This window comes from Echiichthys vipera, assembly GCF_963691815.1.
Source record: "Echiichthys vipera genome assembly, chromosome: X".
In the NCBI taxonomy this organism is placed as follows: Eukaryota; Metazoa; Chordata; class Actinopteri; order Perciformes; family Trachinidae; genus Echiichthys; species Echiichthys vipera.
The window spans coordinates 27,373,854-27,445,942 of record NC_139825.1 but is presented as its reverse complement, the minus strand read 5'-3'; the positions used below and the strand labels follow the sequence as shown (position 1 = coordinate 27,445,942).

Genomic DNA, 72,089 nt, shown 5'->3' with positions numbered 1-72,089 from the left:
TGGAGGTTTTCAATCTGTGGTACTATTACATACACCTGAAAAACTGCCTCCCTGACTTTAATATCTGTCCAGCAGCATGCCTGAGGTTCTTATTTCAATTCATGTTAGATTAATTCTACCACCAGCCACTATGTCACAGTACTTTCGAAAACCACTTAGAAAGCTGCATGCGGTAAACCCGACATGCTCTGAAGAATGCGCTTGTGCATTTTTAAGTAAAGTGTTGGGTTTTTCTATTTCCTCCACCAATGACAAATCTGAAAGGTTCAAGCTCATGCATATCTTAAATAAGAATTTACATCCACCGCTTCTTACAAAAGGAACATTTTTATTATAGTTTGAACAACACAATAAATATAGAAATATAGCTGTAAGTGTATAACATTTGCAAATGAATGTAAATAATAAGCTACAAACCATAAAACCATGCTGCTCTTAGGGAATCCTCAGTGTCATCCTGGATTAAACTGGACAGGGTCAGCAGCACTCTGTGTTAGACTTTGTGTTCTGATACAACATTTTAAAATGATTATGTAATGAGGCACGTCTTAAAATACATTTTCAAATGTTAAACTTAATATGTTTGAAATCTTTTTAATAATATTGCTTATAATATGCTTACAATATTGCTATACACTGTAAATAGGGAAAATATGCACTGTGTAATCTACACGGCACAATTCTTCACAATTGTCGTGCTATAAAACATATTTAAATAGCCCAGTACTTATTACAGTAAAAACTCTGTTTAAATTCCCAGATTGCTATTCCCAAACATTATATCCTGTTCCCTTGTCACCTATACAAACTTTCCTGGTACACCGAACCCTGAGAGAATTACACCTTAGATTTAGCCCTGAGAGCAACAGGCTGAAAAAAAGTCAGAAAAATAATATACATTGAAACTGACTGGTCTTTTAAGTCACACTTGTGAAGCTTCTGCAATTTCCCAACTTGGGATCAATAAAGTATTTCTATTCTATTTTTTTCTTGTATGTGCACACACATGCAAGCAGGAAGATCCACAGACAGTCGGTCATTTCAAGAGGCATTTCCTGAAGTGAGCCAGGTGTTCAGTAAATGGCACAAATCCTCCCCTCAGCCTCTCTTCGATGCATTTCTTCAGCTGAATATCTGAGTAGCCCAAACAACGCATGCTCATCCATAACATCCTCTGCAATCATATTTTGGGATGGGATATTGCATATACTGAGGAATTTATTGCTTCAGTAGAATAGCCTACATCCATCAACACTGACTGGATATCTAAATAAAAGGTGACAAATTTTTTGTTGAAATTTATGTCAGATAAGAGAGGGTTTATGGAAGTGGCGATTGCTCAAAGTCTTTAAGGGAAGCTCAGTTTCCCCTAATGTCACCAAAGTGGTGAAATACAGGTATGTACTGCTGTGTGTACATTTCATTGACTAAATACGTGCTAGAAATCTTTCATCTTTTGTTCAGAATCAGCTACTTATCACAGGTAACCGGCGCAACTTCCTTCTTATCCCAACAGCGCCACAGCGCTTTACACAATCGGACGCTCAGCTTCTTCTGACTTCAATGGGGAAGGGTAGAGTGGGTTGATCCACTGCAGCGAAACTAGACGTTCATTGGGCTTGTGAATGTTCTCATTTGTCCAGGTCATCGTTATCCTCAAAGCAATTTCAGTCAAAAGCAACTGGACTTGGTTATTTGTCTAGGAAGACGTTTCACTTCTCATCCAAGAGGCTTCATCAGTTCATGAACGCATCTGACCAGGCTAGGACTGGTCTAACTATCCAGTGTGGATATCCAGGTATTTAACCTCTCACAAGATGATGTCACTGGGACCCTTTGTGCTCCAAGTGCCAATGGCCATCGTTGGTGGGAAGTTGGTTTCGACTTCGGTAGTGCTCTATTGCGTCTTAACTACAGTCGTTGGAGTCACAGGAGGCCATTTGTGAACAGTTGTTCTTTGAGGTTAGATTGTTGAATCTCCTGGGAAGGGATGAAAGGGCAGCTTTTTAAATTGGAGATAAGTGGTGTCTCAGACCTCCTCCTCTGTTTAGCGATGGTGTCTCTACTTTTACATAGATGGCTTCTTTTACTCCTCTTTCAAACCATCTGTCCTCTCTGTCCAGGATGTGGACATTGTTGTCATCAAAGGAGTGGGCTTTCTCCTTGAGATGTAAGTGGACAGCAGAGTCCAAGCCGCTCATTGAATAAATGCTGGGCTTTGTCCCGCCTATCGGATGCTCAGCGTCTCTGGGGGTATATGGGACAGTGGGCTGGCCCGGACGCTAGGCTTCTGCATGGTGATTGGATGAGCTGTCAGAGGCAGAATCCTTTTCTGATTGACTCCTAAATGAGTGAATCAGCGATCTTGAAGAATAAACATCCAGCGGAGCATTTTACAAGTTTTTCATTCCTGCGGTTTCTTTCCCCAACGAGCAGCGGCAGCTGTAGAGCTTCTCCCCCATCACTCACACTAACAGGCGGTTACACTTCCAGCTGAGCCAAGGCCGTTTAAGCAGCCTAGCTCTGCTGCCATTGAGAGGACACCGGTCAAGTCCCTGGAAAAGACTCCTAGTTGGTACGACAAGGTCACAGATCATTTTCTTGAAAAGGAACGAAGGCTAGAATTTACATATAAATAAACAAACACATTTATTATTTAGGCCAGAAAAATTAGCTTCCCCAACTTGAAAGACCAGCAGTCGCCAGTGGTTTATAGCAATAAAATAATTGCATTCACAAATCCTTTTGTAAAACTCTATTGACTTGATATTTAGAAAAAAAGCGGGTTTTCCTTGTATTAGATTTATGTTGATGTTTATGTAACTGTCTCACAAAGAGTGATCACATATTCATCCAGGTTTCAAACTTCATGCTTCAACAGTTAGTCTGAGGATAGTGAAGTTATTGTTAGACAGCCGCGGCTGACAATCATGAGAGTGAACTTCTGCTCATGATCCTGCCCAACACCAAAAGAAGATGGACTTAACAGATAATAATCCCATTTAGTTGAAACAAAAATAATCCTCTTAACAAGTGAAACTTAGCTTATTAGGAGGAGGACTGGGGATTATGCTCACTCTACATTAGTGTCAGGTTTTTCCATTTAGTCAAAATGACCAAGGGTCCATTGTGCTTGTGATGAATTTCAAATAATTTCTTCCCTCCCATTATCTTCCATTGCAGATGAAAAATACAAACTATGATCAGGCACAGACAATTAAAAGTAAGATTCTATCAGTAGAATAGTTGGTCAATTCATGATTAAGAAAAAATAGAATGCCTTCATTCAATGTGTTTGCCCGCACTTTGGAAATACTGTAGAATCTTATATATGTCTCAAGTTCAATGTAGCTTCATTTATGTATGTAGTATTGTAGGAGAGTGAAAAAATGACAAAAAGACAGAAAGATGGCTGCAGAGATGCACAGCAACCACAATAATAAGACAGCATCCAGGACCAGCTTACACACAGTGGTGAGAATGTGGATGTGCTAGACAGTGTGCTTGACTGGAAGTGATGCTAGGTTAGTTTCATGGTCATGGATATGCCCAGAAGAGTTGAGGATTTCTGTAGACATTTGCATTCAGTTTGCACCCTGCATTTAGTGATTAATGCCATTTCTTGTTTACAAGGAAAAAATGAATTGATTTGATTCACAATGTTAGTTTGTGAATGTCATGTTGGTTTGAATATTTTGGGAAACATATCTATTTGGAGTGAAGTCAGACTCATACTTCCACCTCCAACGATGCAACATGTTCTCATCAACAGGTTTGTATGACAATACGATATCGTACGTAACAGGGACGGGTAGTCGGCCTTGAGGTGGTGCAGGACCCAATGTTAACGATTGGTGTCGGTCAGGTTTAGGCACCATAACTACATGACCAGTTAAGTTCAGGCAACAAAAGGTGATGGTTAGAATTAGAAAAAGGTTGTGGTTTTGCTTAGTACTTCTTGGACATGAAAACCAAAAGGAGACGAACTCAATGCCCCATTATTCTCCCACCCAGTTGTCATGAGTAGCTTGTGTTCAAAGCTGCTTGTATAGATCGTTCTTCATATGACGCAGGATTCTTTCGCTTCTTTGTCAACTTCTCAAGCAATGCATCAAAGTAAGTGTGAAAGCCACATAAGGGTCTGGGATAACAAGCCAAACCGGAGCGTTATGTTGCTTTTTATGTGTTTTCCTGCTGAGTTGTGGGCATTTTTTAAGGCTCATAAAGGTCTATGCCTAATGTGGTATGTAGCACTTGTTGATGTATACGTTGTAAAAATAACATGTTTTAGTGGTTGACATTTGGCTGTGTTGCTATTAGCCCCATAAACAACATTTGTTATGTTATCATTATAAGTGCAACAAAACTATATTTAAAAAATGTGAACAGTATATAACGTCTTTAAGGTCTCTGTTGAATCTAGTATGTCAAGCTCCAAAGCAGCTCTGCTTGGTTTTCTCATGCTGACTCATGGATGTCCACTGCATTTAGAACACAGAACATTAACTGGATTTGATTTTATTTGTAAGATAATTTCCTGTCTTATCCATTCTAAGTGTCATTACAAACTATTTCTGATCTCAGCTGCTGCCGCAATGAACATACATCAGCAGACTGATTGAAATTATGGCCAATAATAAGGGTCCAACTAATTTAGAAAGAACATAAGTTGACAGGAGGTAATCACAGATGGCAAGGAACAAACTGACCATGGCCGAGATTTCAATCACTGTCATTTATAACAAAATGAGCAGTGTTTTCCCGTAACCTTAATGCATTTTGAGCCTGTTTTTATGCAGGTGTGATCTCAGCAGCTATCATCAGACAGTCCCATATTTTTCAACTAACTCTATTTGTGAAGCCCTGTGGGAAAACCACAAAGTAGATTTCTTCCTAATGATTTCATAAAACATGTTGATTTTTTATCTGATTTGTGGCCTGTTAGTTTAATTAAGTCACGGTAAAACCGATGGAACTATGCCTCAAATAAGATTACACATTATTACATTGGGTGAGAATTAATTCCAGGAAAAATGCAATCATGTCTGTGAAATGCACCCTTCAGATATGTTAAAAAATGAATGATCCCGATAAGGCATAACACACAAATGATACATATCATGAGGAATGTGAATGGAAAACATTAGCAGATAGTGTTCCAATTGAAAGAGAATAATGATGGAGAATATTCACAGATTATTTTCCATAAACAGCTTGTACGATTCTGAACTCAGTCCTCAAAGACATGATGAGTCACTCAAGCCAGCTGCTAACATGATAAGAGTTTCTTCCTCAAGAGTCAGTTTGCACACTGACAAAGTAATACGTCTATCAGATCTCTAGATTTGAACATTTGTGTTAGTACTTAAACTATGTTTTAACTTTCTCTGGGTTGTCCCTGTCGGCTGTATATACTGTATGTGGCAATATTTAAAAAAGAAAAAAAAAACAACATATATTATTTTCTCATGTGGATGACAAGGACCTTTCAACTACAAATGGTCATTCATTTTGCTTAAGATATAAAATCACAACGTCCCACCCAAGCCTGCTGGGAGGAATGAGGGCAGCTCATTTCTAAGCTTTTCCGTTCCTGCGTCAGTGGAGCTGGGCCTGTTACACTGTGCGAAGGAGGGCTGATATCATCTAACCAAAGCATGTAAACAACTCAAGCATACGTGCCCCTGCTCACAGACATGAATTTCCCAAAGTACATCTCCTCAGTTTAATAAAATAAGTCGTCTCGTGATACTCCCTGAGACAGAAATCAAGCCATCTGTGCCACCAACATATGCACCACATCCACCACACTCTATGACTTACCTTTTTAGTGCACATACAGTACATTTGGGTATCTGTAGTGCCTACCAACCCACAATTTTTTTTGTGGGCTACATAGATCAGAAAACATGTGATTCAACAAAAAAAAAATCAGATTTGGCTCCGCTTACTATGTCACACATATAGGTTAATTTGAATATACAACCCTCATCTGAGTATCTCCACTCATGGTTTGAGAACTATATTTGCAAAGGTGCACCATATTTCTTCTCACAAGCCCATCAGAGCAGACTTGTCTTTTTTCTAGGCTGGCTTAAAGAGACAGTCGTTAAAACTGAGCGCTTCAGACAGGGAGAATACTGGTATATTCGGACAGACAGTATGAGAAATATAATGAGCATAATATGCACCCTTGAATTCTCAGTTAACTTGACACTGTCGCTGTTACAGAAGAATGCCCCTCTTTGTGAAATCTGCGTGAGGCGTGTTGGCCAGTCGTGTAGTCGAGTTGTCTGCCTGTCTTGGCTATTTTGTGTATGTTTGACATGCTGACTTAGTTTGGAACTGCCTACTGGGAATGGAAATACTTCCAGGCAAGTGTAATGTGAGGTCCTAATTAGTTCCACTGAGGTTAAGATAATATCAGTAGTGGAGAGCAGATAGCAGGATTCAAAACAATTATTCTTCCTGCTCCAAATGAAGTGGAATTACTTTTAGGCTTTCCTTTTTCACTTTGTGCATTCATGAAACTTTCTCAAAACAGCTTAAAATATATTGTATAACTCTTATTTTCCAAAGATAGTACACTAACCAAAACAAGATAGGGCAAATGACAGAAGACCTTGAGGGCTCAGTTCATTTCAATATAATTCAATTTTATTCATAGTGCCAAACATAACAAAAGTTATCTCAGGACACTTTACAGAGTAGGTAACGACCACACTCTATGACTTATTTATGATTTACAGAGACCCAACTTTCCTCCGTAGAGTACAGTGGCAACAAAAACCTTCCCTATAACAGGGAGGAACGTCAGACAGACCCAGCTCTGTGGAGGACGCACATCTGTCTGCACCGGTTGGGGAGGAAGAAAAGGAGATAGAAAGAGAGAAAAGACAAACAGATGGACAGAGAGAGACAGACAGACACACTTCCAGAGATACAGTAACTATAATAATATCTATAGTAATGTGAATATGACTTATATGTTATGGCAGTTAATACAGCAGAATAGTAGAAACAAGCACAGCTAAGGTGACAGAATATGAAAATGATAGTAATTATGGTGGCAAACATGATCAATGATGAGTAGTGGCAATAGCAGCTACGATACAGCGAGACATACCACTGACAGTGTTTTTATGGCTACAAATTTTATAGTTTATTAAACTAGTGATAGTATATATGAGTAACAGTGATAATAGCAGCAGGAAGCGTCATGCAGGACCACGGCAGCAGGCACCACCACTATCAGCAGAGACCTGCGAGACGACAAAGCACAAACAACTCCGGGGAAGAAGCTGAATAAGTAACATGCATTGATGAGACATGAATGATACAGACAGAGAGGAGAGAAGCTCAAAGTAACAGGAACAGTATTATCCCCCGGCAGACTAGGCCTATAGCAGCATAATTAAGCAGAACAAAATCAGCTTTAAAAATAACAACATTGCTAAGGGCTCGTAAGCCCTAGATGTAAGCTTTATCAAAGAGGAAAGTTTTAAGTTTACTCTTAAATATGGGGACAGTGTCTGCCTCCAGAATAACACTTGGGAGTTGGTTCCACAGGAGAGGAGCTTGGTAGCTGAAGGCTCTGCCTCCCATTCTACTTTTGGAGACGCTGGGAACGACAAGTAGCCCTGCATTCTCAGAGCGCAGCGATCTAGTTGGGTGATACGGTACTATGAGCTCTTTAAGATACGACAGAGCCTGAACAATAAGAGCTTTGTAGGTAAGGAGAAGGATTTTAAATTCTATTCTGGGTTTAACAGGTAGCCAGTGCAAAGAGGCTAATACAGTAGAAATATGTTCTCTTCGGTTTGTTTTAGTTAGTACACGAGCTGCAGCATTTTGGACCAACTGGAGACTCTTAACAGACTTATTGGAGCAGCCTGAGAATAAGGAGTTGCAGTTCACGCAGGTGAAAATATGCACTCTCACACATGGCTAAATTGAAGCTGTGAAAAAAAAAAGCGATGCTGCTTGTCCTGCATAAGGCTGATAGAGAAGTCTGTGTATAGATCTTCATGCACAAACTGCATGGGGTAAAATTTACTGAGGAGAGAGGAATGAGTGGCAGGATGGGCCCTGGAGTCTTTAAACAAAGGTTTTAACAAACAGCTATCCTTTTATAATTAGTCCTCTTGGTATTCATAGCTTCAGCCTGACTGACGGGACGTGCGGTTACTGAGGTGTCTCATGAATTATATGGCTAACTGTGTACCTGCAGGCTCTTTTCTGTCAGTTCAGAGGTTTCTCAGGGGCATCGTCCATCTCGAGACCCCAAAGCATGCCATTCCACATTCAAATTAATTGAAATGTTACAGTCAACTTAATGAGAATGTAAATGTTATTATACTATTTTACATCTTCTATAGCCAGCTTCTAGTTAGTGTAAATTTATGACATGGTCATATTGTATTGTCAACACAAAATCAATTCCACTATCCTGCTTCTGTTGCATGAGCTCATTTAACTGTGAACATGACGCAGGTTATCAAAGTTAATGAAAAGATAGTGGCAAAGATAACAGTGCAAACTACACACTGTTATTTTTTTCATGAAAGGAATACATAGATAAACACACACTCATCACTATATGAAGATTTAGTCCATGGTCTATAGAATAGTCAGTTTAGGGCATCAGGTAGGGGGAGTATTTAGGTTTGTGGATGTAAATGTCATCTGTTGACGTGAAGCATATGTCACCACAGGCGGTATAATATTTAATGATAAAATAATCTTTGGTCCTACTAGCATGATGAGTCACAGTATATAGCTCAGACTTCAGTCAACAACACACCGTGGACGGTTGAAATGTTATAGCACACATGAATAAGTAGTTGCTCCTCAGTGACATGTCTCTTTTAGATAATAGATTTGACAAGATGAACACCATGTGCTGTCTCCAGGGAACAATTTCCTTTACAAGCCGTTGGAAAGATTACACACAGACCTGATGTGTCCCCAGCGTCCCAACCCTGGATTCTACACACATGCCCCTGACAACAGAGAGTGCTGTGATGTATTAAAACACATCTTTTTCTCTCTATTTCTGTCTATCCTAACAGAGATCATTCAGGAACATGCCAGGGTGAGACAGCTGAAGATTAATTGAAATGGCAGCGCACAAGTTAATAAAATCAAGTCAGTGGAAATGCTTTCGGACTTGGTAAACACTGAGCTGTGATTCGGTTAGACTGTTGACAAAGAGCCTTTTTCTCACTTTTCAGTCTTTCTCTCACCTTATGGAAAACACCATACATGCGTTCACACTTTATTTTCTTCGTTTTTGAAATCCTCCTAAAGCTAATGTCAACATTCTGTGAAGTTTTATTTACAGCAGCTAAGAGCCGGATAACTCCAGCGACCTGCTGAACCTCCACCAAATAGCGATCATAAGAAATGCACAAACACAATTGTTTTTGGCGTATCGGCAGACGAGTAGAAAGTTTGCCCTCTGGATGGACAGCTGTTTTGTTATAGCAAAGCTGCTTTTGTGGTGTCTTTGAAATGCAGGGACACATCAGTAGGCGTAACATGCCTCACCTCAGGTATTTATCCCTACAATAATGTGGGAGACAGGGGTTACGCTGCAGGAGTATGTACGAAAAACAACACAAATATAGGACAAGTATTAAAACAGAACCTCATAAAAAAACATCCAGCAGGGGACCACAACTCCTTTAAGGGATTGTTTCGCTGACCTTTAACAATACAGACTGAAACACACTTCCAAACCTCAATTTACTTATGTATTTTTTTTTTCAGTTTTAAAACTAAAAGCTCATTCATCCTTAATTACTAAGATTATCGCAACATTAAAGATGAGTCACCGCTGCTGAAACACAATTGAATCGCTTCACTTTAAAGTGGCATGGTGGCAATAATCTCTATGTTTTAACGCTTAAAAACATAAAATGGCACTGAAAAAGCTGTTAAATCTCCCACATAGATTCCAAATATTTATCTTCAGTGTACCTTGTGAAATAATAGGTATAAACCCTGAAATTCTTATATGAATGATGTTGCATACATCACACCAGTGTTTCAAACCAGCTCCTAACAATTTACATTTACTGTTTGAAACATACAGCTTCAAATAACTTGCGCCAGGAAAAATCAGTATGAGGAAGTATGACTATGCTCAGCTTCAATAACAGTTGGTTCAGAATAAATAGAAATAATTGAGTTGTTGCGCAGCAGTATCGGAAATGCCTGGCAAATGTCAGAGAATAAGTCAGCAAAAATAAAATAAAATTCAAGAACAGACTCCTCACACTGTGTGAATGTGCAGTGATGTTTGAGAGGTGGAATACACAAATGTCACTGGTTATCAGCAAAGATATCAGCAATAATAAAAAGGAACAGAAAGGGAAAAGATTCTGAATGTTAGGGCTGTTTTATAATTATTCCTAGCAACACTGCTATTACCTTGATGAATATCAATGGATGCTCATCTTAATACAAAAGGAGATGCTTTTTGTATTCATGTTAAGCCTATCTCGTTTGATTGTTTTTAACTGCGTATCCATCCACTGAGGTTACTTCAGAGATGTGACTAAATGCCATAATGCACATGGTTCAGACATTATGTGGAACAAAAACTACTCAAAGAAATTCCCCCAGAAGGCGTTCAGCACTGGAGGGCATGCATGGTTGGTCTGGTGTTTTCAATTTCCTGCTGGGTTCCCCCAAAATTTATTTTCATTTAACCTCGATTACTACTTAACCTTTGCATAATACCAGATAGAAACAGGCTCTGGCAGCCAGCAAAAGAGCTAACACATGTTGATGTAAGTGCAGGAGAGAAAAAGAGAAACTTGAATATATAAAAATATAAAAGTGAAGCGCTGGCATAGGCGTGTTTGCTGAGAAACATTGAATGTACGCCAGGAGATGTCTCTGAAATAGAAAGCTGCAAGGCAGAGATAGAAATGAAATTGTTCAATTCCAGTCTTTTTGAGACTTATTACAGTCACTGTGAGCTGAACACCGGGAAAGGCAGAGAGACATTTGCAGGCAGCAGCAGTATGATTTGATTTGTAATGATGTTGCATGTTCTATAGGGAGCATATAGTGAACATTAATGATAAACCTGATAAACATTAAGTCTCTCATCTCCATGTTATGGGCCAACTGGGATGAAACAGTAATTTGGTGTAAAACACAAATATGTTTTGTTTATATATTAACAATTTAATCAAGGCATTTGCTTCAGGGCAGATTATCCTGAGCTGGGCTGACTTCTCTATTATAGTTGACATTAGCCCACAGAGCTTATATAGTTCTGATGGATGGAGAACTTACATAAACAACAAAAGGGGGATTGTTTTTACACTGAAAGACTGTTTTCCCAGCAGTTAACCTCGATAAGACGACAAGACACAGGAGATTTCTGCAGACTCACTTCACTGCCTTCTATGTCTCTGTGTGCACTACGCTCCAAGTTACTATCAAACTCCCTTAAATAACCGGCTCAAATGACAATGATGTGCTTTGACCTGAGACAATCAAAACATGATTTCACTCCAGATATGAAAATAGAATGGAGATTGACAAATTCCAGTCCACAAGTTTAAAGCACAATGTTGACGCTGCAGGCACATATGCATATTTCAAAGTGGTGGTACAGGAGAGTATAATATTACTCTGATGCACTGGAATGGGTCAGACGTAGGTCTGGCAATGTAAGATAGCTATTACTTGCTGTAAGAGCAACTTGAGTTTTATTATTTTAATATCAACACTGTGAACACAGAAGGACAAATGTATTATTGCATGTTCCAACTGTGATACATATGATATACTATCTTTACATGGCTGTAGTTCGCACAATGGCAAGTTTTTTTTTCTTTTTTCTAATATTGAAGCACTACCACAAGGGATGAATTGATTTAGAGTGCAGTAAAAGCTCACATTAGAAATAAATATAATTGAGTGAAAGTTTTTGTGCAAAGTATGTCCCGGAGTATGTTGAGCCGGATTGATTGGAAAAAATATGTACTGGGGTTTGTAGTCATCATCTGTAAATGTTCTCCAGCTTAAATTTTTAAGCTTGTATTTTTTTATTTCACTTCTGATGCTAGTTTTTGTGGTTTTATTCAAAAAGCATGTTGTAACACAGTTAAGAAATATGCTACATAAATTGGTTTATTATTACATTATCTATGGGTTTATATAATAATTATTATTATAGTCTTCTTTCTATGGATTGTGCCTCCTAGGAAGGCCTGAAGCTAAAAACTCTTCCTGAGAAGGATTAGGGTTAGGGGTTACAGTCCAGAGCTAAATATGAAATAAAAAACTGTACAAAAATAGAATTTGGGAATTAGGCACATATAGCAGTGTACACCACGATCCTTTTAAGACTGCTTGGTTGACAAAAGTTCCAGTGGATGGTGCCATTCTTTTTGATGGCATGGCAGTGATACAAGCCATACATTTGGAGAGCTTGCAGAGACCATACTGCAGAAAATACTCCAATGTGCTTTTCAGCACAAAGTGTACACGTATTGACTTTGTCACTGACCAGTATCTACTCATCAGTATCAAAAACCTGGAGTGGCCATGTAGAGCTGATGCAGGATCACAATGCATGCAAATCTTTGGCCTGGATCAAAGGACTCTAACACAATGGAAAAAGTTTCTCTCTAAAGGAACAAATAAGGAAGTCCTTACAGAATTTCTGTATGTTGCACGGAAAATGCAAAACTTATGACAGTGGACAAAAACCTCTGCTTGTACAACACATGAAGATCAATGTCACTGTGTGACTGTTATTGAGGTTGTACAGTCTGTTCATGAAGAATGTAACACAATTATGCATTCCCCCAACTACTGATGCCCTCCCCTATTTTTTGGGAAAACCTGCCGTCTAAATGAACTACAATACAACTCGACCGACAACGGTTTGTTGGAGATTTGGGTGTCATGCTTGTAATAGCTTATGTAGCCTTGAGGATGCTATCTAGGCTACAAAGCTCAATTCTTTCTAACTCCACACTCTTTTAATTTAATTATTGTCCCATGTCAAAGAGTACATTAAAACAATGGCAATTGATCATATGACCAACTAATGAAAGTACTTCTACTTGCAATATCTGCAATATTTACATCTAGCTAATTATTTAGCTAGATGTAAATAAATCACCATGATAGTGATGGGCTACGGAGACGATGTGCTAAAGGCCATAACATCACTCCACGCGGAGCTAGCGCGTATGAAGTCGGACATTTGCAACAAGATTGAGGCAGAGATTTCAGAAGTAACTACCACCTTGAGAGGGGAGATAGCTAGATGAGAACCAAAAGTGACACAGCAGTATTGGCGCTTATTACTCAAATAGGCGCACAAAACCAAGCTTTGAAGGAGCTAGCCTATGCTAATGGAACTTCAGACACAATACAAGAGCTGGAAGACAAAGTTCAAAGCGACAGAATCTGAGGGCCTGTCCACACAAGGACGTGTTTTCCTGTAACCGCGCACTTTTAATATCGGTTAGGCCGACCATCCACGTGCAGCCAGCGTTATCAGAGCCTGAAAACGGTCTTTTTTTTAACCAGGTCCCAGAGAGGGAATATTTGAGAATGCCCACCGTGGCATTGTCGAATGGACAGCGAAACCGCATACTTTGCCATCATCTCCCCACCTCGGACTTCTAACCCCCGCAGCATCACATAACAACAACAGTGCTGCTGTGAGAGGAGAGAGACACAGACCCACAGACTGAACTGTATTGCAACATGCATGTGAATGAATTAGGCCGACCGTATATTTCCTTTTTCCTTATGGTCTGAATAAGCCGCTAAATTGGTTGCTAGTAGCTTTTTATAAATAAAGATGCCAAGAAGGTCACAAAAAGTAGCGAGGCAGTGACCGCCTGTGAGTGCTTTGGGATGGGGAAGGAGCTCATAGCAGGACCCGCTGCTCGTTGAGGAATGACTACAGAGGGATTCATGCATTAGAGTCTCCAAAACACCACAAAAGTCTCCAATAACACCAGGAACAGTTGACAGAATTCTCTATAGGATGGATGAGGATTTGGGAAGTCACCAGTCTCCGGTGTTTGTCCCCAAAGCAATTTCAGTCAAAAGCAACTGGACTTGGTTATTTGTCTAGGAAGACGTTTCACCTCTCATCCAAGAGGCTTCATCAGTTCATGTAGACATCTGACCAGACTGGGACTGGTCTAACTATCTGGTGTGGTGATCCAGGTATTCAACGTTTCACAAGGCTGATGATTTGTGAAGTGACAACGACCGTAGTTAGAGTGACAGTTGTTGGTGGAAAGTAGGTTTCAACTTTTTTAGTGCTCTTTTGAGTCTTAACGACAGTCGTTGGAGTCACAGGAGGCCATTTGTGAACAGTTGTTCTTTGAGGTTAGATTGTTGAATCTCCTGGGAAGGGATGAAAGGGCAGAATTGTAAGTTGGAGATAAGTGTGTCTCAGACCTCCTCCTCTGTTTATCGATGGTGTCTCTACTTTTACATAGATGGCTTCTTTTACTCCTCTTTCAAACAATATGTCCTCTCTGTCCAGGATGTGGACATTGTTGTCATCAAAGGAGTGGGCTTTCTCCCTCAGATGTAAGTGGACAGCAGAGTCCAGGCCTGAGGAGTTAGCTCTCCTGTGTTGGACCATGCGTTTATGCAGTGGTTGTTTTGTTTCTCCAATGTAGAGAGCTTTGCATTCCTCGTTGCATTGGACAGCATAAACCAGGTTGCTTTTGTGGGTGTGTGGTGTTCTGTCCTTGGGATGTACTAGTCTCTGTACACAGGGATACAGTGTTTGTTGAAGATCCTCCTGAGTTTCTCTGATACCCCAGCCACATAGATGACTGTTGTTTCTCTTGTTTTCTTTTTCTTTTTCAACCACTTTGGTTTTCTTTCTGGAAGCAGCTGCCGTTTTCACAAAGGTCCAGCTAGGGTAACCACAAGTTGTGAGGGCGCCTCTCAGGTGCTTGCGTTCTTCCCCTTGGGTCTGTGAGCTGGCCTGTGAGCTTGTGGTCTTCCCATATTTGAGGGGGGCAATTTTTTAGCGCTTTGGCTTTGCACCAAGAGAGTTCTAGGAGGACTTTTTGATTTAATGCAATTTACACCTGGCTCCTGCTGTGTCTTCTTGGTTCTAGTTGGCTTTCTATTAGCCAGCTCCCTTTCAGTGTTTTGGGTTATTGGAAGAATAGTTTCATACAGAGAAATAGAGATGCCACGTCAGAGATCACAGTTGGAGCAGATGTGTCATCATGACTACACGTACTGACATGGCAGGGGGAGACATGAGAACAGGAGGAAATCTAACGTTTTGCTCGTAGAATGTAATTAATGAACTGGTTAAACGAAGGAAGGTACTATATAATTTGAGATGGATCCAGGCGGATGTGATTTTGTGAAGAGACAAATATGAAAAATGAAGCACACAATAAAATTACAGCCAGCTGGATAAACCAAGTATATCACTCCAAATTTACAGCCAAATCAAGGGGAGCAGCCATAATAATTCATAAAAATGTTCCGTTCTTACATAAATCTACCATAGCTGACAAAGATGGGAGATACATCATGGTTGCAGGAGCGATACATTCAATACCAATTTTTCAGAAAGGCTTTTAGTATGATCCCAGATATTTCACGTACAAATCTCATTATCGGTGCAGATTTCAATCTGGTTTTAGATACCTATCTGGACATGCTTTTGATTTTCTTTATTCATTTATTAAAAATACCAATTAGGTGGATATGTGGAGAATCTTGAATGTGTAGGTACTCAGGTTAATTGAATCAAAGGTGTGACTATCAAATGAAATATTTGTAAAAAAAAAAAAAAAAAAGGAAAAGGAAAAAGGAAAAGGAAAATTACTAAAAATTAATAACTTTAATTTATTATAAACTTCACACGGAGAACCAATTAATGTAGGGCCTTGACTCACGTTCAGATTGAGATTGAGTATTCTCAATAAATGTATCGTTAATCAAGTAAATATTAGCTATCACCAATAAAGGGTTAGGGTTAGGGTTAAAAATGACTCTAGTTAAACCAGAGTTCCTTGGGGCACCACCATCACAGACGGAGTGACAACTAATAAAAAAGTCTCATTAAATACATTAAACTACTAATTAAAGGTTGAACACCAATAAATGTAATAGTTTAATCAGTTGAAGGATTTAAAAGTTATTTTCTTAGTAGAGGCTGGCTCATTCATCTTTGTGTAATATTAAATAAACAGACATATGGTACACACAAACATTTATTAACAAACTATTAAATGCACAAACAAAACACACAATAAACTAAAACTAAACAACAAATGTGTTTGTTTGTTTGTGTGTAATAAGTCACACAATAGCCAGCAGGCTGAAGATCTCAGACATCATTGAACATCAGTCATAACAAAGTTACAGTTCTGTGCTTAGCCGTTCATAAAGTGGTTTTGGTTAGTTACCAATGAAGGAAGCTGGTTGAGAAAGGTTCTAGTCCTTGTTGTTTGCTCTTAGACAAAAGAGGTATCAGATCGCTCTTTGTTCTGCTCAGTTGGGTTGGTAACCGGTTGGTTAACCTGGCTGATGATCCTACTCCATAAGGGCCATGTTCAGGGCCTAGGGACAGCTGGTAGCTGGTCCCTGGATCCAGCAGAAGAGAGTCGAAGAGAATCCAAGAAAGAGAGTGAGCAGGAGCGTGTCCTACAGTTTTATAGATATGATGGTGATGTCATCACCAGAGGGCAGGTCAGCCAATGGACTGACAGTTTGGGGGTCCCTTGGAGAGTTCACACCTGGGTGTGACCTGTTGGGGGACAGTTGGCAGTTCTTTGACCATGTGCTCAGGACAAATGCTACCAGGCTTTTGGGCCTAGTCTTTTCCTTTGGTTGATCAGACTAAGGCCTTCTCATATTTAAACTGAAAGTTCACAATAATCCAGAAATGAACAATCATCTTTGGGTCGCCGGTTGCACCTACAAATGCAACCGGTAGAGAGTATTATTCGTTTCATTCTCAAGCTCATAATGTGTACTCCAGAATACATTTTTTTCTGTTAGAAAGCAAACTTCTATCTGGGTTAAATAATGTTAAACATCACAACATAAATCTCTCAGACCAATGCCCGGTTTCTGTCTTGCTGAAGCTGCTGAGAAACTTTAGATCCTGGGGGCTTGATCCACAGTTGCTATCAAGAAAACCATTCTGCGAATATTTGGAGACTCAGAAAGAAATATTTTTTTAAACAAATGATAAAGATGGCATCTCCCCAGTTCTTTTATGGTAGTCTTCCAAAGTATATATAATATTATGCATTCATTCATATCAGTCCCCACAAAAGAAACACAACAATCCAAAAGATACAGATCTAGAGGAGTGGATACGAAAATTAGACGCAAAAAAAGCTGCCCAGCCCTCCGCAGATAAACACAATAAAATATCAGCCCTCAAATAGCTCAGCTCAATACACTTCAGTCTGAATTCTTTTTTAAAGCCTTTACTTTTACTAAACAGACCTTTTTTTAAATTTGGGGACAAACCTCATACGTTTCTGGCAAGACAATTGCAGGGAAAAGGAAAAGTGATAGAGCTATTCATAAGATAAGATCAGGAATTGGCATCCCTTCCACTTCACACAACGATATTAATAACGCATTTTGGAAGGTTTTATACAGCTCCCAGGCACATGCTCCTGAGGTTATGAAACAGTTCCTAAATGCAATTACCAGTGTCTGAGAGTGATCAGAATTCCTTAGTAATGGAAATTACAGAGGGAGACATACAGCAAGGAAAACAATTAATTGTGTGAAGAATGGAAATAACTTTAAAAAAATGATAATAAAATATCCCCACTTCTTCTGAAGATGTATAATAAGTCCTTGGAAATTGGCAAATTACCATCTCCACAGAATGAGGCTACAGTAACGCTTATCCCAAAGAGGGGAAAGGCCTGTGAGCATGTGAGCTCATATAGACCAGTGTCACTATTCAATTCTGACTTCAAAAGCTTGGCTAAAACGAAGAACCTTTCATTCTGAGTTTGGATGCCGAAAAGGCCTTTGATTGTATGAAAATTCACATAGCACGGAGACCCTTCGTACAAATAAAGAGGTTTATTGTTATGCCATAGATTACACCACAAATAAAATATTGCTTTATGCGGATGACATTTTGACGTTTATTACAGAGCCAAAAACTTCAATGCCTGTTTTATTAGAGATGATCGGTTTATTTAGCTCGTTCTCTGGATACAGTGTGAATTTCACAAAAAGTGAGCTGATGCCAGTGCGCTGCAGTGACCCAGGTGCACTAGAACAAACCCCATTCAGATTGGCATGGGAGAAATTCACATACTTGGGGTTAGATATTACAAAGAATTATAATAAATTATTTAAGGCTAATTACGTGGCTATATTAAATAAGTTCAAGTTTAAATAAGTTTCTATGCTTGTACTATGGGCACTTCTGCTTTTTGCACTATTTGGACTTATTTAATCATATTTATTCACTCCATATCACATTTTTACAAACAAACAAAACAAGAACAACTGCACTACATCATGTGAATATGTACATATGTCTATTTCTATTTCTTCCCTTTTTAAATTTAACTTAATTTTTTTAGCTTATTTTTGCCATTTTTTATCTTATTTTGTCATATTCTGTTGCTGCTGTGACAAAAGAATTACCCCGTCTGCAGGACATTAAAGGTTTTCTGATTCTGATTCTGATTCTGAAAAGCAAACTGGAGTACTGGAAAACCCTCCCTATTTCCTTGATAGGTAGAGTGAATGCAGTCAAAATGGTCTGTCTCCCTCAGTTACTGTACCTCTTTCAAAACGTATCCATTTTTCTTAGTAAAACCTACTTTTAAAAAAACAGATTCTATGATCCTTTAATTTATTTGGTATTACAAAACACATAGGATCAGAAAGGGGCATCTGTGCAAAAGTAAAACAAATGGTGGGCTGGCCCTCCCGGATTTTTTCAGGTATTATTGGGCAGCAAATATCCAATGCATCACCCACTGGCTAGATGAGACAGTGGTGCTCGCCAGCTGGCTGGACATGGAGCGAGAGGATTGCTACCCCTATTCGATCTGTGATATCGTTATGTCTCCCATCCACCTTAAAAACTCATATTATGGCTACAACCCCATTATACACAGCATTATTCAAATCTGGAGGCAAATATCAAAACAACTCAAACTTACACACCCAATATCAGCAAATCCATCATTCACCCTTCTATTGTAAATGGAGGCTTTGATAGGTGGAAAGAACTAGGACTGCACAGTGTGGGTGACTTGTACATTAGTGGTTTGTCTTTGTCATTTCAACAATTACAAGAGATATATGGTCTGTCAACAAGTGATTTTTTTTTTTTTATATCTCCAAATCACACATTTTGTAAGGACACATCTGGACCATTTGGAATACGCCACCCCTGACAAGCTAGACAGGTGTCTCAGAGATTGCACAGTGGAGAGGAATTCAGTTTCAGTTATATACAACTCATTTCAGGAACTAGACCAGGTGAACACGGAATACATAAAGGAAAGGATTTGTTATTCTCTTAGTGGTAGGTTGGAAGACTTCAAAAGGATGTGGCAACCAATTATTTTATTCTTGAAACATGATATAGGACAACCTGAGCAGTACGGGGTGGTTCAGGGAGGGAGTTATTAATTTTATTTTAATAAATGTATTTATTTTATTTTTTTTGTATATTTTCCTAATTTCTCTCCCATCTATTGTTTCTCATTTGTTTCCTTATTTGTAGGACACCTTTGTTACTTATATTACAAAATAATGGAGCATGGCATAAACCAAAGATGGATGCACAGTATTTCTGATATTCTGTGTGCTTCACAGAAAATATATGAAACATTTTAATGAAGAATTTTGATTGCACTTGATGTAAATTTAATACATTTCGGGCTATACTCACTAATACTAAAGTAAATACGGTTTTATTTACTGTAAGATTCAAAGCATTAGGGGAGCTCATTTCAAAACTATTTATGATTATAAGCGTTAAAAAAGATCATGACGGCAGAAGTCTCTTAATGTGATATTAAACTGACATTGATAGAGAGCAGCTGTCCTGGATGAGAATAAGTTAAAGTAAAATCTATTCTTGAGGTAGAAGAATTTTGGAAACTGTATTTGTAGTTTAAACCACAAAAACACACAAAGCGTGCTTTAACTGTGGGGCCATGCAATGCTGCTTCAGTACTCCAGGCATAAATATATCAAAAGAAGGTGATCTGTGTTGAAAGTCTATTGATCTTCAAAATGTCTCATTTTGCTTGTTTTTCTCCGCAGGGAGGTTCATGACACTTGAGTGCTGCAAGATGTTTGTTCACTTTTCCAGCCAAAGAGAGAGGTTTCTCATGTCATTACACAACCTGCTGCTGAGCGACCTATTCACGTCTCTCAAAGTAAAAAAAGTCATAAAGGAAAAAAACTATGACTTTTTATAATTAAATTCATCAAACTTTGACTTCTCCCAGAGGGGAAATTAGATTCTGGGCACTCATTGGGCTGACTCAAAAGAGATCACAAAACGTTTTAGTAGATACGGTACATTGCCTTTAGACAAGCAGAAATATATGAGCAGGGTGTACAAAACTACAAGATTGTTTTAATTGCCAAGAAAAAATGGTGATGTCAAAGTCATAAATTATATTTAACTAATATAATATTAGTTGACGGATGTGTGCGCACAGTTTTAGCATCCAGTAACATACCCAACTCCAACTGAATCACTGCTTTATTCCAGTGCTGAACCAACTTTTCTATAAAGAAGTAAGTCAAAATGTAATCTAATGATTAATGAAACCCCGTTTAGGATCAACACAAATGCAAAAGATCATTTAAGTTAATTAAAAGTCATCTCACTGAGCATCTATGGAGGATTTTGTTTTTGTTATCCACAGAGTGACACTGCATAATGACACTTTATAATGAGGCTCCTCTGGGGTATTTATGCAAATTTCTGCTTCAGAGACTCCGGTTTTTAGTTTAATAATAGCCATTTTGTTGCAAAACCCCACAAATCTGTGAACATAATACTGGCTATTGACACAGAAAACCAGTTTGATCATCCGTCAAATCCACATAAATATGCCTGAATATCAATTAAAGCCAAATAATCCCATGCAAGTCAGATGTCTACCCTTTGTGTAACTTGTACAGGCATCTTCATGTTTTGATGTTTTAGCTGTGCAGTATGGAATCATATTCTATATTATAATAGGCACTTTAGATAAATGTGTGCATCTGTGTTCTCCTGTTGAACTTGCAACAACACATTTACTGTAGTTCACCATGTCATAGGCATATTATGTATTTTGTTGGAATCCAACATCTCTCAGCCCACATTAAAACATTTTAACAAGCCTGTGTTGCACCACTGATGACATTCTCCTTTAGGGAACACTTAACTCAATTGCCATGCACCCATATGGTAATGAAATGCATATATTCAAGTTGTCTAATGTAATGCCTGTTTTATATCAAACTGTAACGATAAAACTCAACTGATGAAAAATTAGAACCCATCAACTGGGCGACCATATCAAAACTGTTTAGGCTGAGAATACAAGGCTGTGTGGACACACACTAACTAAAGCTTTCTCAGATTCTCTACAACCTACATCTTACTGCCATGCATTGATTTGATATCTACAAAATGTAGAAAATTATAGCTTGCACACAAAACATGTTTAAAACTGTAAAGCAACTGTGTGCCGACGATGCAATTCTATTTTTACATGGCCGGTTAAAGGCAGTTGTTATAGACAAGCTTACTAGATCCATGGTTCAGGTTACAGCATGGCTGAGAGAATGTTGCCTGCAATTAAATGTCAGTGTTCTTTTGTAAAACCAATAAACCTAATAGTGACCATTGTAACGAGATAAAAATTACAGGTTGTGAGTGAATTTAAATATCTTAGTGTGTTAATTGATTCAAACCTTTCCTTCGAGGCACATGTTTAAAAAACCTGCAAAACTACCAAATATCGGAAATTACATGTCTACAGAGGCCGCTTAAATGCTTTTACACTCTATGATTTTGAGTCATCTGAATTAGTGTTTGACAAGCTGGTTGCAGGCCAACTTGAGCACATTAAAACCACTTGAATCACAATACAAAAAAGCAATACAAATTCTAAATCAAAAACCAAAACACTTCCATCACTGTTCAATTTTTTTTAAAAAGTACCAGCTTTTAAGCTGGGAAGACCTCAAAAAATATTTTAATGTATGCTTGGTTTTTAAGGTCACTCACAATCCAGCTCCACCACCACTGCTTACTTCAACAGAAGAACAGGTGCTGATTGTGTCACAAGGGGATCGTCTAGGGGGATTGTGTTATTGCATTGCGAAAAATCACTTGAGTCAGTCAGCCTGGTCTGTCAAAAGTGCAAGAGAATGGAATTCAATCCCACAACATATCAGAGGACTAAACACATGCACATATTTTACTAAGCAGATGCCAGGGGACTACAGATGAAAATTCTGCATTGTGCAAGCTATTATTTTCTATGTTATTTTGTTCTATTTACCTTTGGCTCATCACCTGCCTACTTTGGCTTGCATGTGTGTGTACGTCTCCTTTTACAATCACTCAAAGTTTAACATACCTTAAAGTGGAAGCAAATCAAAAACTCCACTCAGCAACTCAAATCAACTGATTGAGTCATTAATCTCTCTCTTTTAGAATCCATTCTAAAATAGACATCATTGAATAAAAGTACACGTTTTATGTCTCTGCAGATTAAGTGTATTTGAGCTTTTATAACTACTGTTTCAAAAAGTAAATAAATCAAGCTTCTGATCTTTTTGGCAAATGATGACTGCAGTTGCAAGTTACTCTGAGCTGTATCTACATTCTATTATATTGAATAGGTTCCTTTCAGAAAGAAATGTCATACTATGAATGCCTGTAATTAAGCATGTCAGTCTAATTCAATACTTTTTTTTTAATCCTTTCAACAGCACTGTATTAAATCGTAAAGTTAAGCCTGCTGTTCAGGACAGGAAAATGAGGGACTGAACAGGACTCGCCTCCCTCTATTAAACTGCTCACACATAACAAAACAGAAAGCACTCAGGAGAGTGCTTAAGGTCTTTTATTACTGTGCATCCTTTCAACATTCTCTGCCGTTACCAATGTCAAAAGCTCAAATGGGTACAGTCCAGTTGCATGTGAAAGTGTGCCGTATATCAATGCAATTTTAGTGGCAACATTGATCTTCAAAATGTTTGAGAACTCCTCAAGGATGCTGGGAGCAGCCAAATAGCTCACTTATGGCCAAAGTCAGCACAAAAGATACCGTGGGTCCATCCAAAATTATAAGATGTCAGAGAAAATACAGGAATGTAAACAGATCAGTTCACTGTCCCAAATAACAAGTCTGCTCGTGTTTATATGGACACGTACTGTCTGAGGAGATTTACTTAATTATAGAGTTTGGCTCATCTCTATGAACTGTCTTTGTCTCCTACTCTGTCTTCCAGTTTAGTAGTATAAGCTTGCTGGTGCTGCTGAAACTTAAATAATTATTATGTAATAAGTTTGACAGAAAAGATACACAGGCCCTCGGCTTGACCAGGTTAGGTCTTTTCAGAAAGTGAAGGCTTGGACGTGGCACTAGGTTAAAAGTAATAATGCGGGCGCCCGGTAGCTCACCTGATAGAGTGAGTGTTTACTGCAGCAGGCTTTGAATCCAACCCCTGGCCCTTTCCTGCATGTCATCCCCCCTCTCCCCTCTTGCCCTTTCCTTTCTACTTTAAGCAGTATCTATTATAAAGGCAAAAAACCCCAAAAATATTTAAAAAAACAAACAAACCAAAACTGCAGGACTGATGTAATCAACATCATTCTTTTCCATCACAGTAACATTTTAATCACAAATTCTTTTGCTGAGGTCTGGGGACAACTTTACAATATAGTCTAATATGGTCATTGGTAACGGGATAAATCCATGTTGCGTTGACTTTTGGCATTGACCTTTGCAAAGAATGTTGTCAACAGTATGTCTCCGGGACATTAGTTCCAAACACTAGTCACAGGTGAATATTTATTATAAGTAACTTACAAAATAATACTACACCCTACGATTTTGAGTATATCCTTGCAGGTGTTGTGAAAGTATAACAATGTACAGCTTTTTTAAAATCTGAACCCGAGCTTTCCTGAAGCAGTACATGAGTTAGTTGCCATGTCCTCTTATGTGCGTGCTGGGTCCATTCATCTATGTTGTCTGTGTTATATATAATATAATAATAAACTACAATACACAGATATTGCAAGAACATTTTATTTAGTTATTTATATGATAATAGACCACAATAAACAACACCAAAAAAATGATGCAAATTATAATAAGTCTCTTTCCAGTTTATGCTGTGGAAGACGTGCTACCTCGTGCCTGTGCCAAAGACGCCGCATCCCAGTGGCCCTCAGGACTACAGACCGGTGGCCCTGACAGCCCACATCATGAAGACCATGGAGAGACTCGTCCTGAAGCAGCTAAGGCCTATGGTCAGGCCCTTCACTGATCCACTACAGTTCGCCTACCAGCCCCGCCTGGGAGTTGAGGACTGCATCACCTACCTGCTGAACAGAGTCTACAGTCATCTGGACAAGCCTGCGAGCACTGTGAGAGTCATGTTCTTTGACTTCTCCAATGCATTCAACACCATCCGTCCGGCTCTACTGGGTGAGAAGATGGCTGCGATGCAGGTGGAGGCTCCATCGTGTCCTGGATTGTGGATTACCTGATGAGCAGACCACAGTATGTACGCCTACAGAATTGTGTGTCAGACAGGATGGTCAGCAACACTGGGGCCCAACAGGGGACTGTCCTTGCTCCCTTTCACTTCACCCTCTTCACCTCAGACTTCAACTATTGAGTCCTGCTACCCTCAGAAGTTTTCTGATGACTCAGCAATAGTTGGCTGCATCGTAAAGGGGGATGAAAGTGAATACAGGACTGTTGTTGGCAACTTTGTCATTTGGAGTGAGCCGAATCATCTGTAGCTCAACGTGACTAAAACAAAGGACTTCGTAGTGGATCTGAGGAGGGTGAAAACACCTGTGACCCCTGTCTCCATCCAGGGGGTCCCTGTAGACACTGTAGTTTTAGTACCTGGGGGTGTACTTCAATAATAAGTGGAACTGGACTAGAAACGCAGAGGCTGTCTACAAAAAGGGCCAAAGTCTACTCTTCTTCCTGAGGAGGCTGAGGTCCTTTAACATCTGCCGGACGATCCTGAGGATGTTTTATGAGTCTGTTGTGGCCAGAGCGATCTTCTTCACTGTCACATGATGGGGCAGTGGGCTGAAGGTCGCAGACACCAACTGACTGAATAAACTGATCAGGAGGGCCGGTGATGTCGTGGGGGAGGAGCTGGACACCCTGATGACCGTTTCTGAGAGGAGGATGCTGTCCAGGCTCCGGTCTATCTTGGACAATGTCTCCCACCCTCTCTACGACACACTGGCCCAGCAGAGGAGCACCTTCAGCAGAAGACTCCTCCCACCCAGATGCACCACAGGAAATCTTTCCTGCCTGTGGTCATTAAATGCATCCATCCCTTGGAGAGTCTCTCATCTCCTCTCTGTGATTTAAACTCAACTATAGACAATCTGTTCCATTGCACATTAATCTGGTATTTTTGATCTTGTATATATGTCTTAAAGGTTTTTCATAATATGTTTTCGGCTGTATAATATATATTATACAGCCAAAAACATATTATTATTACTATTATTATATTATATTACTATTGTGACCTTGAGATATATATATATATATATATGAATATATATATATATATATATATATATATATATATATATATTCATATTCATATATATCTATCAAGGTCACAATAGTAATATATTCAAAAGAACTGTAATAATTTGCAAAGTACCATGAAAATGTGCAGAAGAACAGATTGTTTATGTCTATGGTCAAATGAAACGCTCTTCCTCCATAAAGACATCTCACACTAACATTTTCCAATTGTCATGGGGACCTCCAAGCTTGCCTTGGGGTAATTCCTCAATCAAAAGAAATCAATCACTCCATTGCCAGAATCTTAACTATTTTCGGGGTATAACAAGAATTTAAGCAGAAGAGGGCTTTTGACACTGCTGCTATTTCGTCCTTGAGGTGGAGCTTAATGTGGGCTGTAGTCAGGGGCAGAAAAGTTAATGCACAACACTTGGTCCTGAGGGTGAAAGTGCTCCTGTAAGTCTGCTACTCTGACTTCTGATCTCCCACCATGACATTCAGATTGGTTATCCATTCTTGAGGGGTTTGGATGGTTACAAAAGGCTGTCACGGCTGTACAGGGCTTTTGGAATATGAGCAAATGTAGATTATGGGGCGGGTTGAAGGGACATTATGATTTATGAGATTTAAATTCAGTTTCACCTTGTGTTTGACAGAGAGTAAATATCCCCTTCAATGTTACCACCCAGAAACAGAAAAATAAGGTTATTGGAATTTCTAGTGAAAGGGTGCAGTCTCTGTTGATCGTGTGTATATGTGAACGGAATCAGTGATATTTCTGCCTGCTTCACTACATCCCAAACTGAGGCAGGGATCAGGAGCCACTCAAACCTCTTGTGGTTTCAGGCTAGAGTTGTGGCTAAATAAACCACAGGAATATAGCATCACTGTATAGAAACAAGTAAGAGTGCAATGGGATCAGAGGTATTAATGAGCATGTCAAATTGTTAAGGAGTCCAGCAATGCCTATCAGTGGGTCTCTCTGCTTTGTCTGAGGGGAAAGTCAACTGAGTCAGAAGCACCATGTTTCAGGCTGCAGGATCCAGGAGAGCTCTGTTTTCAATCAAGGTCAGCTCCAAAATGTGTTCCTGCTCACTCTCCCATGCACGTTTACATAAACACCACCTCCCCTCCTTAAGTGTTTACACTCTGACTTGCTTTGACCTGGGCTTTTCCACAAGCATTGGGTTTCCTGAATTAAACTGACCCCGGTTTCTTTTCTTTCAAAGAAAACAATCTATTTGAAAGCTACAGATTTGTTGCATGCTTTGAAATTGCAAATGACAGAGGAATCCCATGTGACCGAGCTCCTAATCCGAGTTGGCAAAACACATGAGGAAAAACTTTAAGATGGAGGTTATAGGTTAGCAAACAGACATCCAGCTATTTGGTGAGGGAAAATAGTACATTTCTACATATTCCATTGCTTACTCAATACACCACAGTCTCAAAGTGTACAAAATTTAAAAATGTGTGAAAAAATGGGCTGCTGATGTTGGAAGACATTACAGACAGATTACCCCCGAAATGTTAAAATTCAAAACTACAGAATACGACTACAGGTCATGCATTTAAAGTTTAAATGGTACACAAAACACTGGACCTTATTAGAAAATCAAAAGCAATGGAAAAATAAGTTATTGACTGGGACATTGACTGGAAGTATTTAGGTTTACATGTTTACCTTTAAAACAAGAACAAAAAAAACGTTTGTTTTGTTTTTACTGCATTTTTTCAAGCCCTTTATTAGTAGTTGGACAGACAGGAAATGGGGTGGGGGGAGACATGCAGCAGGTCAGACTCAAACCCACAACCTCTGCCTCGAGGACATTCAGCCCCCCCCCACCCAAAAAATAGTTTCATAAATAGTATTTCAATAGATTCAAGTAAAGTCCTCTTACTTCAGAAATGACATGATGAAATTCTGAGGGGGGAAATTTACAGCTCATCATGCATCACAAGACAACAAAGTATCTTAAAGTACAAAATATTAATTCATATTATGTTTTAAACAGTACAACTTTATGAAATCACATGAAACACTGGACTGAAATGTGCATGAACACTCCTTTAAATGCTTGAAAATCAGTCAACAGTTCATTGCCATTGATTTGGTACAGCAGGTGAGAGATCCTTTTTTCTCTCCATTTCCTCCATCTCTTATGTTTTATGCCGTCATTTTCCACTGACTGGTGTTGAAGCAGCATCGTCTCCTCTCATGCTGGATGTTTGGTCTTGGACTGAGGTCTTTGTGTCTCTATGAAAGAACATTTTCAGACATGACCTTTTAGTTTTTTGTGAGTTGGAGAGAATAATAATATGCAAAATTACAGTCAAGTTAGTATCATTAGTAGATTTTCATGTCCTGAAAATTTGGTTGAGGTTAAAAATAAGAAAGACTAAAGCAAATAGTGCTCAAGGTACCAGGCATTTAAAACGCACTACATCAAGCAACAAGTGCACTGTGCAGGGCTCAACACCTACTTTTAAAAGTGGTTGCCAGGTCGACAAAGTTGAAATCATTTGTATCCCCCTATAACTTTTGCTAGGGAAGAAGAAACCTCTCCATATTTAACGTTACTAGTTATGATCTGAAAAATGTGCAAAATGAAACACTTGATGGTAGGATATCATCTGTGTGTTTTAGAGCGAGGACACATTTTGTGGCAGAATGAAAATAACAGAAAAGACAGACAAAATAAATGTACCTGGCTTTTAAAAAACACTACATTGACCCATAAGATGATCTGGACAAGTGCAATGTGCAGGGCTCAACATTAACTTTTAAAAGCAGTTGCCAGGTTGGAAACCAGGTTGGCAACCAGACATCAACTTTTAGTTGCAGAAACTGAAAACATGGTTACAAATTTAAGTCCCCTTATAATTTGAGTAATTAAGATACCAGCTTTTAATCAGCAGCATTTGAATATTACTAATGCAACAAATATGAAAGAATAATATTATCTCCCTCAGTCCAAAGACATGCACGTGTTAGGTTAATTGATTACTCTAAAATTGCCCTTAGGTGTGAATGGTTGTCTGTCTCTGTTTGTCTCTATGTGCCCTGTGATAACCTGGCGTCCTGTCCAGGGTGTACCCCGCCTCACGCCCGATGTCAGCTGGGATCGGCTCCAGCACCCCCGCGACCCCGACCCCGGGATAAGCGGTTGAAGATGAATGAAAATGAATGATTTATTATGTAATGCTTGTTTTGCTCTTTGCTGTCCCCATTTGTTTAAAGTGGCTGCCGTCAAGAATCGGTTGCCAATTTTCCATAATGGTTTCCAATAGTAACCTGGCAACTGTTAATGTCAAGCCCTGATGTGTCCCATTTTGTAGTGACACATCTTTACTGCTGCTGCTAAATTATATACATTTACTGTATAGCAACTGTTTGAAGTCTGCACACAATCAATCAATACCAAAAAAGCTTCAAGTAAAGTAAGCAAGTAAATTACCTGCAGACAATGATAATAATTCCTGGAATATGCATCAGCTATTGGCCTTGGAAGACTGTCTCAGAGCCGTAAAGACTGGGTATCAATCTACAATCGTCCTCTTAAGATAGTCTTATTCTCTCCTGTCATCCAACAACAGACCTGTGTGTGTGTCTTGAGAAAACACATTTGAGACGGTAGGGATGCTTATTGGCCAGGCATCTGCCAATATCATTACTTAACTGTTATCCATCATGGATAATCTTCTCCACCCTCTCCAACTCACACTGGTCAGACAGCGGAGAACCTTCTCCAGAAGGCTGCTTCAGCTTCGCTGTCGTAGCAACAGATTCAGGAAATCTTTCCTGCCACAGTCCATCACTTTTTATAATAACTCTCTCACCTCTGCCTGACAGAGAACTCTGGTCTCTCTACTGTTTTGTTGTATATATTATTATTGTTTAGTATATTTTGCACATTTTGTTGTATATATTATTATTGTTTATTGTTTATAGTAGGGATGCACGATATATCGGCATTAATATTGGTATCGGCCGATGTTCGTCATCGATGAGTAAAATTGGGCCGATATGCACAACCGATGTATATCCGGCTAGTTGCTGTGTCGGGTGAAGGAGCGGGAGAAGGAAGGGAGGGGGAGGGGGATTTGGCCATGGCCATGTGTATTTGTTTGGGTCAGTGGCGCAAAGCCGCCACAGGATTGTGGGATGTTAAACGGAAGAGGAGAAAAAATGTCAGCGGCGTGGGCGTTTTTCAGTGTGTCAAACGAAGACACTCGAAAAGCAGTATGCAACACCTGCAAAGTCGAGGTAATGCGAGGAGGATGCCGCGTCAAGTCATTCAACACCACAAATTTAATATGCCATTTGAAAAACCGCCACCCAGAGCTACACAAACAACTGCAGGAAAAAAATGCTGCTAACATTAGCCAGCAGGCAAAAACGAAAGCAGCTGCAGCTGGTAGTCCAATACAGCAGGTACTCGACCAGACCAAGAAATTTGCCAAGGACAGCGCAAAAGCCAGGACAATAACCGACAAGGTAATGGAAATGATTGCTCTTGACGACCAACCATTTTCCATCGTGGAGGAGCGAGGATTTCGGCGGTTGATAGAGCATATTGAACCCTGCTACACCCTACCAAGTCGGCGCTACTTTTCCGACGTCTCCCTCCCTGCTTTGTATGAAGTCGTGGCCACGCATATCCACAAATTGTTGGACAATGTGACTGACATTAGCTTCACTACGGATATATGGAGCTCGGACGTAAGTCAGATGAGTATGTTGAGCCTTACTGCTCAGTGGATTAATGACAACTTTGAAATGAAGAGAGCTGTTTTACATGCGCAAGAGTTTGCAGGATCGCACACGGGAGTCGCCATCGCTAGCGCATTTGACTGCATGTTTGCTAAGTGGAAAATTTAAAAAGACAATGTGCATGTTGTGCTCCGCGACAATGCGCGGAATATGCAGAAGGCAATGGAGGAGTGTGGCGTTAAAAGCCTGGGCTGCATGGCTCACACGCTGCAGCTAGCAGTGCATGATGGAGTGTTAAGCCGAGAGCATTTCTGACTGTGTGGCGATCGGGAGGAAAATAGTCGGACATTTTCGCCATTCTCAACTCGCTACTCCTCGGCTGAGAGACATACAGCAAGAGTTAGGTATGAAACCCATGATGCTACAACAAGATGTGGCGACCAGATGGAACAGTACTTTTTATATGATGAAAAGTCTGATTGATCAGAAGCGCGCTCTTGGTGTCTATGGAGCAGATCATGAGCTGCCTGCATGTTTAAGTGCATATCAGTGGGGCCTCGTTGAAAACATGACCACGCTTCTCACTCCATTTGAACAATTAACGAGGGATATCAGCTCACATCTGGCTACTACTGCGGACGTGATTCCGTCTGTTGTGGCACTGAAACGTTTGCTGAGCAAGGCAGCTGACACAGACAGTGGGGTCCGCACAGCAAAGCACACTCTACTGGAAGCTGTGAACGCGCGATTTGGAAGCGCTTTCTCTGAGCCGCTTTACTACTTGGCAACGATCCTTGACCCCCGGTACAAAGACCGTTATTTTGACACAGTCACCAAGCAAGCGGCGGTAAATATGCTCCAGAAGCAAGTGGACAAAATGACGCACAGCGACAGCGCTACGGAGACAACGGACACCGAGGAACAGCAAGAGAAGAAGATAAGAACAAGTGACGAGGGTGGAAAGTCGCTGCTTGACATGCATGACGAAATTCTGGAGGAAAACCTGACCATGGAACAGCAGACAGGCCTCTGAATTCTATAGAGTTACTTAAATAATAGATTTACTTAAATGAAAATGCTAATTGTTATAAAAAATATTTAGTAATGCTTCTCTGCCCCCTTGAGGTTGACCTTAAGCACTGGTCATCTCCTCAGAGCAAAGTTCATCAAAGCTCTTAAGGGGAGGAGGACAATGTTGTATCGCTAGAGTACTGCTGGAAATTTATCAGACATGCATAGTTATACACTTGTCTACATTCCTGTAGGTGCATGGCTATCTGAGTGAGCCCCTCATCCCCAGAAATGAGAGCCCACTGCAGTATTGGAAAAGCAACATGTCTCGCTTTCCTGCCCTGGCCAAAGCAGCATGCAAGTTCCTTTCGGCTCCATGTACAAGTGTGGACAGCGAACGTCTCTTCTCTGCTGCATCACATATTGTTGATGAAAAGAGAAACAGAATCCAGTGTGAGAAAGCAGAAATGCTTCTCTTTGTCAAAAAAAACCTGCCTTTGCTGATTTAGTAGGCCTGGACTATAACTTACTGTACAGTGTTAGGTGGAAACAGTTTCAGTGTTTGGGACATTTACTTTGAGTACATTGTGGCTGCTTTAAGTTGGAAAATGTACAGACAGTTATGTCACAGTTCTCATATTTTGATGAACATTTTTATAAATGGGTCTTGAAATTGACTTGTTTTTTTTATGTTTGCTTGGTAGAAACATTGTTTCAATGTTTGGACATTTACTGGAAAATTTCAGTGCAAGTTGAAAAAATGTGCACTCACAGTCAGGACATGTTTTTGATATTTTTGATTTAGCCTGTCTAGTGCACAGAGCTGAAAACGCGTCGCCATGAATACTGGCATGTTTGATAAGTGGTAAAAGTTGGTTACTTAGGTTTTATGGTAGCCTGTAACCTTGTTATTTGGAAGTAAAATACATTCTGAAAATAAAGGAAGACATTCAAAAATTCAGTTTGCATGATTTACAAAATGTACAAAATTTTATCATCTCAAACATAAAAAAAAACCACATATCGATATCGGTAATTATCGGTTATCGGCCATAGCAGAAAAATGCATATCGGATATCGGTATCGGCCAAAATTTTCATATCGGTGCATCCCTAGTTTATAGCACACTGTGCACTGTATATATAAACTATGTATATATTTGTTTCTATTTATGTTATGTACAAAGTGTTTATTTGCTGACCCACTACTGCTGTTACAAAATAATTTCCCAGTCTGGGATCATTAAAGTAATTCTATTCTATTCTATTCTATTAAACCATTACCATTACGGTAGATCACATCTACCAATGCTTCGAAAATAGTCATAATGTATGTACCAAATAAGAAGATGAAATGAATGCCTATTTGCAAGTTGCCTCTGTCAACAGTTCATAATATCATTCATTCATTCATCTTCAACCGCTTATCCCGGGGTCGGGGTCGCGCTGGAGCCGATCCCAGCTGACATTAGGCGTGAGGCGGGGTACACCCTGGACAGGACGCCAGTCCATCGCAGAGCACATAGAGACGAACATAGACAGACAACCATTCACACCTAGTTCATAATATATTAATACCAAATGTGTTTACTAGTTACGAATCACCTGTAGTTGACGAAAATGGAGGGAGGTGCATAGCTGGAGTGCATTCACACTTTATCAAGTGGCTGAAGTGACAGAAAATGTATTTCATCTCCATCTTGAGACACAGGCTGCTTGAAACCATTCTAGCAATTTTATTACAGTGGACTAAGTGGTTGCTCACACCTGTCAAAATCACTTACAAGATATCAAGATATAACCTTGTGTCCAATTTAAAGGACACATTGATGTTCTGTGCTCACGCTGTGTGGATCAACTTCATTCAAACAAGACAACCGCCTGCTCACAAATGTTGACTATAAGGAGAAAGGCACTGTTACTTGCAATTCTACTATGAACTGAAATCAGGAGGAAAAAAAGAAAAAGATCAAGACCAAAAATGCTAAAAACTCATTAAAAAATTGATTGCCCTGGTGAAAGGAGGTCTCAGGAAGCAGGAGTTCCTTTGGAGTCTCATGCAGGTTTAGTAACAGAGAGCACAGTATGATGTGCTTTTTAAAATTAATAATAGTATGTTATTCTGTCGTCCGTACACACAATATACTGTTGTACTAATGTTAGTAGGAGTGACAGTACATACACAGCTTTAGTATATACACTACTACAAACTCATAATAGAAATAGTAGTCAGTAACTTGAATTTCAAAATACTAAAGTAGAGAAACCATCCCTTAACAGAGGAGGAGGTCCAAGACACCACTTATCTCCAATTTACAATGCTGCCCTTTCATCCCTTCCCAGGAGATTCAACAATCTAACCTCAAAGAACAACTGTTCACAAATGGCCTCCTGTGACTCCAACGAGTGTCGTTATAACCCAGTAGAGCGCTAACGAAGTCGAAACCAACTTCCAACCAATGACTGTCGTTGGCACTTGGAGCACAAAGGGTTCCAGTGACACCATCGGCCTTGTGAACGCCCTCACTAGAGGTTAAATAACTGGATCCACACGAGACATTTGGACCAGTCCCAGTCTGGTCAGATGCATAAATTAACTGATAAAGCCTCTTGGATGAAAAGTGAAACGTCTTCCAAGACAAACAACCAAGTCCAGTTGTTTTTTACTTAAATTTCTTTGGGGATAACGATGACCTGGACAGATGAGAATACTCACAGGCCTATAAATAAGCTGTTTTTCCCTTCATGGATTACCTACTACCCATTTCTTGCCACAGTGTGAGCACCGGTGGGCTCCACAGCTCAGCATGTGGTGTTGGTGGACACGGAGGTCTCTTCCGTGAAACAGCAGTATCCTCCATGTGGAACCAGTTATAGCTTCACATAAAGGGCTCTCTTCAACTGATTATACTACAGATGTATATCACCCTCCAGCCAATGACATGGTCCTCTGCCTCTTTATCTTGACTGGAAAAACAAAATTCCAGCACTGGAATCTGGGTCAGAAGTCCACATGTGGGGAGGATGGGGAGACAACTAAGTATAGTGGATTACATGTAAGCAGGCAGTTGGACAACGTGGATCAGGACTAAAACAATCAATGGGTAAAATCTCATCACTGCTAAAGTCTGACAAAGGCTGGAGGATGGAGATAAAGCCTCGCCTGATGGAAAGAAATTGTACTTTCACACTTGTTACAAGCACATTCTTGGCTTCTGCCCATTGAGTGGATGAGGCATCCAAAAGCCAAACAGATACGTTGTACTCTAATGGAAAATGTTCTGTGTGGATGACATTAGGAGAGGATACTGGCAGGTTTCAATTTTGCTGCCGGGTCATTCAAAAAAACATGAACAGTATTGGTAATCAGCATGAAACATAAGGTGAGATCACACTCATATGTATGTGTTTCTGTTGTTTTGCAAGAAGAAAGACAGCAAAGCTTTCTTTATGGTAAACTTCCTTAAAACAGACTTGCCCCATGTGTTCATCATTATTCTGTACATCACATCACACTCAAACATTGTTAGACATGAAAAAAAGAACGTGAGGTGCAATGTGTCTCAATGAAAGCTCTTGCATGCATGTGGTATGCTAATGTCTGAAAATATTTTCTCCTTAAAATTCTGCATTGTTCTTCAAACAATATAGTTCCTATCTGTATGGTAAAAAAAGGAAGTTGGCACAGTGTGCACCAGAAGAGGGCACAGTGACATTTTGACTGGTTCGGAATGCTAAAATGCGTTTGTACTTGTTCAGCCAATCAGAGCTAGAATAAGAGCTAGTTGAGCAGCACAAGGACTAGCAAAAATGAGGGAGAGGAGATGCAGTGCTGCATAGGCAATGCGGCACCACCTTCTGTTACTAGAAGGAATGGTCATTACAAGTAAAGCACTGGGTCAGTGAAGATGTTTATGTGATTCATCTGGGTTGAAAAGCTGTGTGTTGCAGTTTTACTGCACAGTAGTAGAACCAATCCAATCCAATTTAACTTTATTTGTTAAGCCTTTTAAAACAACCAATGTTGACCAAAGTGCTGTATGGATGAATAAATTATTATAAAGACTCACATGAGGCACAAAAATTACATATACAACAATAAAAAAAAAAATAAAAAAGTAAAAATAACATAGATAAAAAGACAAAACATAAGTAAAAATAATACCTATGCGATAAAAGCAGTCAAGAATAAGAAACATTTAAAATCAAGTAAATAAATAAAGCGGACATCTTACTGCCACAGAGAAGGGAGATCGGTTATAAAAAGTTATTTAAAAAAAGACAGAGAAGATGCCTGTTTAACGTGCAAAGGAAGAACATTCCATAATTTGGGAGCTGACATAGCTAAGGCATGGTCCCCTGTGGTTTCAGTTTAGTTTTAGGCACACTCAGGAGCAGCTGATTATCTGACCTGAGAGAATGGGCGGGTGTAGAAGGGTGTAGAAGCTCAGATGGGTAGGGTGGGGCAAGACCATTCACTACCCTCAACAGCGCTAGCACTGCAGCATATATACTAAAGTGAATGAATAGAACTGAAAAATTAAGTGTTTGCAGGCATTATGAGTTAAGTATCATGTGAGGGAGCCAGAATGGACAGAAGAGATGACTTTTTAAGTTACGTCCCTCCATCAGTGATTCAAGAGATGTGAAGATTGAAGACTGGGGCCAAAGGGGTTGCATTATAAGCTTATGTTGCTATGAGTGCATGGGACAATCCTCAATTGTTTTGCAGTTTCATCTCTTGCTGTTTTTACAAACTGATGCGAATGTATTGCATCGCTGCCTGCAACGTCATGTGTAAAAAAAACCCTAATGTATAACTTATAGGTTCTTTGCTATGTATGTGAATAAATAAAAAATGATCCGATGATCCATTTTGTAGTAAAAAAAAAAAGCAAGACCATTCAGGGATATAAAAGCAAATAAAATAATTTTAAAATGGATCCTCAACTGAATAGGCAACCAGTAAAGTGAGGCTAAAAGGGTTGAATTGTGATCATGTTTATGTGCGCCAGTTAAAAGACGTACAGCTGCATTCTCTTCCATCTGTAAACAGCCGATGGAGGACAGTTATTGCATTACAGTAATCCAGCTGAGTGGTAACAAAAGTGTGAATTACCATCTCAAAGTGCTGCCTTGATAGAATTAGCTTTATTTTGGCCATTTGACGCAAATGGAAAAAAACTTGATTTAACAACAGCCTTAATGTGACTGTCAAATTTAAGATCAGGGTCCACTTTAACCCCTAGGTTAGTGATGCTTGGTTTGACATACTGGGCCAAGGAGCCCAGGTCTAATGGGGGCCCCAGTGGTGCCACCAAAAAAACATTACTTCCATCTTTTTGTCATTGAAATTTAAAAATGTCAACGCCATCAAGGCCTTTATGTCGTTGAGACACTCAATTAACAGTCCGCCAGAGTGTTCATCCTTTTTAAGAGGCACATAAATCTGACTGTCGTAAGCATAAAAGTGAAATTCAATTCTGTGCTTCCTAAGTATGGAACCAAGTTAGAGCAAATAGAGAGAGAAGAGGAGAGGGCCAAGAACTGAGCCCTGTGGGACCCCACACAGGGGCTACAGGATGAAAGAAGAGCTGCTGAAAACGGCTTGGCAAAAGAGAGGTTTGAACACCTTGGAGTCAATCTCGATCCCGACTATGTGCCTGATAGGCTGAAAAAGCGGAGAGAACATGTCAAAGCAAAAGCAGTCCTGAAGGAGAAGAAAATCCGGTTCAGACACTGTTCCCTGCCAGGTTCAGAGTTTTCTACCAGGAAGGTTCTGTGGTGTACGACTCGGCAGTGGAGGCAAAGACGGGTCTCCCGGTGTCGGTCATTAAGCCTCCAGACTCACTTTTGGAGCGCATCCAGAGGTTCACCTGGCACACGGATAAGAGACCGGGGAACCATTGGCAGAGCTCCGGTCTTTAAGGAAAAACTGCAGGTGTTTAGGCACCAGGACTCAGGATGAGTGTAAGTGATCTGAAAGATGTTGAGTTTAATCAGAATATAGCAGGCGAGTTTGGTGAGTTTACGCCGTTTTTATTTTTTCTCTGGGGATTCCCAGCAAGGGGAGTAATTAGTCTGTCAACACATCCTGCTTATCAAAGAGGCTTATGGACACTCAGGTTGGTGATCATCTGGTTTATGTCTAATCTTTTCTGCCCTTATAGCACACTGAATGCAAGCAGTCAACATAGCAACTTATAATGTGAAAGGCCTTGTCAATCCCATTAAAAGAAGTAAGATATTAACTAAATTAAAAAGAGATAGAGTTCAGGTGGCGTTTTTACAGGAAACACACCTTTCAGATATGGAACATGCTAAATTAAAACGATTGGGCTTCAAAAATCAGTACTCATCTTCTTATTCTGATGGACATAGGAGGGGGGTGGCTACATTGATTTCCAACAACTCCAATTTCAAACCCATCTTTTAAAAAAAAGGAACCAGGGGGAGATTTATTTACGTGAGGGGAAATTTAGAGGGATCACTGGTTAGTCTATTGAATATTTATGTTCCCCCTCATTCTGACGGAAGTTTTTTAAACAGATATTTGATTTGATAACGGCGGAGACCCAAACTTGACTCCTCAAATACACATATAGCCGAACCCAAAGCGATAAACAAAAAAATAAATCTGGCCATGAAAGAAATCGGGATAATTGATATCCGGAGAAAATTAAATCCTCAAGAGAGACTACACATTCTTTTCTAATCCACATTTGGCATATTTGAGGATTGATTATTTTCTTACTTTTGCTAAAAATCTTTACAGGGTTGGTGGCTGCGACCTGGGGAGCATGGACCTTTTAGACCATAGATGGTATCTTAGACCTTTTCTTAACTTTGGGTCACGTGTGGAATCCGTCAAAATGGTTATTTAGCCAAAATTGCTGTATCTATTTCAGTCCCTTCCACTAGATATACCTGACCAACAATTTCAGGAGTGGGACAAGCACATTTCGAGGTTCATTTGGCAGGGACAGCGGCCAAGAATCAGAAATCTGAGTTTACAATTGGTCAAAAACAAGGGTGGGATCACTCTCCCATGCTTAAAAGATTACTATACTGCTGCTCAATTGAGGCCATTAATATAGTGGTGCAACCCAAGATACTGCCCTAGATGGAAGGAGAATGAAAGTGCTATATCAGAAGAATCTCCAATCCAGGCTGCAATTGGGGACAGGGGCTTGATGAATAATTTAAAAGAATTGGGTAACCCATGGATATGTGTATCACTTAAGATGTGGAACAAGGTAGTAGCTCAAAACCACTTGAAAAAAGAGGTAAAGGTCTTGAGATGGTGTGCATTTGATCCAGATTTTTTGCCTAAAAAATGGGATGCAAGATTTTAGAGATGGGGTTCGCAAGATTTAACATTATACTGCACATTTTTACATAAGGGGATTATGAATAGCTTCCAAAATCTGAAGAGGCAGTTTGGCTTGGACAAGGATGATTTTTACAGATACCTGCAGGTCCTGCATTATATTAACCAAATGCAGAAGGGGGGTACACAAGCAGTCTGGGACAGTATTCTGCTGAAAGTGTTTATTGAGGCTTATCGTGCTGGAACAAATCAGAAACTCATCTCCAGAATCTACAAGGGGTTAAAACAAAAATGTGGTTGACTGTATTTAAAACAAAAATGGGAACAGGAAGGAAACCTTGTTATGAAGGAAGAAGATTGGGATAACTTCTGTGAGATACAATGGAAAACGTCAAGCATGACTATATGGCGAGAATTTTGCTGGGAAAACCTTATACTGTTTTTCATCACTCCAGCTCAAAGAAGGCGATACACAAATTCTTCTGCATGCTGGCGACAGTGTGGGTGCCTCAAAGCCATTTTCACATATTCTGGTCCTGTGCATTAATGATCCCGTTTTGGCAGGAGGTGTATAAAGTTTTGCAAAGTGTTTTTCAGACAGACTTTCAATTTAGATTTGAGTCTTTATATTTGGGTGCCATAACATCAGAAAATGCTTCTGCCAATGTCAAATACTTATTTCAGAGCATGAGTGCTGCAAGCAAAAAAGCTATTACTAGAAGGTGGTTAAAACCAGGAAAACCCACTGTGGAAGAATGGATTGACATAATTTATGATATTTTTAAGATGGAAAGGATTACCTTTGCTTTGAGACTGCAACAGGGAATTTTTTTGAGAAAATGGGAAAGATGGTTAAAGTACATCACACCAATAAGACCATCATTTGTCTAAAGGGTATTTTTGTGTCCTTTTTTAAAATTCTATTTTTATGTTATCCTCCCTCTGTAGAGGGCTTTGTATGTCACTAAGGTTTACCCCAACTGGTTAGTTTATTAGTTCTGGTTCTTATTCTATTCTACTATAATTAAGAAAAAAGGTTTATGTATAATAACTGGATGGGTGAATGACCAATGGGTCTGTACATGCCCTTGTACTGTTTACTATGTCAGGAATACCTACAGTTGTACATTGAAGTATGATATATATTATCATTGACTGTATGGACCTGGAGAATAAATTAAAAAAAAAATTGGGCTGATTCAGTGCTGTGCAGCATTTTAAAACCGGATTGGAAAACTTCTAGAATATTGTGTTTTTCCAGAAAGGCCATTAATTGACTGTGCACGATCTTCTCCAGGGTTTTTGAGAGAAAGGGCAGTTTGGAAATCGTCCTGAAATTAGCAAGAACTGCAGGATCAAGAGCAGGTTTTTACCACTGCATGTTTAAAAATTTCAGGGATAACACCTGAGGACAGACTGCTATTAATGACTGTAATAGCAAATGGTCCTACAGTCGGGAAAACCTCTATAAATAGTCGAGGAGGGACAGCATCGTTTGGAGAGCCTCAGGGCTTCGAATGAGCAACAATCTCTTGCATAAAGGAAAGAGTAACAGGCTCAAACTGGTCAAAGACAGCTGAGCAGGGGACTGAGATTGAAGGATAATGAGCAAAACGTGGGACTTCAATAAAAAGAGAAGGAAGTTTTCACACACAGCAGTGGTCGCCTCCATACAGACAGTCTGCGGGACATTAAGAACTGTATCAGACGAGGCTTGTGACAGTTTGACAGGATAATATCTGTGAAATGTTTTCTTGGTTAGAAACGGGCAAACCATATGATAGGATAAGGTGGAGTGTGTGACCGTGTTCTTGTGTGGGTCTAGATACAGATTGCACAATATATAAATAATCAATGAGGTTTAAAAAGCCCTTTGCCATTGGCTTATCAGGACAACACACATGAACATTAAAATCCCTAACAATATGAACACAGTCATATTTGGGCATGATTTCAGCCAGAAAAACAGAAGTCATTTAAAAAGTCCTTATTGTACTTGGGTGGCCGATAGACTACAGCACACAACACTGTATGAGAGTCACCCAGTTCAAATAAGCTTACGCCGAGGAGGTGGAGCCGGGGCTGAGTTGGGACCCTTGCAAGGAGCGTCCACCACCATCCAATTTTACTATATCTTCAGCAGAAAGTCGAAGATCCAGCAGTGTCTGGCGATCATAAACCAGTCGAGAGTCGACATCCAGAGCAAGAAGTGACAAACAGCATAAACACACATATCACTGGCAATGACAGACGGCAGGCCACACACCGGCGCCATCTTGTCACAGGTCTCACCCCAGTAAGAAAAATGATCAAGAAAAAGAAATAGGATTAAATAGAAAGCAGAAAGCAGCCCTCCAACTAATATAAATTCTCAAAATTCATCCCCCTTTTCACTGCTATAATTGCATTGAAATATGACCGCTGCTACCCCTGGAAATTAGATTTATTGCTGACATAACTGACGATTAGGTGAAATAACATTTCCTGGGATGTTAAGTTACTCCAGTCATAAATGAGCTCTGGGACAATAACAAGTCAATTTCCCAAACTCAAGGAAAAGCATTATCTTACATTTATACATAGGAGACTAGGGACAACCTTGCCAACCTTAAGCTGTGAAGTTAAAACAGGCAGTAGTGCAGGTTTAGCTGCTCTTCTTTTTGAATTGACAAAAAGAAAATGACAAAATGACAGCATAATCACTTACTCAGGGTTTCCGGCAGGCTCTGGAGCGAAGATGTCCGAAATAGAACTGTAGTGGGAGAAAGAAGGAGGGGAGAGAAAGTAAAGAAGAACATGTCATTTACAAAGTTTAACATGTAATGGTTATATTATGGCCGCTGTGTCTGCTCTTCGTGTGTCTTGGCTCTTTAACAGTCTTTGCCTGAAAACTTCAAATTTTGGACATCAGATTTTGTGGCTCTGGGTATATTTGGGCTTTGACTAATGCCTGGATTAAGACAAAGATTTAAGATCACAAACCTGAACAAGTGACCAACAGTAAACCTGCAAGCTTTCTTAGCCTAGCTTACATATATATATATATATATATATATATATATATATATATATATATATATATATACACACAGTACAGACCAAAAGTTTGGACACACCTTCTCATTCAAAGAGTTTCATTTCTTTTCTTTTCATGGCTATTGACATTGCAGATTTACAGTGAAGGCATCAAAACTATGAAATTAACACATGTGGAAATATGTACTTAACAAAAAAGTTTAAAACAACTGAAAATATGCCTGATATTCTAGTTTCTTCACAGTAGCCACCTTTTGCTCGGATTACTGCTTTGCACACACTTTGCATTCTCTTGATGAGCTTCAAGAGGTCGTCACCTGAAATGGTTTTCACTTCACAGACGTGCCCTGTCAGGTTCAATAAGTGGGATTTCTTGCCTTATAAATGGGGTTGGGACCATCAGTTGTGTTGTGCAGAAGTCAGGTGGGTACACAGCTGATAGTCCCACTGAATAGACTGTTAGAATTTGTATTATGGCAAGAAAAAAGCAGATAAGTAAAGAAAAACAAGTGGCCGTCATTAATTTAAGAAATGAAGGTCAGTCAGTCCGAAAAATTGGGAAAACTTTGAAAGTGTCCCCAAGTGCCGTCGCAAAAACCACCAAGCGCTACAAAGAAACTGGCTCACAAGAGGACCGCCCCAGGAAAGGAAGACCAAGAAACACCTCTTCTGCGGAGGATAAGTTCATCCAAGTCCCCAGTCTCAGAAATGGCAGGTTAACAGCAGCTCAGATTAAAGAGCAGGTCAATGCCACACGGAGTTCTAGCAGCAGACACATCTCTAGAACAACTGTTAAGAGGAGACTGTGTGAATCAGGCCTTCATGGTAGAATAGCTGCTAGGAAACCACTGCTAAGGACAGGCAACAAGAACAGACTTGTTTGGGCTAAAGAACACAAGGAATGGACATTAGACCAGTGGAAATCTGTGCTTTAGTCTGAAGAGTCCAAATTTGAGATCTTTGCTTCCAACCACCGTGTCTTTGTGCGACGCAGAAAAGGTGAACGAATGGACTCTACATGCCTGGTTCCCACCGTGAAGCATGGAGGAGGAGGAGTGATGGCTTGGGGGTATTTTGCTGGTGACACTGTTGGGGATTTATTCAAAATTGAAGGCATACTGAACCAGCATGGCTACCACAGCATCTTGCAGCGGCATGCTATTCCATCCGGTTTGCGTTTAGTTGGACCATCATTTATTTTTCAACAGGACAATGACCCCAAACACCTCCAGGCTGTGTAAGGGCTATTTGATCAAGAAGGAGAGTGATGGGGTGCTGCGCCAGATGACCTGGCCTCCACAGTCACTGGACCTGAACCCAATTGAGATGGTTTGGGCTGAGCTGGACCGCAGAGTGAAGGCAAAAGGGCCAACAAGTGCTAAGCATCTCTGGGAACTCCTTCAAGACTGTTGGAAGACCATTTCAGGTGACGACCTCTTGAAGCTCATCAAGAGAATGCAGAGTGTGTGCGGAGCATTAATCAGGGCAAAAGGTGGCTACTTTGAAGAACCTAAAATATAAGACATATTTTCAGTTGTTTCACCCTTTTTTGTTAAGTACATATTTCCACATGTGAATCTACAATTTGCATAGTCATGAACATAAAGAAAACTCATTGAATGAGAAGGTGTGTTCAAACTTTTGTTCTCTTCTGTGTATATATATATATATATATATATATATATATATATATATATATATATATATATATATATATATATTCCAATTAGGGAAGAGGAAGTCGAGGATATAGTGCCGAATTTCAGACTTGAATCAATACTCTTGCATGAATGACTGAATAATCAGTAGGGGGGGGGGGATAGGATATGTGGGATGCACACACATATGCACACAAAGATATGCAAGTAGCCCTACAGTGCACCAGACACACTCATTGCCTCCAAGACTCGTCTGGTCTTAACTTATTTGGCCATGTTTAGCTCCAACAACACATTTATTTCGTTTTTTTGTAGTGAAATGAGAAGGTATTGTATTAATAACTGACAAAAGTTAAACTAAAAGCGTCCCGCATCGCACAGTTCTCCATGCCCTTACAGTTCCCACATAACGGTGCAAAACCACTCACGTTTGCAACTTGGCCTAAGGTGGCAAAATAATTCTAAATGTAGTGAACATTAAGTTTATTCACATAGTCATGTTGATAAAAAAAATACAGAATTATTTGAAATCATCTTAAATGTCAGCTGAAATGAATGTCTTTCTTGAAGCATCATACAGCTGTTACAATTTGGGTCCTTGTATTGTAGTAGACAACGATGTGGCTAAAAACTCACAGCCACACTGGTACTGGGGTTTTCACAACACTTGTCGGTTCTTAATAACATACAGATCAACCTTATCAAGCCTGGTTGCTTCAGCCTCCTTGTAGCGGCTCCCATAGGTCTTAACAAAAAAAGTAACATGAATAAAGGTGATTTTTTAAATTTAATTTTAAGTTATGTATTGTTTTATTTTTGTTTATTTTGTTGCACAGTTATATTTGGGAGTTCAAGATGATACCTAAACATTTAATTTTCTAAAAGTTTTTATAATTTGTCAACTAAAATATGCTTCACATCTACGTCTATAGCTCTCGCCTTTACTTGCAGGCAGCTTCTTGAGTGTGCGACCCCCGCGGTAAGCTAACCATGAATAAAAAAGAAAAAAAAGAAAATAGAGAGTTTAATTCTGCATGGACTGATTTATATGCCTTCACTGCCAACGACACTGGCTTACCTGTGTGCTTGATAAGTGGCGAAAAATTAGCACACAACAAAAAATGTAACGTTGAAAGACCTTTTTCAAAACAAGCACGCAGCATTTGCTGAAAAGTGAAGATGAACGAAAGAGAGGGATTTCTGAACTGCTAGGAAAAGCTGAGCAGAGCAAACATCCTTTCAAGAAGTGGATACCAGAACATGAAAAAGTATTAATTTGGAGTCCTGTCCATCTTTGGCTCAACATACTTATGCGAACAAGTTTTCTCGAACATGAACTTCATAAAGTGCAAACATCTCGCTTGGCTCACAGATGAGAGCCTACAGTCCTGGGTGAAGTTCAAAGTCACATCTTACAACCCAGATGTAGGGAAGATCAGCAACAAGATTCAGAAACAGAAGTCACATTAAACAGGTGAGAACACTAGCATTAAATAAATTATTATTTTTCAGGAAGAAAAAAAACTTTATTTTTGACCTGAAGCTGATTTTTTCATGTGCAGGTTCAGTTATTGCTGGCCAAGAAAGAAATCCCAAGGCGATGAGAGCACACTGAAATGGACTTGTTACAAACGTTCCTAATTTTATGTTTACTTTTTTTTAAAGCTATATGTTTTATTTATATTGAAGTGGGGTGTTTTTTACTTTACAAATATGTTAAAGACTCAAAAAGGGCTGCAAAGTTCAGTGTTTGATTTAGCTGGAGCCATATCCCATTCCTCATAAGACAGTTGGGCCACCAAGTAGTTTTCCCACTGTTCCCGAAAGTGTGAAATAGAGAGGTTGCAGCTATTCATGATATGGGAATAAATAAATGATATTCTGCTCTCATTCAGCATATTGACCCTTAATAGGGAAATATCTCTATGTATCGCAAAAAATGGTTATTGGTCAGACCGAATTTTCTGGACAGTTGTTCAAAGCCAGCAAAAGTATTTTTAACATATAGGTCTTCAATACTATGAATGCCCTTGTTATACCAAATTTTGAAGCCATTGTCCATTAAGGATAGTTGAAAAAAATGATTACGTATTATTGGTAAGTGAATAGAATCACTCTGAATACCCAGACATTTCTTAAACTGATTTACGGCACGTAGTGATTGAGTTACAATTATGTTGTTTTTAATATTATTAATTAGTGATGGTAGGGGTGCGCAGAGTCAAGCAGGGAGTGAATGTGGGCTACTTGTAACCTATTTAATCTGGACCCATGCAGGGATCCTATCATTCGATTTTTTTAACCACAGAGAGATGGCATTAAAGTTCGCAGCCCAATAATACATGCGCAAATTTGGAAATGAAAGCCCACCTACACCCTTTGGTCTCTCCATAAATTATTTTCTTATGCGAGCTGACTTATTATTCCATATAAAGGAAGAAATCATTCGACTAAATGCCTTGAAAAAAGATTGTGGCATATAAACGGGCAACGCCTGAAATAAATATAGAAACTTTGGTACAATTTTCATCTTTACAGAATTTGTTCTCCCGATGACATATAGTGACAAAACAGACCATCTTTTAATATTTTGTTTGCACTGTTCCAGAGGAGGAGTGAGGTTACTTTTAAAAAGACTGTAATAGGATTTGGGGACTTTTACACCTAGATATGTAAAGGACTCATAGGATAACTTAAATGGCAGATTGGGATATTCTCTGGCATTGCTTCTAACTGGGAAATATTCGCTTTTATCTAGATTTAGCTTATACCCACATATGTTTCCAAATTCTAGAGATTCTAAGGATTTCAGGGAAAGTTGTGATGGGGTTGGTGACGTAAAGTAACAAGTCGTCTGCGTAAAGCGAGACGTGTGAGTTAGGCCACCACGTGAGATACCTTGTATACTATTATTGCATCTAAGAGCTATGGCAAGTGACTCTACAGCTAAAACGTAAAGCAACTGAGACACTGGATCCCCTTGTTTCTTCCCTCTGTGAAGAGGACAATACTCAGATGAGATACCGTTGGTATAAACTGAGGCAGTTGGATCAGAGTAAATTAGTTTGATAAAGTGAGTAAAATTAGGGCCAAAACCAAATCTGCCAAGTGTATGAAAAAGATATTCCCACTCACCCCGATCAAATGCCTTTTCGGCATCAAGCGAAATTACTGCTTCTGGGGATGGAGTGCTAGATTCAGTATAGATGACATTAAATAATCGTCTCAGATTAAAATAGGATTGACCCTGGATAAACCCAGTATGGTCCTCCGAAATGATATGAGGAAGAATTTTCTCGAGCCGGAGTGCAATGGCCTTTGAGAACACCTTACCGTCGCAGCTTGTTAAGCTGATCGGTTGTAGGATGAGCAATCTCGAGGGTCCTTATTCTTCTTTAACAACAGTGCAATAGATGCCTGGCGGAGTGTAGGCGGAAGAATGTTATTCTCCAGTGCTTCTGCATAGACTAAGAGAAGAAGAGGGGCAAGTTTATCCTTAAATTTTTTATAAAAACCAGTTGGAAACCCATCCGGGCCAGGGGATTTTCCACTCTGAAGAGACATTATTGCATTGCTAATTTCCTCTTAGAGTCAGATTCAATTGTAGGAATGTTCAGATTAGAAAATTGGTTGTGATCTGGTGTTGAATCTGAAGAGTATAGTTTGGAATAGAACTCATTAAAGCAGTTGTTAATAGCCTGGTGATCTCCGGTGAGGAGCTATCAGGTAGCGTAATCTGCGAAATAAGATGGGACGCTGCTTTTTGGCGGAGTTGACTAGCTAATAGTTTGGAAGGTTTATCCCCCTCTTCATAGAATCTACTACGGGACTTAGAGGTGAGCCTCTCCGCTTGGGTGGTAGTTAAGAAATCAATTCCAGTTTGTAAGCTTACTTTCCTCCTAATCAAATCAGGGGTCGAAGAACCAGAGTCCGTCCAGAGCCTTAATTTCTGAAGATAGCTTCTCTATATGCTTATACTTAATTTTCCTAATATAAACTGAGCGAGAAATAATCTGTCCCTGAGATACGCTTTAAGTGCCTCCTAGAGGGTTGAGGCTGAGACGCCATCAGTCCTATTTACCTGCAGAAAGAAATCTATTTGCTCTATGATGAACTTCACAAAGTCTAAATCAGCCAGCAGAAGTGTGTCAAGCTGCCATGTCCAGTTTGTCTTCGGAAGAGTTACCTTAATACTAACAGGGGCGTGATCAGAAATAATGATTGGATCATAGTTACAATCTGTAATAACACTAAGCAAAAAGGGGTAAACCAAGAAAAAAAAATCTATCCTGGAAAATGACTTGTGTACATTAGAGAAAAACGAATACTCCCTTTTGGGGGGATGTTTAAATCTCTATGAGTCTATAAATTTATGTAAGTCTATGAACGACTGGATTGTTTGCACACAATTAGACAGTCTTGGTACAGACTGAGAAGAGCGATCCCAGACAGAATCCATCGCCAGATTATGAAAGTTGTTTTTTATGAAACAAATTACAACCAAGTGAATAGATCTGATGTTAGTGACGGAACAATTTGAATATAAATATGGGAGTCACAATATAATCTTTAAAGATGTACTGTAATTGAGATACCTTGTTTCTAGCGGCCTCATTCACCCTCTACTTCCAGTCGGTCCCCTATACGTTTCCCGCAGAAATCCATACACACGCACACACGTTCCTATTACACTTCTGCCCTTACTGCAAGCCTTACTCAGAAGTTTGAAGTTCCCAATTTCTGATTACAAGTGAACACAGCATAACCGTTAGTGATGATCTCGACCGGCAAACCAACCGCCGTCGGCAGTGTTGCTAACATTGCGACGTATTTACACCTAGCATCAGTTGGTATATTCTGCAAAAAGGCAAGTAGAAGTTCTTTCATTAGTGGGTCATATCATTACTCACGATTGTTTTAACGCACTCTTTGATAGATAGGAACTTAAAAGGCAATAAAATAGTTGAAAATCTTACAGTAGTACAACTTTAATGGACACCGAAAATAAAAATCCCAATTTAAAAGGATGTATAATGTCAGACTTTATTTGTTGTTGTTCCAAGTGAAGCCATGCAATAATAATTTGAGTGCCGCTGTATTGTTTCTCTAGGTCTGCTGGTTCTCCTAATGTGTTTTTTTTACCAGCTACATGGGAGATTTTAGGAACAGGAATGATCAACAACCTTCTGATACGATATTTCATTAATGTGCAGGTACATTTTTTAGACCATGGTTAATTTTTTCTCACTATGTAGTTCAGCTAAACAATAATTTTGCTTACATTCTATATCATACTTAAAATGTTTAATCTTTCTAAGTATTAAGTTGTGGGACATTTTTTACGAGTAGTCAGAGCAGGGGTCACCAACACAGTGCCAGGTCGCCCGCTAGGACCATATGAGGCGCCTGCAGGCCTGTTCCAAAATAGCACAACTGACCACCAATGAACTGCGTCTAAAAAAATGATTTTAAAATAAATTATTTTTTAATCACACTTGCATTTATATGTATATGAAAATGACAAGATCTTTAAAATAAAATAATATAAAATATTTGTATTATACATGAAAATTTAGATAATTTAGTTGAACTCAGACCTATTCTAGTTCAAAGGTGCGTGCGGGAACAGCAATGATGGGGAGCTGAATGCACATTCTTAACCCAAACAACATGGCAGAAAAAAGGAAGAGAACTTTTTTTTAAAGTGAATGGGAGGAAGAATTATTTTTTACAAGTGTGAAAGAAAACTGCGTTTGACTCATTTTCGTGGCGACGGAAAAGCGGCACAATGTGGAGAGACACTTTGCTACACACAAAAGCTACCATGCTAACTACCCCGCAGCAAAAGCCTGGGAGCTAAAGCCAGCTTTGGTAAACAGCAGTCTTTTTTCACGAAGCCGGCAAAGAACTCCCAAAAAGCAACCGAAGCCTCGTTTAGAGCTGCACATCTTCTGATAAAGAAGAAGAAGAAGCGCTTTTCAGATGGAGACGTTTTCAAAGAAGTAATGATGATAATTGCCAACACTGTACTTAAAGACAAGAAAAGGGAACCGATCTAATCTCCACTCTCTTCGATGTCCAACTGGGGGCATCGACGATGACGAGGTGGGACCGGGATATGGCGCGGTGCAGGTGGTTTAGCATCCAGTGCGACGAGTCCGATGACAACAGCAGTACAGCGCAGCTGTCAGTCTTTATCCAGATAGTGTTTGAAGATTTCTCCACAAAAGAAGAACTCGTGGCACTACTGCCCATAAAAAAGCTAGTAGCGCTGACTACAGACGGGGTTCCTGCTATGATCGGCCGACATGCAGGTTTCATTGTGAACTGCGAGCGGCAAGGCAAAGGTAAGACTGTTGTTGACATGATAAGTGCTTTAAATGCATTTAAAGCCAAGATGAACATTTTCTCTGTGCATTTACAGAGAAAAAAATGCTGCACTTTCCCTCTGTGCAGTCGGGGCTGAAAGACAATGCTTCTGCATCTGAGGCATTGGACAAAGTTTCAGAAAAGTACTGTCAAATCATAAACAAACTTGGACAAGAGTTTGAGGATAGGTTTTGTGACCTTGATCAGCTTGAGCCATGTGTCTCATTCATCTCCAATCCTTTCATGCACATAAGAACATAACTGACATTGCTGAGCAACTAAGTGCAATGTTCAACTTGGATGCTGGACAGGTGGGGATTGAAGTTGTAACATTGCAAAATGACCTGCACCTCAAAGCCCACCAGGCTGCACCAAACTTTTGGAGCCTTGTTGACACAGAAAAGTACAGTAGTGTAAGCACAGCAGCTATGAAGGTTGCCAGCCTGTTTGGTTCAACCTATCTCTGTGAATCAGCCTTTTCTGACATGAACTTCATCAAGAACAAACACAGAACCCGCCTCACTGATGCACACCTGCAAGACTCACTCAGAGTTGCAGTGTCAAGTTACACACCAGACTACAATACACTGGTGAACAGCATGAAATGCCAGGCTTCCCACTAACAAAGAAACAGATACCAGATGGTGTCAGTTGCAAATCTGAATCAAAAATAGGATACATTGTGTTCAATTTAATAGTGTTCATGAAATGTAACAGATATCATTTTGTAAAAATGCAGCAGACTTGGCCATTAGTTCAAAATGTGATTAGATGTATTTGAAAATATGTAAGTTACATAATTGATAACTTTTTCAAACAAGGTGCAATACATAGTAAATTATTTATTAAAAGGGTTTGTCACTGGCTAGTTAAAAAGTAGTAGAGTATTCATGAAGTATAAAAGATTATTTTGTAAAAATGATCAGTGTCTTCACATAGATGAGTATCATTAATCATTAATAATCATATATAACTAAAGGCAAACTGAGCAAATTTGTTATTTCAGAAAAGTGTATCCAACTGGGTGCCCTTTCGTATGACTAAGTAACCATGAAGTAGCCCTCAGGTTCAAAAAGGTTGGTGACCCCTGAGTCAGAGGATATAGACAAACTTTGGGAGACTGCCATCCATGCAAAGCAGAATGTCTAATTTTTTCTGTGTTTTAGTCTGAAAAGCAATTAACAAAAACACAAATTTTGTTACCACAGTTATTGACATTACCATGATGGAGTTTATACGAAATGCTAATTAAAAATGAAATGAGTCACATACTATCATAATGCTGTCCTTTGAATGCCATACAAGAGGCTTGAAAATAAATTGTACATGTAAATAGTCAGCGATATACTCAAGGATTTCTGAACTGTAAGAGGCACATCAGGAAAAACTGCTCTTTCAAAAGAAATCAAAGAGAAAAAAGGTCACTTTTCTGTAGAAAGAAAAGGATCCACTTTTGACAACAAGCTTTGATGGTGCCATCAATTCTAAGGGAATCAGGATGTGTCCATTATCTGGGGCTCACCTGCTGATGGACACGTCACTATGAGCGGGGCTGGATGACAATTCCATGCTCCTGGCAGATGGCTCCTCATGATATTGCCCTTCTTCTACCTTCACTGAGCAGCTTTTTGATTCTGCAACTTGATCTGGAGGAGGAAAAAATATATATTGTGTTAGACACCCAGGGATAATCAAACAGTGGAGAAATGACTTGTCAAATTTGTTGTGCATCAAGTAATTGCCAGATTTTCAAATGTCCTCAGTGGTTAAATCATACTTATGGTCCTGTTGTTATAATCACATACTGCATATCTTGCCTCTCACATAGTAGAAAGTGGCATGGGATTTTCATGTGTGCCTGTTTTTTTGTATATGGCATACACCTTAACAACATGCAGCACCAACTATTAATTAATTAATAAATTTAGTACGTGTAAGTCCCACTCTTTGTCAGAAGGGGACAGTGGAAACCCTTATGTAAGTTGTAAACACCAACTGTACGCCATCTGATCTGCACCAAACAGCTGCCTGCCTAAATTGTTCTCAACTTGTTCCCATAACACACGAAAACAAACCAACATTGTTTACCGTTATTGACGCATCTTTGTCCACCATTGCCTGATGTGCCTAACAACGGAGTGCATTGATGCTGTCAATTTCTCGAGGATGGAACAATAAATTTATTCAGTCTCCCACAAACAACCAGCTGGGAGTTAAAACAACCCTTGTCACCTGCATCGTATAGCTCAATCTGCATATTGTTTAAAATGTTTGTTTTTTTAACAAATTTTCCGCAAAACAATAAATGGCGTTACCATGGCGATCAGTTGACCTAAAGGACAGACTTTTTAATTATGCAACAGTATCGGACGTAAACAGTACTTTTAAATGAGTAATTATTCAGATTTAAATCCAGATTCAGATCAGTTCAAAGGGAAATGCAGTTTGCTGCTTAATGAAATGAGTTTAACGCAACGCTACAGCTTATCCTTTGAGGTTAGGGTTACAAAACTGCTTATAACGCAAAGCTGAGAGTCAACCTGATGGTGCATCAGGGACAATAATATAAACATATTAAAAAATAAATAATTAACCTACAAATAGGCTACTGTATAGAATGTTGTTTGGGAAAACATGTTTTCATATTCATAATGAATGCAAAATCATTTTTCATTGTTAGACAATATCTGTAATATAGCAGAACAGTTACGATCATATTTTGACTTGGAAATTACAAAATTATAACTGATATTTTCATAAGCAAACGTGTTTTTTATTCTCTCACAAAGATTAACCAATACAGTTACAAAACTTCTCCTTGTGAGTGTGGCTCCTAAGACACATCGGTACATATGTATACGTATACATATGTGTTTTTTGTATTAGTATTAGTTGAGCATTTTGTGGGTTACTAGACATGATGACATCTCATGCATCAGGTTCATTTCAAAGACATAAGGAAAGCTATATTACTAGTACACATGTCCTTACAATGGACTTCGCAAAGCCTTAGGTTTACATTCCTGGGCAGCGGACAAACTATAACAGCTTCCAATTATGGTGTTTTTTTTGCTGGGACCAGCACTTCTAGCGCTCACTCTTTCAGCCAGTCCAAAAGGATTTCCCCAACATTTTAACCCTAGGAGGCTGAAATTTGTCACGGAGGTCAGGTGTTTGTGAGATTGTGCATGAGTATGCATGCACATGCGGTTATGGCTATGGCAAACTTGGGCTTGTTTCAGTTGGAAAGTGCATAGAGATCAAACTTCTGAGGGGCTGTTCTCACGAAACAGGATTTCCGGGATTTTCCTTGCAGTTATTCTGGGTTATGAGAATGTTTTCTGAGAACGACTGTAATATTAATGAAAGCATATGTCACATTAAAGGCTACCAGCACCCGGTGGAGTTGGTGTGTGTGAAGGTCAATATGCTGCTTTCACTTTCTTGTCTGCTCATTCATCATTCCCGATGCTGGTAGAGTGAGTCATCACACACACACACAACAGCAGTGCAGCTATTTATAGAACCTACCTCCTGTGAGTCACATCCATTCCTCAGACACTTTTAAAGTTAGCGCAGCAAAGTTATTTCCAACAAGCTTTTTATCTTGCTCAACCATGAAGACATTAATTCCGATAGTGTTCTCTAATGCTGTTGTTGTTGCTTGACCTCTACCTAGAGGCTAAAAATAGAGACCTGATCTAGATTTCTGTGCATCTGTACGACTCCGAGTTATTATCTATGAGCTCAAAGCAAATGGAAAAAAAAACCTTAAATGAACACTTAGATAGCCAAGTAACCCCCCAAATATACACTAAGGCCCAAATCGCATCAGTTTTACATTTCCTTTCCACTCCTAGCTGCTAAATCACTCACTGAAGACACTGCATTTCTGCTTGTTTCTGTTGACGGTAATTTTCATGGAAAATAAATGCAGGCTGGCTCAAGTCTCTTGTAGAGTTTCCTACTGTCTTAGCTGCCTAGAAATGGAAAAAATTAAAATGAACTGATTGGTCTAAAAGCCTATGCTTTAGAAATGGTCATCACAGACTGTCATTAAGGGCGCTCTCACACTGTCCGTCCGTACCGTGCCCCGTGCTTTAGGATACTTGGGGGGGAGTCAAAGTATTCCATGAGAAGATTCTGTCCCTGTCCAATGAGTATGAGTATAAGGGCTAGGTAAGGTTTGTATAGCACCTTTCAAACAAAACAAAATTAGGGCCATATGTGGTAAATTTTAAATGACGCCATGTGTTTGTATATGCACTATGATTATGTGTATATTTGAATTGACTTTAAAAAAGGCTGTTTTGTCTTAATTATACTGAAAAGTTATTTTCTGGCTTTGTTGCCTTACCCTACTTGCGAAACAGACATATTGCATTGCCTGCTAATATTGAATAGCCTTTTCTTGAAGTGGTGAACCAAAAGAAATAGAATTAGAGTAGACCAGACGTTCCATTCAAAGCAACACAGCAGGATGGTCAGTGGACATTTTTATGTGTACTGTTGCCACCGCAAGTACTGTGTCCATGGTAGCAGGCTAACGTCCACATACATTTTCATTTAAATTCACTGGGTGAGGTTTTCAAATGAGTAGAGGAGTAGTACGAAGCATAGAGAGGTGCCTTTTTAAGCACTATGTCCTTTACCTTGCTTCCTACGGCTGGATGATACTGCCAAAATCTTTGATCACGACATAGCATGTTCTCTGGTAACGCAATAAATAGTCTATATTAAATAACCACATGGTAAAGCACAAAGGGCACAGTCAGGTATGTCGTATGTGCCGATTTATCATTGTGGTTCTGCTTCGTCACGGTAACCAGACCTGCAAACACCTCAGAGTAAAAAAGGCGACACTGTCACTATCAACAAACTGACAAAACCTACCGTAATTTGAATGCATCTCATCTATCTCTTTCTCAGACATATTCTTTGCAAGAACCACGAACTGCAAGAGATTTGAAGTGACAAAAATATGTAAATTAGAATTATTCATCATCACTGAAAAAACACAAGAAAATATTACAACATTTACAAAGAAATTGCCCTATCCGTTGGTTTAAATTTTTTATAGGTAGCCTGTGAAATTTTCATTGTATACGTTTGTCATGAAAAAATGCATTTTCTAAATTTAGAGCATACCTCCAGGAATACCACTAGGCTCTAAGAAAAACAAACTCCACAGGGTACTCTAAGAAAAAACAATAATACAATTTAAGCCCACAAGATATCCCATTAAGCAGATACTACTCACAGGTTTGTCTTTCTCCTGCAGTTGATCCCTGATCTTCTCACTGGCCTCCAGCTCTTTGGCAATACCTTCAGCTTCAGGAAAAAAAAATCTTTAATACTCTTCCATGAGGTCGTGTTGAAACTTGAGTAAAGAAAAACACAAGCATATGATTAAATGTGTGCATACATCTATTTGTTCTTGTCTCATTAAAAAGGACTCAGAGCATAACATTTAATCCTAGAGGAAAACAACTTCTCTATATGGAAGTAAAAACAGCCTTCCTCAAATTGAAATCCCAGCTGCATGTTTACCCGAGTAAACAGAGTGATCTGGAATCTTCATTGTATGAATCTGATTTTGCTGATTTGGTTTTTCATCTTCAGCTTCATGTGTTACTCACATGTAGAGCTTTTTGCTAAGCACATTGCTTTGTAGTATGTAAAGTTTTCACTAGATTTGGAATTTAGAGCCATGTCCAATGAAAACTGTGTAAGCGCACATTATAGTGCAGTGGTTCCCCACCTACGAAGGCCCCTAAAGATGACAGGCAGACATGGGGCTTTGACTTCTGAGGTTGTCAAAACCAGATTTTTGCACATATTAACTAAAATCATGATATGACACTTTTTTTTACAAAAATAAGTCCTGAATGAAACAAAACTAGGAAAAAGGAAGGAAAAACTTTTCACATACACTAACACTACTATACATCATTGTGCTTTCACCACACTTTGTTGCAGTTTTTAATAATCAAGTTTGTTAATTCACTCCAGTGACACATACACTGTTATTTTAGTAGACCTACTCAAGCGTGACTGCAAATACTAAACACAGTATGTCCCTAATGGTATAATAGACAAAATGCCCTCACCTGACTTTGTGTTTAAGGAATTCCAATTGGCATTGCATATGTGGACAAACTCCTGATGTCTTTTGATCAGCTGTTCTCGAGAACCCTTTTTTGAGAGATTGCACTCTGTCAGCTTCCTCTTCAATTCCTGCAAGGTGAGCAGGTTGTACGAGAGTTTGGTCATTGGACGTCTCATGTTGTGGGTGGAGCTGCAAAAGACAAATCAATTAGTTTATTTCGGTAATCACCAGATATCAGCCTGGGGAGGGCATTTGTGTGCTAAGCTGTAGTATACGACTGTACTGCATGCAAGTCTTGGACGTCATAGGCAGAAAGGAAATAAATAAAATATATCAAACAGTGGTCACATCAGCTGAGGTCATATGGCAGAATTATATTGATGATATAATTGATAATATAGTTATGATGCCATCAGTCAGCCTGACGAAAAAACACAGCTCTGATGATCTGAAATCATGTTAAATTCAGACACGGTTGTCAAATGTGTCATATTATATACTTTGTCTTGAATATAAGACATTATGTGTACGTTATTAAGGTTGGTATGAAGAGGAATCCTCTTAAGGCAGGCTGGCTACATAAAGCCAGAATATTTAAATATCTGCAATTCATCACTACGACATCAAGGTCAATTTCTCGATTAATTATTTTGCACGACTACGAAAAAGACACATCCTTAACAGAACCTCATAATTGTTGCACTGGGCAATAATCTCCCTGGAAAATGTTTCAAAAGCCACTCACAAGTCAGTCTCTCAAGTTATGTACCAGACCCAGACTTTAGCAAGATTAGTTCTGCCATTTTAAGCAAACAAAAGCATAGTAACATTTAGAGAAAGCTTGAGTGTACAACCTTCAAGTTTCAAAGAAAACAATAATCATAATCATCATCATCATCATCATCATCATCATCATCACCCTCCTCAATTTACTTCATCCAGAAGTAAATACACAGGCACTCTCAGTGGAAACTATCTTCTCAGCCAGTGGAAAGAACAGATAGCAGAAAAAAGTGTGCATATAAAGTCGACTGATGATACATCCTATATGTATATATTTAGCGTTGGTACAGCTTTTTAGAGTAAAATTCAAGCATTTTTCAAACACTTTCAAGGTACCTCAACCTAATATTTTTTAGTCTTTCACAACCTTAACTTCACATCCGTTTCATTTCAAATATTAAAACAAAAATTGGTTTATATGAGTGATTTTGTAGGTCAAACACCAGATTATGTTTAATAATGTATTTCCCAACAAGTCTATACTGTATGTATCCAAGCATAAAAAAACACAACTTGAAGACTTAAAGTTGAGCATTTTCAAGACTTTGTATGAACGCTGTATATTGTGAAGAACATAGTTAAGTAAATTAACTATTACTTTAACTACTTACTATAATACGTTTCTTTGAAGCTACAGTCAAACATGGAACATACACTTTTATACACGTACACAATATCACGTTGCATCTCTACATCCAAAAAGAATATATATACTGTAGATCCGGGACATTTGCAGTACATCCTATCCTAGCATATATACTGCAAGCAAGGGAAAATTGCTGATATATCTCCATCAACCCTGAAAAAAAACATTTCTTCCTCTTACATAATTGTCTTGCATCCCAGCTCCACTACACATGTAGATGGATTCAGCCTAAACAGACGCACAATCTCGATATAGACAAATCTTAAATATGCTTTTTTTCTAAATTCTAATCCTATAATCATGATATGGCAACCCTATATGTAAACATCAGAGGTTCCAGGTGTCGTGTGCAGTCACAGTTGTTACACAAAGCTTTACTTATCTCTATATTTTTTGTCATATTTGAAAACCAAAATGCTTGAAAATTTGGCCTAATCTAATCTTTGGAAACTCTTTAAACAGGGCTCCCTTCTGTGACTAAATGGTCGCATTTTGACACCAAAATTTGAGTGTGCAACTAAATTTTACATGTAGTCGCACATGTGCAAGCAGATGTCTCGCCATATCAATATGTAAGAGGCTAAACAGCAACAGAGTAACAGATAAGACAGGAACAATATGTAAGTACTGTAAGAAGATAGTGCTGTAAGCACAATAACATCAACATGTAACCTGTGAGCTACCGCAGCTAATCAGTGTCGGGACCTGACGGACCCAAAGCCTCTGTATGTGAGGGCTCCTGAGCCGAGTGACAGTAAAAAAATTACCAAACCAAAATAGTTTCATGTTGGCTCTATAGGGAGAAATCAACAGTGTTAAACTGATTCACTGACTTTGTGTAAAGTTTACAAAGACTGATCTGAACAGTCTGTGTATACTTTACCTCTGTGAGTACTGTAGGCTACACCGTGGCTAACACAAGTTCTATGCAAAGACACCTGCAGCAACACCACAGCTCTCTGCTAAAATCCACCCCCCTGTAAAGAAAATACAGAAATTTTAAAATAATATTAAAATATTGTTGCATCTTGTGGACTTAATATCGTGTATCATTTCCTCACACCCCTTATTCTGAATGTATGTTTTTTTATTAAAAAATAGTGCTGTCGGTTTACCTTCTATGTTTCATCTTCAAAACAGCACAATAAAAAAAGCGTTGTAATTTCTGCATTTCTATTGTTGATTTACCATGTGTCCCTAAAATTTCTGGTTGCACCCCTAAAGTTTTTAGTGGGGGGCCACAGTGCTACTAGTGAAAAAAGTTAGTCTGGAGCCCTGTATAAAGTGTTTTTTACTATAATCCCACTTCCATATAGAGCATTAGCCTTCTTTTAAGTGATCAGTAAAGTGGGTATTTTACCTCCTCAAGCTTTCCTTCTTCTCTCTTCTTAAGAGACACATGTCCAGATGCTTGTTGATCAACTTTTGTGGTACATTTAAATAACAAACAGGGCACTCCACTGCAAGAGAAACAAAAACATTTTTAAGACATTGTGTGGATAGTCAGACATCCAGATAAGTTAAGCCGTAAGCTGACCAATATTATGTTGAGTTACCTGCAAAGCTTATTATGGTATCTGCTTCATACACACTACTATTTATGACCTCATGATTACTTTACCTGAATGCGCCTCCTCAACCCTGGTGCTGATACTGTGCGACGGTCCGGCTGTCGCCAAATCCTGGACATCAATGGGCTCTTCCTTCACAGTAACTTGATTCTTAGCAGTCGCTGTATGTAGGTCAGTGTCATTTGCATTGAGGGAGCACGCAGTCTGCATTCTCCCTGGCTGAATACACCAAGCAACAGAATTGTCTTTGGTTGGATTCTTTAGGAGGAGATGTCTTGGGCTTCTTTTGGAAAAAGTTATTCAAAAAAGAGCTGTTACACTTCTGGCCCTTTGCTGTGGGAGTTTCGCATTTGAAAGGTGATGCTGGGGTCTTAGGCAATATTGGAGGAAAGTCGAAATTAGTTTTTAACAACTGCTGCCTGGAAAAAAGAAGAAAGGCAAAGTGCAGGAGAATGAAAACGTGTGCAGCATTGATCAACAACACACATACAATTATATAAGGTATATCATGAAGGCTAAAGACCTTAAGGTCCTCTTTAAAAAAACGATTGAGCCCATTAAAGAGAGAAGAGACAATAAATACGGTGGACAGTAAAATGAGCCCTTTGAGGTTGAACTGCACCTGCTCAATTATTTTGCTCCTTTTCTACTGAGTGAACCAAAGTAGACACTTTGGCTACAGCGCTGGAAATGTGGAAAGCAAACACATTGCAGCTGGGTCATTACTTGGCAATAAAATGGAACCAATGAGGTGTGTAATGTTCTGCTTTCCATATCTAGAACTTATTTGTGCTTACTGTTCCCATTAGAGCAAGTGCACACAGACACAAACTTGCCAACGCCGCTTTAAACAAATGTGTCTCCCTACAAAGATCTTGCATACATTCAGGTATGATTATTACTGGCCACTGCACTAAAATGTGTTAAACCTCACATTTGTTTTGTATCTTATGGTTTGCCTTTAATGATAACGACACTGTTACTTAACAGCACTGATGCTCAACCCAACCTGGATAATTCAAATGTCCTTTACGTTAAAGCCATTAGTTGTAACTGTTTCTGCCTCATTTGAGCAAACACGATTTTTTCCATTGATTTATTCAAATGGTTCTGAATACTGCACCAGCAATTTACTGGCTGTTGCCATGGAAGAGGAAGAGGAAGAAGAAGAAGAAGAAGAAGAAGAAGAAGAAGAAGAAGAAGAAGAAGAAGAGCCTTGTTCCAGCATTTGCACAATAATATTAAACATTCTTTATTTAATTACAATTTATGGTGTCCTTCATTATGACTTCAACATATTTTATGAATTACTTTGAGCTGACCTAAACATACATTACTGTTCAATCTGACTGTACCCACAATTAATTATTCAGCAGGCTGAAGGAAACTTGGGCCTTTCAGAAATAAGTCTGTATGAGATTTAAGAATGAAGAACATTTGCTTGTTAAGCTTCTTTTTTTTTTTTTTTTTACCTTGACCTGAGCATAAAGGGATGTATCATTACACACTTTGCAAATTGGATATCCATCTTCTACAACAACTTCCTGGTGTTTTAACTCATGGTATTTCTCCAAGATAAATATTCATCAAAAGGTGTTTTTAGCTTGTGGATTGGAAATGTAAAAATGAATGCATGAGAGTAAAAAGAAGTATGAAGACACAGGATAAAATTGTCAAGTTCAAGGAAACAACACTGTATCCATAAAAGAAAAGGCCCTTGTGCTTTTGTTGAATAAATAAATTAAATAGCAGTGGCGGATGTCTCAAAGTACAAACACCACTGTAAATGAGCTTACTGAGTACAAGGAGAGACTACAAGGTAGCTGGTTACGGTGATAATATAAATGTGTAGTACTGCGATAACAGCTAATGGTTTGCTAAAGAAATAGGCCTAAATTAGTGCCCTCGACTACCAGCTGCTCAATGTAGTGTTTTCCACAAAGCTTCACAGTGAGAAATGTGGGTGGCTTGATGAAAGAAGCAATCCACTAACACTAAGCAAGCTAAAGCACAAGACGTAGCAACAACACAGACAGACAATAGATGTTTAACACTGGCCCAAAAGCGAAATAAAATCATAAAATTGTGTATATTTATTTTAGAGCAAATTAAGTACACCTTCACTAAATTGTCTGAGACAAGTCTATTGCTATGCAACGACAACCCTTTATAACAAAGTTACCTATCAAGGAATCGCATTTTTTAGACATACAATGCTAGACAACAGGAAATTAAAAACCGGGGGAAAGAGAAGCTGCGTAAGCCACTCATTCCCAACAGTGATGACAATCACAAGGTCTACAGTCCAAAGGGAGACCTTTCAGAGTGCTGATAACTTTGAAGTGATTGATGGAAGAGAGAGACTGATAACAGCACTCAGACAGTTGATTATAATCGACATTAGCCCAGACTTTGAAGAAACAATTCTGTTTATTTTAGTATGAGTTATTATTCCAAGGACAATGCCAATCAGGCTTATTTTTCATCTATTTTATATTTGACAGATGCTATTGGTTACCGTAAAACATGGATCAATCATAAAACTCTGTTCATAGACCATTATTTTTTCTAAAATAGCAAGAGTAAAGCAAAATATACATCACTAAGGAGATTTATGTTCCGTTGTCCTTTGTAAAAGAGACTAACGAGGACAAAATAGGGACTGCAGGATAAGAAAGAAGTCATGACCCTACACTGGTAGGGATAAATGTTCCCAGGGACTGCAACGGCCTACGGTACCTTGATATTGTCCATGTATTAACATTTATTAGCCTGCCGAAGACAAACCAAGCGTGTGGCTAGTTGCACCAATGTGGTCAAGTTAAAGGAAATGTTTTCCTACACTGTGATTAGTGTCACTGGAGAACATTTAAAGTAAGTACCAAGCCATTTCCTTTAAAACAGCCTGGGACACTGCTCCCTATGTCTACATCCTGCTGTAATGAAGAAATATCAGCCCTAGAGCCCTAGAAATGCAATACAAGGAGAACCTTGAATGACCTCAGCTTATGAAAACCCAATCCACATTTGATTTACAGAAAATCTTTAAATCAGAAGTAGATTACTGGAAGGCAATTATAAGTGTTTCTCTAATGCCAGCAAATTTCAATACACTGATATTGGTTCCCTCATGGAGATATGGTAATCCTGTCAATAACAATGGGATCCCCTGAAGTCGCAACGGTAATCGTTTTTTTCCCTTCACTTCCTAGAACCATGGCGATACAAAGTGGAGGGATGCTCATGTGGCGCACCTGCGTTCATGGTAAAGAGGTTTTTCATGGATTGTGGACTACGTTTTATTTCCTGATCTGTTGGTCTACCTCTGAGGGCAAATAGTTGTAGCATATGCTGTAGATGGATGTATCAAATGGAATTTGGTTGGTTGAGGTGTTATATAAATGATGTGAAAGTATCAAAAACACTCAATTGACAGAAAAATACACACAGCCTGTATTCAGAAACTGTGACTTTAAAATAGCCATTATGATTTCTCTACTGTTGTGATAAACTATGATACAAAGCACAGCTGCGGTGCCGTTACAGTCATTCCCCGTCTGCAATGATGGTGCAGACGCCAAGAGCCCAAATGCAGAAGATCTGGAAACACTGCACATTCAGAGCAGTCTGGGATTTTTTTGTGAATGGGGCTTAAAGAGACATGTGCTAAAAACATGTTTCAGACAGAGAGTGAATACAGGTCTATTCAGACACAGTATGAGAAAAACACTGTTTTTTGAACATTAAAGCATATGTCCACTTTAATTTTCACTGCTTGTACTGATGGCAGCATCCTGAATTCCTTCATTAGTCCCGCAAGGGGAAATTCACTTTTCACTCTTTTTGTTGTTTAAACACACACAAAAACAGGCCTCAAATATGCACACATGCATTGGAGAGATGTTAGAGCGAGAGGGCTGGCCCATGAGAAGCGCCCAGAGCAGTTTCAGGCAACCCTTCTGTTCCCAAGCCAAAACCCTACGGACTAGCTGCCCGCCCGGTAAAAAAAACATCAGTTGTTCAATCCCTTATTTCATCATTCACTCTGGGTCACAGACTGTAAAAAATAACAGACATAGCCACAATGCCATCACCCATTTGTTTGTGATCTACTGTTTTGAAGCCAGGAGAGCATTTGGCCGTTGCTATCTTGGTATCTGAAGTCGGAAGTGAATATTTTTGGACAGCAGGGTGGAGCTAGGGGATACTGCTAAGGAAGAGATATTTAAATTAGGGGTGGAACGGTTTACGGAAAAAATCTGTCCCGTTCGGTACGCATGTCTCGGTTCGGTTTATGAGGTGCAATGAAGCGTAAGCCTTCATGACCGCTGTCCTTTCTCATATCCATCTCAGCGCTACGTCTCAGCGCTACGTCTCAGCGCGTCAAATCCCGGACTTGCTCCATGCGCGCCCTGTAGGCACACAGCCACAACGCTACGCACGCTCCCACTACGCACGTTCCCGCTACGCACGCTCCTGCTACGCTTTTCTTCATGGGTTTCTGAATCCTCTTGGCAAAAGCTCGCTAGACTGCGCTCTGTTTTTGTTCTCAATCGTTTCTGTCTGGTTAAAACCGTGGTTAAATCACCACATCAATGTCTCTTTCTGCTATGAAAAAAAGAAAGGCTGTCACAGAGAACCGTCACAAGAAGTTTTTGTTTCTGTCTCTGTGAAGCCTTTGTCTACTCTGCAGCCATATCTGCATGTAAAGAGGAGAAGTTGAGAAGGCATTTTAATAAAAATCATGCTACTCTGCATTTATGTTCCGTTCATTTTTGTCAGTCCAGTTTTTGATGAATAAACAATGTTTCATATGTGCTTGTAATCCTGGTAAGGTAACTAGTTACTGAAGTAATCAGATAAATGTAGTGCAGTAAAAAGTAGAATATTTCCACTTATTGTAGTGGAGTAGAAGAATAAAGTAGCATTAAAATAAAATACTCGTTAAAATAAAATACTCAATACTCCTCCATTCAAGGATTGTTTTTTGACAAGCTTGTTGCACTTTAAGGCCTATGACTAATATTTACATTGATAAGATAAAGACAATATACTGTATGTACTACCATGTCACTGCATTGTTTTACAATATCCATTAATGTGATGCTCATATTTTTCCGGCTCATTTTGGATCATTTTCGTCAACCGGCCCCAATTCCAAATTAATTGAATAGACCTCATGTAGCCTTTATTCAGTTAGTTCAGTGATGCTGTTTGTGCGTATTTTAGTGAAAGAAAACCTTTTTTTTTTTTTGATAATGTAAAAGCGTTTATAATGTAAAAGTGTTTATATTCTTACCTTAAAGGCAAACAATTGTTTACCCTTTTGCCAACTAAATATATAAATACGTAAATGCAGCAATGTGTCTCCTACTGTTTCGAAATCTCACTTCACTTTCATTTAAGATTGTTACAGTAATCCCTAAACAAGCTGCCTCATTATTTCTTTTTTTGCATGATTGCATGACATGTCCTTAAAAATATCTGATTAAAAAATGTACCTAATTATTAGGTTATAGATCTGATACAAGGTATTTTTGGAATCTAAAAGAAATAGAAAAAAACAACCGAACCAAACCAAAAAAACGTGAACCCAAAACCGTGATATGAACCGAACAGTGGATTTTGTGGACCGTTCCACCCCTAATTTAAATGGCGCTGCACTAAAACTAAACACTTAAGAGGGAAACTTTTATAGATTTTCAACCAGCTGACGATAATCCTACAATGAACAAGTTGATTGCAAATTGTCAGTTTACCCAAATTACCAGCTGGTGCTAGCTAGATTGGTTAGCAAGGTGTAAGCAAAATGTTACAATTGATTCTGATGAAATAAAAACACACTGAGAGAAGAATAAAATTCTAAACGATAACACACACATATGTGTAGCCCCTGCTTTGCTTTCTATTTTACTTTAAATGTAACTATTTTTAGTAAAATTAGCTGTATCATGCTGTATTGAAGAAGACTATAAACTAGCAAATGATACCAAAAACTCATTAGTAATAAGAAAAAAAAACAAGTGAGAAGTAGGATAATTTTCCCATTGACTTATTGTAAACATTCTGATGTCTTTTTGAAGCCAGTTGAGTCGTCCCTTGCTGGACATTCGAAAGAATCCAGGTTAAAAGTACTTCCGCATTAGCTTCACCTTATAGGACCTGAAGCAACGTCCATTATTTTTTACAATCTATGACTCAGGTCAATTTAGAGTCAAAGTTTTGGTACTTTTAAGATAAAACATTTATAATGTGTTGTATGGTTACCTTGCAGCTTTAATGTTTATGACCAAGTCATCCAGTAAACGGTTTTCTATTAGATCTTGTTCTGTTGCTTGCTGAAAGAAAAATAAGAAGTGAGATATGGAGAGACACAAAACCCAGTATGTGCTAACACATGAATGAGTTGTTAAAAAATATTTGTTTATGCAGGATCAGCTGCAGCAATTAAACTTGAGAATGTGGCTACAAGAACAGGACTGGTGAAGGATGTTCAGCAGTTGTCTCCACAGCATCAGACCTACTCACTAGAGGCATTTCACGCCCTCATCCTCCACTTTGCCCCAAAGCACACAGGGTTCTCCTTCCTTGGGATGTGCAGCAGGTAAATATTATGTGACGATGAAATCATTTTCATTTCATTATTTCATTACTTTTTATTTAACCTGTATTTATACAGGTAACCAAATTTAGACGAGTATCATTCTCAAGACAAACCTGATTATGTGTACAGCTTACACTAATGCAATCTAACTAATGACAAACCTCTAATAAATACGAGGTTGAGAATCCTAAAGTTGAATCATCTCCTATCAAAAAAAGTTTGAAAAAAACATTAAACTTCATGAAGATATAATTAGGTGTCTCTATCCATAGATGATATCTATGGTTTTATCAGACTGCATTAGCTTGGACTTTGTGTACCTAATCAACCTTTTAATCACAGTGTGGCAGTTGCTCTACTCAGTATAAGGACAATTAGGTTTCTTCTTGGTTTGTTCACCAATTTATTCGTGAATTATGTACAACTTGTTAACTGCATAATCTGCTTTTTCTAAAGGCTTCTCTTGACAGCCCTGCTTTTCAACCATAATGGCAGCCGAGAGGTTGTTAGAACCAGTGATGGTGAAGTGTGTTATGCAGTTCGATACCCAAGGTTCTGCAAAGGTGGTTGATTAGTCCGCCCTATCAAGCAGGAGCCATCTTACGGTTAGCGATTTCAGGCAGTCCCTAATGTAATTTATTATGTGAGGCATCTATAATAGCTTCTGAATGTAATCCTAACATTTGTTTACTTCCCTCAGGACATGCATCGGCCCTAATGGAGTCCCTTAGAGATGGCTACTCCAAATCACCAAAGACTCTACGAGAAAGCAGTGCTGAATTGTCCTCTGTGGCACTGCCCCCCTTTCAACATCCTTGCAGAAGATCTCAAAGGATGAGGCAGTTGGCCTGTATCTTGCAGTGCATTCCTGTTTTAACACAGGACAATAATGTGACATCAACAATGAATATTTAGCTCTAATAATCAAATCTGTATATACATGTTTAGTTCTCACAGTTTACCGCCCTCCAAGACTCAAAAAAGGCTTTTTATCTGAATTTGGTGAGCTTTTATCTACAATTACTGTTAAATATGACTCTATCCACATTTCTGGGGATTTTAATATTCATATTGATAATGCTACTGATTGTTTTGCCAACCAGTTCACTGACACATTATCAGCTTTTGGACTTACCCAATACATTACCGACACATAATCAAGGTCATACTCTTGAACTGGTTATCTCTAAAGGCATTGACTTAACCCCAAAGTGCATACTAGATGTTGGCTTTTCAGATCATTTTTGTATTTTTTTTAATGTTGCTCTGCTGACCGAATATGTACCTGGTTTAAAGCTAGTCAAAAGATTGGCAATTTGTGCAGAGACATCTGACATGTTTACTGCTAGATATACAAACTCTGTTAGGGGTAGTAGTTCACAGTCTGGTTTTAATTTGTCCCCTCTGTCCTTATGTGACAATTTGGTCAATAATTTAAAAAATTCAGTGACACGAATTATGGATGATGTTGCACCTATGAAAACAAAACTAATTTCTGGTAAAATAAAAGCTCCTTGGAGGAATATAGAAAGAGTGAGGGCACTAAAAAGAACATGCCGCAAATCTGAACGCATATGGCGTAAGACCACATTACAGGTGCAGCAGCTCAGTTCTGCATCATGCTCTCTTGATCTGATGCCTACAAAATTATTCAAAAAGGTTTTTAACTGTTTGATAGAGGATGTCCTTGATATTGTTAACGCCTCCCTACATTCAGGAATCTTCCCCTCATGTCTCAAACATGCTATTGTAACACCTCTGTTAAAAAAGGGTAATCTTTCATCAAATCAAAGCTTACATTTTTGGGGAAAATTCTTGAAAAGGTTGTGCACCAACAACTAAATAGGTATCTGTCAAACCACAATTTGTTTGATGTTTGTTGTTTTATAGTTAACCACAGTACCGAAACTGCCCTGCTAAGAGTTGTTAATGATCTTAAAATTAGTACAGACAATCATGGAGTTTCTGTTCTAGTTCTTCTTGACCTCAGTGCAGCTTTTGATACTGTCGATCATAAAATTCTTCTTCAGCGCCTTGAACACTGTTACACATAATATTTCATATCAGTCATATGCTGATGACACACAGTTATACATTTCTGTTGATATCGATAATCTATGCCCAATAAATGATCTCATCCAGTGCATCACAGACATCAGATGCTGGATGATAAAACAGAGCCTGAGGCTCTGAGGCAAAACATTCAATCCTTGTTAAATCCCCTGTCTGTAAAACCAAGTGAGCATGTCAATAACTTGGGTGTGATTTTAGATGCTGATCTTACCTTCCAATGGAATATCTCTAATGTTTCTAAGACTGCTTTTTATCATCTTAGAAACATATCAAAAGTTAGATGTTTCCTGTCTCAGTCAGACTCTGAAAAGCTGGTCCATGCTTTTATTTCTAATAGACTGGACTACTGCAATGCTCTTTTTGCTGGACTGAATAAGCAGACTTTACATAAACTCCAGCGTATTCAAAATGCTGCAGCCAGAGTCTTAAAAAAACAAAGAGGTTTGAGCACATCACTCGTATTTTATCATCTCTTCATTGGCTCCCAGTTTAACAAAGAATTGATTTTAAAATACTTCTTATTGTTTTTGAATGTTGTAATAGCTTGGCTCCTTCTTACGTTGTTGACATGCTCACTAAATACACACCGGTGAGATCCCTTAGAATAGATCATCAGCTAAAGAGCTCCTCACTATACCCAGAATCAACTCAAAATCAGCTCATGGTGCTTTCAGCCACTATGGTCCTACTCTCTGGAATTCTCTTCCACATTAACTACGGTCTGCTACAACAGTGTCTTCTTTTAAAAGTAAACTAAAAACTTATCTTTTTTTGCAAGCTTTTAATTATGTTTAAAGAATGGGTTTTATTTCTGTCCTGTTTGTTTGCTTTAAGAATTTTTATTATCATTATTATTACTATCTCCTTTTTAAATGATGATAATAATACATTCTTGTATGATTGTATAATGTCCTAAATGTTTTGTTATAATGTTTGTTTATGTTTAATTATTTTTATCCTATATGCTATTTTATGTTATACAATGTATCTTTGTTTTAATTTCTTGAAGCACATTGAGTTCACGCTTGTCGTATGAAATGTGCTATATAAATAAATTTGACTTGACTTTACTAGATTGGGGGCAAATACAGTAGACTTAATTTGCCATCTTGTAAGTAAAGCAAGTATAATATTGGTTAGGCATCATAACTCTGTCAAATATATGCATAGCTATCTGCCCTCTCCTCTTAATCTCAATGAATGGTGATGTAATTTTCTAAAATAACTCATTGTTCAGTAGGTGGTGATTGATAGGGGTCGAGCCGCTATCTAGAAACACTTCCGGAGAAGCATGACGTTACCATGGTGACGTGCCCCGGCAAGAAGTAAACTGCCGTCAAAGGAAAACCCATTTCCTTTAATTTTATTTTCTGAATTAAAATATAATTCAACAAACTGAAATAGTTTCTTTATTTAGTGGAGCTTGAATCCAAAAGGGGATTTTTTTATTATTATTTTTTTAACTTTGGACGGTTTCTGTTTCTGTTGGAGAACATTATTTGGACCTTTTGGATAATTATTTAAAAGGCATTTTCGGATGCCGAGTGTAGCTCATTATGCAATGCACTGATTTAAACTGAGTTTGCATTGGTTGTGTTACGAGCAATGTTAACGTCAGCTGTCCAGTAGTAGGTTGGTTAAAGTTAAATCACAACAATGTTTGTTGCATTGTACCTTATACGGTTAGCTAATGTTACATTAGCACCTGTAAAGTTAGCACCTTGGTCCATCGTATATAAAATAACCGAATGAATCACAGTTCTGTATAAATGTATTTCTATCTAAATCGCTTTAGAGCTAACTTAGTTGTTGTTCTACGGATGTAAAAAATTACTGTAACGTTCACTGTTGTGGTTTTCATTTAGCTAAGCGCTAGCCCCCATGTTAGCAAAAAGATTTAAAAAATAAAAAGTTACTTACTTTTAGACATGAAAGACATAAATCATCTTCCCGCTTTAGAGCCATGTCTTGTGGCCAAACAAACAGTTGTTTGATAAAGTCACAAAACTTTTCGTCGCAGTGATCACAAGGGAACACTTACGCTCGAGAGGGCTGCCGGGCGCCCATCACGTCATTTGACGATTTCCGCCGAGTTGGAGCTCTAGATTCGGGAAGTAAACAAAGGCTTGTCCTATTTACATTTTTAATTTCTAACAAAAAATAGAGAATTGCATATCAATCTATTACAGATTATCTATATTACTAATGCATCCATTTGTTTTGACATTGATGACAGCTGTTCCTTCTGTAAAAAAGATAGAACGATAGAAAGTATCATCCATGTGTTTATTTTAAGTGTCCATTTTGTATCACTTTTTGGAAAGATTAAAACTACAGTTAGGTATCACTTTGATGACAACATTATTATGTGTGGTTCCTTCTTTCACAATAAAATATTTAACATATTAATCTCTTCATATTACTAGGTAAATTCTATTTACATAACGGTAAAATGTCCAAGGTCACCCCAGTTGAATAAAAAATATATTTTGAGTCTCATGTCATATGTTGAATCCAACAAAAAATGTTTAACAGCCATTGAATTGTATTAAAATTACATTCAGCGAACTTGTCTGCCATTATAACTCGCCCTAATGTTTGTCCTTATATCCTTTCAAAGTGTACCTTTGTCATGTCTTGGAATGTCTCGTTGTTTTTTGTTCCTTTTTCAGTTGTTCATACTATTTGATGATAAATAAAGTTTTATATAAAAAAAGAGGTTATTGTTATTGTTATGGATTTAAAATTTATACGTTATAATAATACGTTGGCTCGATAGACCGTATGGTTGGACCAGAAACATGGCTACCCTCAGTCAGTTTTTTTATGAATTGTATTGTATTAAACGTGTAAATTAGAGACAAATACTCACTTGATTGACAAATCAGTCTGTCTTTCTTTAGCTTTTCTATATTTAAAAAACAGGATATTTGTGTTTTTTTGTTGTGTTTTTAAATACATAAATATTGCGTTTTGAGTTTACATAATGTAACTAGATTTATTCCAACTGCTTAATGAATTGCAATACATTGTAACAAAGTGGTATTTTCTAGGTTATTGTATTTGCAGCCTATGGTGCAATATATGATACACTATCCTTCCTTCTTTAATATGGCCTTTGTAGCCTGTCTACAATTTTATTTGTTTTTTTAAGTCTGCTTGTATTAAAGAAATGCTGCATTTGGCTAAATGTCAGTTGACTTTTACATGTGCATGTTTTATTATTTTTCAATAACAGGTGATATTGTAGTTAAACTTAGTTAGATCATTATATTCTAATAAGAATCAAAATTCTCTTTATTGTCATTATTCTTAGTACAATGAAATTTTGTATTGCTCCTCCCGTACATATATCAAATCAATACATAAAATCAAAATATAAACAGAAACACAAAGACAAAGTCAGTAGGTAGAAGCTGGCAAATAGTGTGAAAACAAAACGCTTTTAAAAGTGTTTAAAATGTATATTTACAACAGGGTACAGTATATTATAAGTTATTAGTGCAAATCCTTTTCAGTCAGTTAGGAGTCAGTTACTAAATCTGCTGGCATATATATATTTATATATATATATATATATATATATATATAAAGTGGTGCGTTTCCACTATGGTCGACTACCCTGAATGGGGCGGGTCTATTTCGCCAAAAAACGCCCCTAATTTGCATGTGAGTTGCTCAGAAGGCCGTTTGACCAGGTAGAAAATGGCCCTGTCTGAGAGCAGGGCCTCTTCTATCCTGAGATTTACCCGATTGCTGATTGGATGTAGTTCTCTGCGGGATGTCAACGTGTTGTAGTACAGACGCCACAACAGCACTGCGAAGAAGACACTTTGATCCAGTGGTGTAGTAGAACGCAGAGCTAAAAATGATCTGTGCACGGATTCCAGATTTAATTTCAGACCTACGGTCCTTTGCTGCATGCTCCATACCTCTCTCTTTCTCTCTCTACCATTTACACAAAAATGCGCGCGCCCACACACACACACACACACACACACCTACTAAAGCGGGGTGACAGCCTGTCTGTCAACAAACACTTTAACAGAGCATTGAATATTTAAGGTGGAGTGTTTTCACTCATGTTACTTGTACATAAGTTGACGTTATGAAAAACACCTTAAATCAAACTACAACTATTCTGTATTTCTCACTTAGAGGAAGAGTGTGCCGCTGTATCCAGGGTTCTAAATTAACTTTTTTGATCATCAGCCAGTTAATGAGTGCCACTGAATGCATTTGATCATTTTATTAACATTGTTGGCATGAAAAATACATATCAAGTACAATACATACAACAAAATATACACAGCAAGTGCAAATATTTCATTTCAAGCTTGGGATCTATCTATCTATCTATCTATCTATCTATCTATCTATCTATTTATATATATAT

General features: G+C 38.8%; 1 protein-coding gene across 1 annotated transcript; it reads right to left on the bottom strand.

Moving 5' to 3' along the window:
• Positions 1-27,637: 27,637 nt before the first annotated feature.
• rad18 (RAD18 E3 ubiquitin protein ligase) lies at positions 27,638-69,658 on the bottom strand (the record flags this gene model as incomplete). The annotated part of the gene is made up of 11 exons (XM_083939582.1): positions 27,638-28,047; positions 41,552-41,596; positions 51,430-51,553; positions 54,801-54,861; positions 55,168-55,238; positions 56,018-56,205; positions 58,806-58,905; positions 59,067-59,181; positions 59,225-59,435; positions 65,284-65,354; positions 69,614-69,658. The coding sequence occupies 11 exons, from the start codon at positions 69,656-69,658 to the stop codon at positions 27,966-27,968; spliced, it is 1,113 nt and encodes a 370-aa protein (XP_083795708.1). The 3' UTR covers positions 27,638-27,965.
• Between the last annotated feature and the right edge of the window lie 2,431 nt (positions 69,659-72,089).